Source organism: Papaver somniferum, chromosome 1, assembly GCF_003573695.1.
Source record: "Papaver somniferum cultivar HN1 chromosome 1, ASM357369v1, whole genome shotgun sequence".
NCBI lineage: Eukaryota > Viridiplantae > Streptophyta > Magnoliopsida > Ranunculales > Papaveraceae > Papaver > Papaver somniferum.
This window is the reverse complement of record NC_039358.1, coordinates 77,640,711-77,712,799: the sequence shown is the minus strand read 5'-3', so window position 1 is coordinate 77,712,799 and position 72,089 is coordinate 77,640,711. Positions and strand designations below refer to the sequence as shown.

Here is a 72,089-nt window from a genome sequence, read left to right as displayed (position 1 = left end):
GCTTCTCAATCTTTGAGTAATTCTTCTCGAAAGTATTAAAAGTTTTGCTAATGTAATAGATGGGTTTCTCCACTCCTGCGTCTATTCGCAATAATACGACACTTAATGCATGCGACGTCGTCGCAAGATAGATTAATAATTCTTCTCCTGATTCTGCTTTTTGTAAAATAGTTGTATTCATAAGATGTTCTTTGATCCCTTGAAAAGATTTTTCGCATTCATCAGTCCATTTGAATTTCGCACCCTTCTTGAGTATATCGGAAAAATACTTGCATTTGTCTGATGATCGCGAAATGAATCTCCCCAGCGAAGCTAAAAGTCCATTCAACTTCTCTACATCTTTTATTGTTGTTGGTGTTGGCATGTCACGAACTGCTTGCACTTTTTATGGATCAACCTGTATTCCTTCCTTTGATACAATGTAGCCTAAAAATTTTCCCAATGCAACTCCAATAGTACACTTCTCAGGATTCAGTTTAATGTTATACTGCCGCATTTGTTCAAAGATTTCATCAATAATTTTATACTGGCGCTAAGAATATCGCAGGTCATATCCGAAAATAAAGGAAAGATTAGCTGTCATCCACTATGTAATTCCCTATAAATAGCCGATTCAGTTGTAAAGGAAAGAGGGAGATCTTTTCTGAGTGAGAAGCAAATAAATAGGAGAGAGAAAATCTAGAGCAGTGGTTATTCTTGATTCCTTTATCTTTTCTTGTAAGATTGTTCAAAAATTCATCAATAAAATTAAGATTGTTAATCTAAAATGAGTTGAATGTTAATGAAATCTTATGAGGGGTGTAGTGTAGGATTTCCTGCAACTACATAATGGCGCTGGAAACAGGGAGGTTGAAGATTGAAAGTTGAAGATTGTTGTTGAGGTTGTTCAAATCAAGAAAGCGATTCAACAAATTAGTGAACCAGTTAAAAGAAAAATGATTAGAATCAATGAAGATGACAACAGATTGGAGTGTAATATGATAACAAAAACAATGGTTAATGAATTCCATGAAAACATCAAAGGAAGAATACATAAACGAAATTTTGAAGGAAGGAAGGTTATGGCGGTAGAAAAGACATCACCCTTGAAAGATTGGGAAAAGCAAAAAATCACATTCATGGCGGCAGAAATACCAAAAGAAAATTTGAACCACACATCTCCATTGGTTATTACAGTACCAATTACGCGAAAAGAGAAGGGGACAACAACAAAATCCAAGGAAGAATGGATATTGAACAGAACTTTAGTTGATACGGGAAGTTCAGTGGATATAATATTTTATCATGCGTTCAGGGGAATGGGATTTAAAGATGAAGAAATGCCCAATTCAACATATCTTGTTCATGGATTTGGAAAATCTACAACAAAACCTAAAGGAGAAATAGTGGTACGAATTCCACTAGGAGAGATCGAAACACACGTGACACTATGCGTGGTAGATATGGAATCGCCATATAATATGTTGCTAGGAAGACCATGGATACATGCGATAAAAGCTGTAGTATCAACGTTGCATCAATGTATTAAATTCCCTACACCAAAGGGAATAGGTGAAACCAGAGGAGATGATGACAATGCGAAATTATGTCATCAAATTGAATTAAAGCATTATGAAGGACGAGCAAAAAAGAAACAATTTCGCAGAAAGTTGGCAAAGGAGGCAAAGAAAGAAGAAGAATTTAGAGTGTACACGATAAGGGAAAAAGAAGGCAGGGGAATACCCAGCGAAATTTCGGAAGAAGGAGAAGGACCCGTGAAAACAATAAAAGAACCAACACCAATGGGAGAACCCAAGTCCAGTTACACTGCCGTAGAACCAACAAAAGAAGTAAACGTTGGGACTATATAAGAACCTCTAATATTGAGAATTGGAACCAAGATGGATGTAGAAGAAGAAGAAAGAACTGTTAACCTTTTGCGAGAATATAAAGACATTTTCACAGGGAGCATGGATGAGATACCGGGAATAGATCCATCAATTGCATGTCACAAGATGGAGATTAACAAGAATGTGAGACCATTTAAACAAAGAATAAGAAAAATCGCAACAACCTACCATTCCCAAATAGAAGAAGAACTACAGAAAATGCTTGATGCAGGAATTATAAGAGAATCTAAATACCCAAAGTAGATAGCGAACATGGTCATTGTTCCAAAGAAAAACAAAAGAATAAGGATTTGCATAGATTTCACTGATTTAAACAAAGCCTGCTCTAAAGATAGCTTTCCTTTACCAGATATTCCTCAAATGGTGGAATCAGCAGCGGGAAATGATAGGGTATCATCTTTAGATGGGTACAAAGGATATAACCAGATCCCTCTCGCTGAAGAAGATCAAGAGCATACTGCTTTTTTCGCCCCTAGAGGTTTATATTGTTACACGAAAATGCCATTTGGTTTGCGAAATGAAGGAGCAACATACCAAAGGATGGTAGAGAAGGTGTTCGCGAAATGGATACACAAAACATTAAAAGTATACGTAGACGACATGTTAGTAACGAGTAAAGAGGCCAAAGACCATGTACATGACCTGAGGGAGATCTTTTCTGAGTGAGAAGCAAGTAAATAGGAGAGAGAAAATCTAGAGCAGTGGTTATTCTTGATTCCTTTATCTTTTCTTGTAAGATTGTTCAAAGATTCATCAATAAAATTAAGATTGTTAATCTAAAATGAGTTGAATGTTAATGAAATCTTATGAGGGGTGTAGTGTAAGATTTTCCTGCAACTACATAATGGCGCTAGGTAATTTTTCGCAATATGACATGCGAAAAAATTTTAGGTAATTTTTTAGGCTAGATTTTTTTAGGCCAGATTTTTAGCGAAATTATCAACAACACAACACAACAGCGCCGCAGAACAATTTCAGAAATGACATAATAAATGACGTCAGCTAAAATCATGAGAAAAATGTGATGATCCTGCGAAAATAAGAGAGTTTGCGAGATTAAGATTTGTAAGGTTGCGAGAATGTCGCAAGTCATATCCGAAAATAAAGGACAGATTAGCTGTCATCCACTATGTAATTCCCTATAAATAGTCGTTCAATGGTAAAGGAAAGGGAGAGATCTTTTCTGAGTGAGAAGCAAGTAAATAGGAGAGAGAAAATCTAGAACAGTGGTTATTCTTGATTCCTTTATCTTTTCTTGTAAGATTGTTCAAAGATTCATCAATAAAATTAAGATTGTTAATCTAAAATGAGTTGAATGTTAATGAAATCTTATGAGGGGTGTAGTGTAGGATTTCCTGCAACTACATAATGGCGCTAGAAACAGGGAGGATTGAAGATTATTCTAGAAAAAATTGAAGATTAATATTGAGATTTGTGAAGATTTGAAGTGATTGATTAAGAATTTTACATAACCTCTTGCAATTCATTAATATTGAAGAAATGGATAGAAGAAGAAATACATCAGAACAACCAACCACTGTTAGAAGAAGCAAGAGAATTGCTGGAAGGGAAAAAGTGAAATGGGAGAATCTACTAGAATGAGAAATAATGGAGAAAATCAAATTCAACCACCAGTTCAGCAAACACTAGTACAAGGAAGGAATATAGATTATGATAGGGTGAGTATACACACTTGGCAATCAAATTCCGCAGAAGAAGTGGAAGAAGACCAGCAAACCAGAAACCATAGACAGGTAGAGAGAAATCAAGAAGCAGATGAAGGAATAATTCATGGAGATGAGGAAATTGGAGCGTTATAAACGTTGAGACGAAGAATACATGAAGAAAGAAGAGCTGAGGCAGAAGAACGTGCAAATCTAACAAGGCAAAATCACGAATTGAGAATGGAAAATATGAGATTACAGAGTAGAAGATCGAGAAGTATTACAAAATCATATTCAAGATCGACTAGAAGAGAGATGAGACGAAACTCACCCACAACTAATGCTGGAAATAATATTCGAGAAGAAATATCAAATCCTAATGAAAAACATCGCGAAGATAGAGAAAGGACTGATGATCGTTACGTTCCACAAAATGAAACTTTTGATGATAGGCAGAATGATAGAAATCAAGAGAATGGACAACGTCAGGGATGAAATAATAAAGATGGCGAAGGGAATCGAGAGGAAGAAAGGAGAATTTTACATGAGAGAGAAGCTCAAAGAAATCAACAAACGATTGAAGAAGAAATTGAAAGACATTACGCTGAACAAGCACGTTTAATTTGCAAACGCAAAAGATTGAGAGAGGAAATGGAAGAACAAGAGCTTCAGGAAACAATTCGCCTGAACAATCAAGACAATCGAGAAATAAGACGAACACAAAACCGGAATAATGGTAATATCAATGAAGAGTATGATAGAGTACAGAGGATGGCTGAAAGACAGCGAATGGAATTGATGAGAAATGAAAAAATCATGGAGGGGAAAATGAGAGACATCATCATATGCGAATTCAAGATAGAGATGAGGAAGAGAATCGCAGAAGAAGACGAGATGAGGATGATGAAGAAGAAATGCAAAATTTCGCGAGAGAAGAAATACATGAACGCAGAAGAAGGGAGGCGAAATTAAAAAGACCAATGGATCAAAATTCAGGTGTAAATAAACAAATCTTGAAAGAATTAGAAGAAATGAGAGGAATGCTAAATAATAGAGAAGAGGTAGGCAGAAGACAGTTAGATGAAGCTATAGAACAAGCTGCGAAAACTCCATTTACAAGGGAGTACAACTAGGAGGAATACCTCCGAAATGCAATTTGCCCGCATTAACCAGCATTTTTGATGGAACAACTTGTGCAATTAACCATATTAAAGCTTACGTGAGGTGCATGTTACAATGGGAAAATCATGATGCCGTATTATGCAAGTATTTTGCATCCAACATAACAGGGGAGGCGTTATAATGGTTCGAAGGTCTACCAAAGAATACAATAACATCCTTCAATCATTTGCAGACTACATTCCTGGGGGCACATATAAGTAATAATTCTTCGCGACCTGGTATTGAAAACGTGAGCGGTTGAAAAGCAGCGGTTACAGAAGACGTGTCAAGAAATGGATGGAAGAAAGGATACGTGTGATAAATGTAGAATATGAAGAGATGGATAGCTGCGGCATTTCTCACATCGTTCTCTACTTCGCAGAGAAGATATGAGAAGAGGCAAGATGTAGGATCAGAATCTCGCAGCAATAATTCCTCAGCGAAATTATCAACAACACAACACAAAAGCGTCGCAGAACAATTTCATAAATGCCATAATAAACGACGCCAGCTAAAATCATGAGAAAAATGTGATGGTCCTGCGAAAATAAGAGAGTTTGCGAGATTAATATTTGTAAGGTTGCGAGAATATCGCAAGTCATATCCGAAAATAAAGGACAGATTAGCTGTCATCCACTATGTAATTCCCTATAAATAGTCGTTCAATGGTAAAGGTAAGGGAGAGATCTTTTCTGAGTGAAAAGCAAGTAAATAGGAGAGAGAAAATCTAGAACAGTGGTTATTCTTGATTCCTTTATCTTTTCTTGTAAGATTGTTCAAAGATTCATCAATAAAATTAAGATTGTTAATCTAAAATGAGTTGAATGTTAATGAAATCTTATGAGGGGTGTAGTGTAGGATTTCCTGCAACTACATAATAATAAGAATATATATAAGAAATTTCTACAATAATATAGTTTTCTACAATAGTAAGAAATTTACCAGGAAACTGGTGGCTATGGGAAGCCGAGATCAAGATGAGTATGAAAGAGAAAGAAATTTCTACAATCGTGGTGGAAATAACAAGATTCAAAGACTCGATCAACCGCAAGAAACTTATGGAGGTCAAAGACAAAACTATAATAGAGGACAAGGAGGTCACAAGGTAGTATGGGAAGAAATCAAGATGCCACCTCTAAATGCAAGTGTGGAGAAAATATGGAAAGCTATAATTTTGATGGAGAATATACCAACACCATGGAACATGGGAACGGAACCACCTAAAAACCACAGAAGTCATGAGTTTTGTTCTTATCATCATTTTCATGGACACACTACAAATGATTGCAGAAATGTAAAAAGAATTATTCTGATAATGATAGATCAAGTAAAACTAAACCACTTTTTGGTAGGGCACCCACAATCTCAACCATTGCCACCACTACTAGAGCATCACAAAGTAAACACGATGAAAAAGAAGGAAACATTATTTATAGAAGTTGGTGCAAAAGCAAAGAATCTATTCTATCACTCTATCATACATTCATACAAGACAATTGAAGATTTTCATGACAATGTTTTGAGTAGAGTATTCACAAGAGATAATGATGGAAGAGAAATTATGAATATTGCGAAAATCTCGCCACTAGAGGAATGGCAGAAACAGATTATTTCTTTTACCGTAAAAGAAATCCCCGAAGGTGAAGAGGTACATGATAATCCATTGGTAGTAAAATTAGAAATTAATCCAAAACCGAAAGAAGATGAGGATGATGAAGCTGAAGATTCATGGGCAATTAATAGGATTCTAATCGGTACTGGAAGCTCTGTGAACATATTATTTTATCATACTTACAAAACTATGGGAGGAAGAGATGATGATCTTATACCATCAACATATAAGATATATGGTTTTAATGGTACTTCCAACAAGCCTAAAGGGGAGGTTACTATGAGAATTCCATTGAAGGGAATATCTACCGAAATCCTGTTTTGTGTCGTTGACGTAAAATCACCCTACAATGCATTAATTGGTCGACCTTGGCTACATGGGATACTAGGTGTAGCTTCAACTTTCCATCAGTGCATCAAATTCCCTCACCCCAGCGGTGTAGGAATCATAAAGGGATATTGGGTTGAAGGAAAGAGGTGTTACGAAACTGAGGTAAAATCCTGCGAAGGAAGAGCAAACATGAAGAAAAGTTGGCGACACAATCGAACGAAAACAAGAAGAGATGTTGCGAAACTAATGCTAGCTCAGAATAAAAAAAATGGTGAACATACCACTACCAAGGAAGCAGTAGCAGAAAATAACAAAGAAGCAGAGGATGGCAAAGGTAATAAAAATAAGAAATGTATGAATGATTAATTTGTTGCGACACTCTCGCAATAAATAAAATTCTCAAAAATACATTTTATTGAATGACAAAATTGAGATTGAAAAATGAAAATACGATATGATGATGTGCGAGAATCTCGCAGAGATAATGAATTCTACATAAGACAATCAGAGAACAATGACAAAAGAGAAAGGGGCGAACCTTTATGGCGTACACCCTAGTTCGCGAATAAAATTTCGCAAGAGGCAAATGTAAGACCTAAAGTACGTCATATAAGGGGGTACCTGTTGCATGGCTCAGGGAAAGGCTACACCGCCACCGGAACCTGAGTCATGGAGATTTTGGGTCAATAAAGCCCATCCGGGAGAGACACCTTGGATTCTCATCTTAAGAATATGACTTAGGTTGGGCGATTAAGGTAATAAGGACTCTCCCAAGGAGTGCAGAATCTGACCAAGGCACCGAGGTACACGGTTGAGTCAAGAGTTCCAGGGGCGTCTGGAGCGTACCTTGCCATTCTTGACAAGTCTTGGCTTATACTGCACTCGGCCCGAAGAAAACCCCACTTAGGGTGCAGTCTCGTAACCATAAACCCTATAGGTAAAAGGGATAATAGGCTGCGAAAACAACTAGTTGTTGTTAAGACCGGATGGGAGGAGCCAACCTTGTATGGTAGAGGTACGCCTTCTTGAAGGGGCAACCAGGGGGATAATAAGGGCGACATCCTCCATTAGGGAGATGATAAGTGTCTTAAGACGCAAATGTCATGAGGCTTTTACTCACAAGGGTATTAAGGCTTGTCATATTTGTGCGACAATCCTGAAGAGGCAATAATACAAAAGAAAAAGATAAGACGAGATCAATGGGTTTTCGTATGAAAGTGCGAAGTCGCAAGACGGCAATGTCATGGGGATTTATTTTCGCAAGAATATTTAGTCCTGTCATATTGTCGCAACATTCCTGAAGAGTCCATAATACAAAAGAAAAAGTTAAGGCAATATCAAGGGGTTTTTGCATGAAAGTGCAAGAACATCCTGCGATTTTGTCGCAATGACAAGAGGTGGCATAATAAGACCCTTAACTAGGAAGGAAAAATAAGACCACACAGGAATGAGATTTTGAAAAGAATCAAAATTCACTTCGCATATGATTGCGAAATTATACATAAACAACTGCGTAGTTGAGGCACAAAATAAGAAAAATCTGCAAAATCTCTCATTTGGATACAAATAACAGAGGCAAGTATGGGAATGAATGAAATTAGAAAATGTTATTTGTCTCCATATGATAGATTTACGCAAAAATTCAAAAATTAATAATTATGTTGATTCACTGTATTGCAAGGAAGAATTGTTTTAATGAATGCAGGTCAAAATGAAAGAAACTCATATATTAAGGAATATGGGGAACCAAAAGAATTCGCAAATATACAAAAAGAATGAATAAATGTATAAATATTACAGAAGATCAAAGAAATAAACAAAGACTACTTCTTAGTTGATTCTTCATCAGAATTGTTCCCTTCTTCGTCTGCATCAGAACTTTCATCACCATCAGAACCTTCATCACCATCAGATTCTTCATCATCAGCTTCGCTATCAGAGATAGTTAGACTAGGAATGTTATTTGGGATCTCCTCCAAGAGACAAGGATAATCAGAGTGAGGAATACTATGGTCATTACAAACCATTTGAATAGTTTAATTGCGAAAATGCAGAGCGTCGTTCTTAAAGTTCGCAACAGTGATCTTGATTTGATTCTTTAATCTAGAATACTTGTCGTTGCGAGGAGAAAGATTCTTTGCGAGTTCCTCTTTTTCAGCATCAAGTTCCTCAATTCTTTCGCGATATCTACTTTCAGAATCTGCGAGCAAAAGGCAATCAATTAATAACTTGATGAAAATTCATAAGAAAAAAAAGATTAGTGAAGAAGAACAGTTAATAACCTTCTCTGTCAGAAATCATATCTCTAATCAAGGCTGTATGCTCAACTTGGAGACTAACATTTACACCTAAATCTTTTCTGGCATCGTCTAAGATTTTCGCAGCCCAAGCGAATTCATCCTCATTATTTATAAGAAGACGAGAACGAATTTGGTTTTCTCTTTCGCAGAGCTCGATGTTCTTGCGGTTAGCTTCATCTCTTTCAAGTTGAACTTCAAGAAGGGTCTCTTGGAATTTCGCCAAAGCCTTAGCACCTTGATCAGAGATGCGATCCTTATCATCTATGAGACCGCTAATTTTGGTTCTTAACTCATTGATTTTCTCTTTAGAATTAAGAAAGAGATGCTTAAATCGGTTGGCTAAGCCTAAACTAGATATATGGTCAATCTCTAAGAGGCGAAATTTGGATCTCAGTTCATTCAGAGAAAGAGATGAAATTTTATCATTTGAGAAACTATTTAAAGATTTATTAAGACGCTCAAGAAGGGTATCATTATCTAAGGCATTAGGAAATGAACGAAAAATGGTAGCTTCATCAGAAAGACCATAAATGTCTGCAAAAAGGATCAATTAAATAAGATAAAACAACAGGATGAATGAATGAAGGGAAAGGAGAAAAGTAACATACCATAGAGTTGATTATTAGCTTGCTGAAGACTAGAGATTTTGTTCTTGTACGAAGAAGAATCAATTTCTAGTTGTTTGTTCTTCTCACGAAGACATTTAACTTCAGCTTCCAGTTCCTCATTCTTTGTACGAAATTGAAGATTCTTCTTTTCAAGAATTTCGCGTCTCCTCTCTAGATCTGAGGCAACAACGAAAGAAGCTTTTCCAGCCTGCGAGAAAATGTAAAAAGTATTAAAATAGAAAGAGATTTTGAGTTACAATAATGAAGAAGTAAAAGGACGAAAGCATACCATACTATTAAGAGAATGCAGGAAATTGGGAGTCACCGATCTAGAAACTCCCGAAGAGAATTATCACCATCCAATAAAGGAACATCGCAAATCGTAGCGAGAGCTTTGCAGGTATTAGAGAATTTCCTATCTCCCATTCCTTGCAAATAATCAGAAAAGAGGCATAGAAGATATTAGAGAGTTTAGCCATAGAAGATTCAGATAGAGAATCTTCATTTGTAGTAAGGTCATCATTATCCTCATCATCCTCATCACTTTAGGAGTTTTCATGAGAGGAATATTTGAAGGAGAGGAAGAACGGATTTTTCTCTTCTTTGAAGGAGAAGCAGTTGGTTTTTCCCTGCGAAGAGCACTTTTGCCTTTATCAACAATCTTCGCAACATTGGCAGGATCTTCTATTTCAGCAATAATCTTCACACACAGATATAAATAAGAAATAGAGGCAACAATATACTGTTTAAAATCATAAGAGAATATTTCTTACCTCATCTGTGTATGAGCGAAGAGCTAACAAGGTACTAGCCTTCCCAGTCATGTGATTGCTATCTTTCAGTTTCTAGATCTGTAGAATTTCGCAAGAATCAGCGAACAAAAGAATAAATATAAATAAAGAAATGTAAAGTGGGCGAAACTGGAAGAAACATATCTCTTTCTCCTTCTCGGGCCAAGAGAATACCCAAGGTTGATAAGTAGCGAGATTCTCAGGAAGAACATTTGACCCAGCAATGTAAGGTCCTTTCAGCATCAAGGGAAAAACACACCATTTATCATCTTTGGATTGGCGAGGAGTTGTGTTCTTACCAGAATGCCAATCAATATCTTGCATGAGTATTTTACCTTCATCAATATTATCTTTCCTTTTCAGGCGAATACCCCAACAAGTATTCTCTTTCTTCATGGAGATCAATTCATAATTCTCAAAGAAACTCGCTACTGTGTATTTTTCAGCGATTATCTCCAAATCTGCGAATTTAGGATCCCTAAGTTCTTTAGAGTAAGGAGATCCTTTACCAGCACCACGGTTAGCGAACTCCAGCATCAGACGGATGCAATCCCCACTCAGTTGGAAGATAGCTCGCGAAAATCCCGAGTGAGCGAGAATTTCATAGAACAAAGGAATATCTGGGTCATAAAGAGGAATAAGGAGACCTGCGAGAATTTGACCCAGCGAAACTATGATTGATTGATCATCACAATATTGATCACAGAAAAGTTTGATAGAAAGAATTGATTTGGCACTTTCACCAGGAATGGTAGAAAGTGTGAAACCTTTCTCGGCAAGATCTTTTTGGGTTTCCTTAAAAGTTTTCTCATGCTTTTGACCGCTTGGAGGCATATCTGAATTTAGAGTATGGGAATGGATGAAAAGTAAGAAAATTAAAGAAGGAAGAATTACAGTAGGAGAACTTACGGAAGAACAATAGAGTTGCAGAGATGAGAGGGTAAAAAGAGAAGAGAAAGTAAAAAGAAAATAGAAAGAAGAGTAAGAAGAATATATATAAGATTTTTTACTCGAAGAAATAAACACCATTAATACGAAAAGACGTGAGCGGTTGAAAAGCAGCGGTTACAGAAGACGTGTCAAGAAATGGATGGAAGAAAGGATAGTGTGATAAATGTAGAATATGAAGAGATGGACAGCTGCGGCATTTCTCACATCGTTCTCTACTTCGCAGAGAAGATATGATAAGAGGCAAGATGTAGGATTAGAATCTCGCAGCAATAATTCCTCAGCAAAATTATCAACAACACAACAGCGTCGCAGAACAATTTCAGAAATGACATAATAAACGACGTTAGCTAAAATCATGAGAAAAATGTGATGGTCCTGCGAAAATAAGAGAGTTTGCGAGATTAACATTTGTAAGGTTGCGAGAATGTCGCAATCCATATCCGAAAATAAAGGACAGATTAGCTTTCATCCACTATATAATTCCCTATAAATAGTCGTTCAATGGTAAAGGAAAGGGAGAGATCTTTTCTGAGTGAGAAGCAAGTAAATAGGAGAGAGAAAATCTAGAACAGTGGTTATTCTTGATTCCTTTATCTTTTCTTGTAAGATTGTTCAAAGATTCATCAATAAAATTAAGATTGTTAATCTAAAATGAGTTGAATGTTAATGAAATCTTATGAGGGGTGTAGTGTAGGATTTCCTGCAACTACAAGAGCATAGCCTGGTTGAACCCACCAAGCGTTGGTATGTCAAGTTTGGTTGTCATATTTTAGTGAGCCAAAACTCATTTAAAGAGTCGCTTGATTATGTACTAGAGTCAACTTCATATAGGTTAGGTTGAAAGTATTAGGATATGAGACATTACAAGTATTGTGAAGACTTGAAGAAGTGAAGAAGTAAGGAGCTACAATGACAACATCATCCTTCCACTTGAGGTTAGTGATATTTGACTTGAATTGTTTTATTCCCTAAACAAAACTGCGAAGCATGAATGATTATACTCTAGTTAGACATAGTATTAAGGATTACAATACGAGGTTTATTGCTTAACCATTAAACTTTGTAGATAAGATATCGACATAATCGTTTGAATGCTATTGTGATTATATATGGGTATAAGTTGAAGATTTCACCATAGGAAACAATGTTTTACATTTGTTTTAAGGAAGTAAATTCATGAACTTGTTTTGTGAATCTAAATAGAAATCGTCATGCATTATTGATATTGTTATTCATTGCATATCTTTTGAACTACCAATATGTGTGATTAGTATAGCCACTCATGACTTGTTTATGTTCTTGGTAAAACTGTTCACACAGGCCTGACTTTTGTATCTGTATGACTTTTATTAGTGAAACTGATCTTAAGTAATCACCTGAGATGGTATGATCGATTTTGTGAATTTGTGTATGACCGACTCTGGGTATAAGGGGGAACTGATCCTAGTAAGAGGTGCAACACATCACAAAGGGGAATCTATCCTTGTATGAGGTGCATCAAGTTTTTAACAGAAAGAGGAACCGATCCTATGGACATGTGCAACAGGTTTTTAGGCAAAGGGGAACCGATCCTATGGACATGTGCAGCAAGTACAAGTTAGATACCATATATATGTGAGGAACCGATCCTAGTATCTAGTCAACCGAATTTTGGAAAGCTAGTGTGTCTAGGCACAGTACTCACATGGAGGTAGAACCGAAACTTGTTTTGGTGGAACCGTGAAACCCATGATTTGTGATTGAGTGTTCTTGATCAATCACATAGTTCTTGAAAGTCAGATGAACTAATTCTAAACTTGTTTGGAAGTATGGAAAATCGGTTTCAAGATTGTGAGTATGAAAAAAGACTTACAAAGTAAAGATGTCGACATAATTTGAACATGTGCAATAACGCTTATCTTTAATTGTTCAAAGTTATTTCTTAATAGATAAAGAGAGAAAATCCCATATCGAATAAAACAAATTGACAATCTTTTATTTAAGGTTTTTATTTTTATTTTAGGAAAATGAAAATTAGTAATGTTCATTTACTAGTTTGAGATTTTCCAAGAGATTTTCGATCATTATTTTGGACAAAGCATTTCCAGGAATTATGGAAACCGAATCTGGAATATATTGCATATCTTGAGAATATTTTCGGTTTTGAAAATTCCTTGGTGTCCAAAATTCCTTGGTCTATAAATATGAAAGTTTGCATTTCAAGCAAACTAATCCTCGTACAACAAGAACTATCTCAGTTGTGCTTTTATTGGTGAAGCTTCCTATTCGGAGAGGAGAGTAACCTAATTAGGAGAAATCTCTTACGGACACTCAGTTTAAAGTCTTCTTTCAAATTGGGAAGCTCTATTAGTACCGTTGGTGGGAAACTAGATAATTGTGATTTATCTTTTGTTTTCGATTAATTTGATTGACTAAAGGTGGTGGAACTTTGATTGCACCTAGTTTGTTTATGCTTGATAATCTTCTCTTCTGATATAGGATTCACTCAAACTAGATCGAAGTTTCGACGGGGATCTTTAGACTGTTTGTAGATCTAAAGACGTCTTACGATAATCCACTGTTAACAGACTTCGTTCTGTGCGTGATTGATCACAAGAGATTCAAGTTGATTGTGTGCAGGTGTTTATTGAAGATCTAAGAAGACTTTGAAGATTTCTGATTTGGGATTCATAATCTTTGGTGTGCACAATACTTGTTTCAGTAAAAGAGGGTCCAACTATAATCGGTTTATCCTTGTGGTAGATAAGATTGATTAGTTGTGGATCGGCATCAATACAATTCTTTGTGATTAAAAGTATTGATTGCAAAATCTTAACAAATACTTCAGTAGTTGATAAATAAGATAGATCTAAGAACCTTATGAAGGAGTTTTTGAGATAAATAGAAGAGCCTTTGTCGAACTCATATCACTTGGTTGAAAAGAGTTGATACCAAACAGATTTTTTGTTCCTTTACTGTTTGGAATACGAACCAAAGGAATTGTTCCAAGTACGTGACTTATTACAGGTCGGAGGTGTGGGAATACAGAGGGAACTAGGTGAACTATAGGTTTAGTTTCTTGGTATATCAACTATACGAAGTTGGTTTGATTTTGTATAGCGGCTTAATCCTGAGAGTATTCGATTCTGGACAAGGTCCCGGGTTTTTTTTTGCATTTACGATTTCCTCGTTAACAAAATCTTGTTGTGTCATTTACTTTTATTTTCCGCAATTATAATTGTTGTTATTATAATTTAAATTAAATTACACAAACGTTAATTCCTATTTACTTGATAAGCAATCCTATTGTGTTTGGTTAAGTCCGAACCTTTTATCAAGTAAACATACTTCGTTGTTGTATTGTCTCGATCTCGTATCCATAGACGATCACACGAAGTGTGAACCGATTTTTTGTATTGTCTCGACTCAGTCCATAGACAATCACTTTCGGAGAAAGGACTTACAGGTGGAAAAGTTTTAGATTTATATATATTTGGGTGCCCTCGTCTTTTCAAAATCAAAACCGATTTTGCTTCGATTGTGTCTAGTATACTTCTATAATATCTAAGCAATTGATCAACTCTTTAACTAGTTCGAGTCATTTGAACTAGTTATGGTGAAGATGAATAAGGTTGATATGAAAGTGCTCATATGGCTAACCATTGGTTAACTATTGTTGAACCGACTAAGTGTACACGTTTAGGTAAGGTTACTCAAACCTAAATGAAGTTACATTTTATTTGTGTATAACAAGCTAATTTCCATCTAACGGTTGACATATATTAGCTTGAATCTAATCAGGTTTTCGTCTAACGGTGAATATTGAATGATTTATTACCAAGGTAACTTAGATTGCAAACCCTGATTTGAAATCTATATAAAGGAGAACTCTATCAACTGGGAAACCTAATCCCCACACTTCATGTGTGATACTAGTTGTATAAGCTAGAGTTTATTTTCCTTTAACCTAGGTTTTTCACAAAACCATGTACGTTAACGACTTAAAGACTTCATTGGGATTGTGAAGCCAGACCCAACTATTTTCTTTGTAGTTGCGTGATCTGATCTTGCTGTTTCTATCGTGTTTGAGTACAATTGTAATAATTGGCTTGAGATTGATATCTCTGATAGGCAAGATAGAAAAGTAGTCACAAACACCTTCGTCTCATCGTTTGAGATTCCACAATATCTTGTTTCGTTAATCGATTAAGATTATCGTGAGGTGATTAATAATTCTAGGTTGTTTTTCAGGAATATAAGTCTAGGTTATCAATTGATTCATGTTCACCTTGATTTATCAAAAGACGGAACAAAAACTCATAGGTATATCTGTGGGAGACAGTTTTATCTATTCAATAGACTTTCCTGTGTGATACTGATTTTTTATCGTCTTCGACTTTGGGTCGTAGCAACTCTTAGTTGTGGATGAGATCATCTAAGAGAATCAAGTGGATAGTATCCTGCTGGGATCAGAGATGTAAGGAGCACGACTGTACCTTGAATCAATGTGATATTGATTAGGGTTCAACTATATTCCAGACTGAAGTTAGCTTTTTAGTAGGCTAGTGTCTGTAGCGGCTTAATACAGTGTGATGTTCAAATCTGGACTAGGTCCCGGGGTTTTCTGTATTTGCAGTTTCCTCGTTAACAAAACTTCAAGTGTCTGTGTTATTTCTTTTTCGCATTATATTTTGTTATACAATTGAAATATCACAGGTTGTGCGTTGAATCGATCAATTGGTAAATCCAACCTTTGGTTGTTGATTGAAATTGATTGATCCTTGAACATTGGTCTTTGGTACCGTTCAAGTTATCTCTCTTATATTCAATCGGGATCGCAAATTATTATTTGTTTGATTGCGGATTGAATTGAGAGATTGAGATATAATTCTTTGATAACTCTTTGATATACTTTTCTTAAGATTGAGTCTAACTGTCTAGTTGATTCTCTTGTAAGCATATTGGAGTTAGTCCATACAGATTTATAAGCAAAATATTGGGTGGGGTTGTTAGACCCCGCTTTTTTCAGATAATAGTTTTACAGGTGTGTTGGAATCTTCTAATCCAGCTTTGTCTATTAAGAGAGTTATTGCAGTTGGTTTAAGCATTCCATCCTTCAGTACAATGGTTAGTGTGCCAATGGCATTATCATAGTGTGATTCAAATGAGACGGTAACTGCTAAATTTTTGTCTAATATTAATTATGGTACTGATAATATTGAAGGTTGAAAATATGTAACAGGAAAGACAACAAAGCCCAGAAGAATTTGTAGCATACAAGGAGATGGGGGTGCTACTAGTAAGAATATAGATTCTCCAAGTAAATTTCAAGCATTAATTGAGGTGGTGGAAAAACATGATTAAGTGTTTTATAAAGTTATGGGTAAACCTGTTAAGGGTAGATCTGGTAAAGGAATGTCTATTATAACAACTAGAAACCAAGCAAACAATTTAGATAAAATAAATAAAGGTGTGGGAAGTCATAATTCTTCTCGGACTTCTCAATCTCAACGAGAGTTCTCTACTGGATTGTCAGAGGTTTGAGGTGAAATCAAGCCAAAGAAAAACTTAAAAGTTTAGTGAATCAATTTTGTCTTTCCTTACTTTGGATAGTTGAACCAAAAGTAAGAGTTTATTTAGTTCTTTTAAAGATTTGAAGTTACCTGGTATGAGTCAGATGATAATTTATAATTCTAGAGATTCCTTGAAAGGTAATACCTGGTTGTTCTAGCATACTTCTTTATCTAAACCTTTTGTGGTGTCTACTACAAGACATAATACTACAGTGCAAGTTACACAGGTATTAGTAACTGGTGTTCATGCTGGTTGTATTACTATAAACATGAAATTTTTATGGGAGGAGTTGATGGAAATAAGTGAGATGAATCTCCCGTGGTTGGTAATATGTGACTTTGATGTGGTGTTAAATTATGAAGAAAAAATGGGAATTAGAAGTCTTTTAAGGGTTTCAATACATGATTTTAGAGATGGCTTAGAGACTTGTAATTTCTTACAAGCTCCAAGATCAAGGATTCAATATTCTTGGTGCAATAATAGGGTGGGAAAGAAAAGATCATTTGTGCGTTTAGATAAATATTTCTATAATATCAAATGGTTAGAGATGTATGAGGGTTGGTGCTATAAAGTGGGATATTAAAGGTACTTCAGATCATGGTGCTATGTTGGATGCAGTGGTTATCCCTACAAAACCAGGTAATATTCCATTTAGGTATCAATCTGTTTGGACTTCTCATCCCGATTTCTTAAATTTAATAAAAAAAATCATGGGAGGAGGTATGTACTGGTAATCCTCCATTCATTTTCCTAAATAAACTTAAATTTTTTTGAAAAATGTGGTCAAGAAATGGAATTGGGAGTTTTTTGGTGACTTAAGAGTTAAGGTTAAAAATATAAAGGAGAAGGTGAGGTCTGCTTCATTGCTATCTGATGTTGATCCTGAGAATATGGAATTTCTTAACAAATTGTTGACTGCAAGTGAAAAAACCGGGGTCTAACAACACCACCCAATATTTCGCTTAGCAATCTGTATGGACTAACTCCGAACACTTTCTAGAGAATCAACTACACAGTCAGACTCAATCTAGGTAATAGTATCTCAAGGAGTTAATATCTCTCTCTTGTTTTGATTTACTCAAGCTAATAGAAATCAGCGAGTCCTAATCAAACACAAGGAATAACTTGGACGGTACCAAAGACCAATGTCCAAGGATCAATCAATGATAATCAACAACCAAAATTTGGATTAATCTAATTGATGATCTAAATGCACAACCTGTATTATTTCAATTATAAAGATAAACAATATAATGCGGAAACTGAAATAACACAGACACCAGAAATTTTGTTAACGAGGAAACCGCAAGTGCAGAAAAACCCGGGGACCTAGTCCAGATTGAATACACATTGTATTAATCCGCTACAAACACTAGACTAGTCCAAGCTAACTTCAGACTGGACTATAGTTGAACCCCAATCAGTCTCCCACTGATCTAAGGTACAGTTGTACTCCTACGCCTCTGATCCCAGCAGGATACTGCGCACTTGATTCCCTTAGCATATCTCACCCACAACTAAGAGTTTCTACGACCCAAAATCGCAGGCTTTAACAATAAACAAATCTGTCTCACACAGACAAGTCTATCAAAGGATCAATCTGTCTCCCACAGAAAACCCCTAAAATTTTTGTTCCGTATTTTGATAATAATCAAGGAGAACAGGAACCAATTGATAATCCGGTCTTATATTCCCGAAGAACATCCTAGATTAATTAATCACCTCACAACAATCTTAATCGTATGGTAGCGAAACAAGATGTTGCGGAATCAAAAACAATGAGACGAAGATGTTTGTGATTACTTTTTATATCTTGCCTATCGGAGAAATCAAACAATCTAAAGCCAATCAATATGATTGTACTGTTACGATAGAAGATGCAAGATCAGATCACACAACTACGATAAAAGTAGTATCGGTATGGCTTCACAATCCCAATGAAGTCTTTAAGTCGTTAACCTGGTTTTAGAAAGAGAAAACCAAAGGTTAAAGGAGAATCGACTCTATCACGCAAACTATATCACACGTAAGGTGTGGGGATTAGTTTTGCAGAGTTGCTAGATGTCCCCTTATATAGCCTTTCAAATTAGGGTTTTGCCTTAGTTACAAAGCAATCAATATCCACCGTTAGATGAAAACCTAATTTAGATTCAAGCTAATATTTCTCAACTGTTAGATCGAAAACTTAGCTTATACACAAATGACTGTACGCTTCTAGGTTTGTTAACCACGCCCAAACGTGTACATTGTTAGTTCAACAATAGTCTAACCAAAAATGTTAACCATATGAGCATTTCATACCAACCACGTTCTTCTTCACCATAACTAGTTCAAATGACTCAAATGAACTAGTTAAGAGAGTTGTTCAATTGCAAGGAAATCTTATGTAACTACACAAGACACAATTGAAGCAAAGATGATTTGATTCACTCGAATCGGTTCATGAACTTTAATAGGCACGGTTTGCAAATGCATTCCTTAGTCTTTTAAGATTAAGTTCATAAATCACCTTTAGATATATAACCTTCTTAAGTTCGCAGACTAGGTTCGTGGACTTAAGACACCGGATAGAGTTTACAAACTCTAGCAGAAATTCTCGGGATGAGAACTTCGTCGGTTCGTGGACTTGGCTCACGCAAGTAGTTTGTCAACTCCAACAGAAATTCTCGGGTTTGATAACTTCGGAAGTTCGCGGACTGAGTTCGCGGACTTGGCACTTTCCATACTTCCGGTTCTCTTGATCAACAAAGTTCAAAAATTTCGGTTCAAGGAATCCATTGGTTATGTAATCTAAACTCTCATTCCAATCATTGAAACATTCTTAGAGGACGTTATATAGTTGTTACACTATTTATCGTCAAAGAAATTTTCAAAGTGATTGAAACATATCATGACTTTCGTCACCAGGTAAAGATAAACTTGGTCGAAGCGAAAATCTTACCAACACATATTTCGAGATATAGATAGGTGAGGTATACTCGGCTCGAAATACCAAATGTGTATAATCTAGTCTATATATATAGCACATGACTTTTGTCTCAAAGAGTAGGAGATAAAATAGATAGACTTTTGAGTGACAGATAAGTTCAATTCTTCACATACCTTTTTGTCGAGAAGTTCCACCGGTTCCTTGAGTAGATCTTCTATTTGAATGATGAATCGCCATGAAGTCCTTGAGCTCAACTACACTTATTGTCCTAGTCCGAGACTTAGCTATAAGAGACTAGAAATCAAGACTTATAGTTTTGATCACTCACATTGACAAACATGCTTGAGATAGCAACGCATGCGAGTTTGACCGAGCAGTGCTCTAACAATCTCCCCCTTTGTCAATTTTAGTGACAAAACTATCAATACATATTGAATACAAAAAGATAATGAAACTTTAGTAGCTCCTATACCACATGTCTAATCTTTAACATTCCTCGAAATCTTCGTCACTTCCAAGTACTCCAATGATCCCAAAGGTTGTAAATTTAGCATTACCGTTGTTGAAGATCCGTAGCTATAACAATGAGAAAGCATTGGTCTCGATCATTGCTATACAATGTCATAGTATTATTACACAGTGTCAAAGTCCAATTGGATCACAACTTCAATAATAATACTATGGTGATATGTATCACTCCCCCTTAGTCAATACTCCATCTCACATGAAAACAACTCCCCCTTTCACAATGATCCGAAAACCATATGTATTTGTAGTGTGAACTACATATTAATTCTCCCCATTTTTTTCAATAAATTTGGCAAAGGTACAAGAACGGGATCATAATGAAATTTCCGTAAGAGACATTTCATGACTGAGAGAAAGAAACACACATCATCTTATTTAGATGCAATCATATAGTCGAAGCTAACAACATTCATCAAGGAGTTTAAAGATACAAGATAACCCCTCTAAAATTCCACAGCCGCACACCCCTCAAGATATGACCATTAAGCACAAGTTCAAAAGAACTCTCCCCCATTTGATGTCATTCCCGAAAGAACAACAACGAGCGACCTTAATTTCAAGAGAAAAGAAGGATTTTTATTGGACTCCAAAACCATGAGAATGATTTTTATATCCAAAACTCAATTAAATTATTCATAAGTAAACCCATGAATAATTTAATCGGAGTACATAATCAAATTAACCACAAAAGTGCCCAATTTAATTCATTGTGCTCAACATAAGTAAACTTACGCAGCAACGACTAAGATAATCATACAAGAGAGTGATTGGCTTAATCGTTCATATACTCGACACAAGAGAACTTGTGGAGTAATAACTAAATAATCAAGAAGATGATTAATTTAGGTCTAAATGCTCAACATAAAGTATCTCACGGAACAATCAACAAAGTTAATCAAAAATAATCAACTTGGTTGTATCGTGCTCAACATAAGATACATTACAGAGCCTCACAGTAATACAAAAAGGATGGATCATTGAAGATCAATACCGTGGAATATACAAGGATTCATTCTTTTGTACAGGCATATACAATAGAAATAATCCTTGGATACAAAAGATTTTAACCTATCTTCCATCAAATATTGACAATATAGGCTTAACTTTTGTATTTGTCAAAAGTATAATCATCCTTAAATCAATACATGAATACTGATCATGAACGACTTTACTTTTGACAAAATATGGGACAACAATAGTTCACTGATGTAAACACCAAAATCCCATAACAAGTTGCAATACAACAAATCATAAAGATTAAATACTGCAAAACATCATCCTCTAAACAGTTTTAGAATTTAAACCAAAAACCTAAAAACAAGAAGATGAAAATAATAGCTATGTGCAGTCACAATCATCGCTATTTAAAGCACTAGTTATTCTTCCAACTAAACCAAAAAGAAGACATACTAGGCAACAAGATTAAATCAACAAGCTAAAGGAAAACAGACTCCGGTACAATTTCCGAACACGAACTAAGATCATATGGACGGTTCAGGAACTTCACGAGTCATGGGGTTTTTGAGCTTGTGAACGACAACATTCATTGCAACATCGGAGAGGTGATTCTCTTTGCGAAGATCATTGATGCATGACTTTATGAGACCAAGGTCAGTAGTAACCTTTTCCAACTCAGTTTTCAAAGCATCAAGATTTTTCAGTGTAGCAATGAGCTCTTGTTTTGCTTCTCCAAAGTACTTAATAAAGTCGTGAACAACTTCAACATAAATCATATCATCCTTTTCAGCATCCTCATGAACATAGGCAAAGTAACATGAAGCATTAGGATGATCTTCATCTACAAGAGTTCTTTTCTTCTTAGACTCGACAACAACTTCTTTGTCAAGGAATCCTATTGCAAAACTACCATAGCAAGATGAAGAAGAAGACATACTTGATAACCCAGAAACCAACCTAGAGTATGCGTACGTGACTTTTGAAACTCAACAAGTCGGTATATAAGGGTCTCTCAGAGAAGAGATTCTAGGGTTTTCTTAACAGTTGACTCGTGTCAGAACACGGGTATCCGTTCGAGTACAACATGACCCAGAAAAAATAGAGCCCCCAAAAAAAGGTTATTTTTGCTATATAAAAACACGGCTTTATAAACTCAGAGCACTTTTGAACCTGGATGTAGCAAGAAACAAGATTCAATGGATAAATTCCTAAAGAAAATGAGAAGCAACTTTAGACCAAAACAATACTCTAAGCACAGCAAGTCTGCAATCGTTTTGCTATGGACGATAAGAAGATAACTCAACTTAACAGATGCGCATGCCAAAAGTATACCTGAATATCAACACATCTTACTCAATAGAGTTTTTTATGAGTAAGCTCTTTAAACCTTGTGATTAATTAGCATAAGTATGAGCAATATGCTCATCAAGAGATTTGTGTTTATGGCCAAGTTTCTTTTTCCTTCCGAGACGAGGAAATGATCCCTTGTTATGTGAGAAATTATCATAAAACTTGCTGTTATCAAAATACGAGACATAATTTGAGTTCTTATCAGAAGAGTTTAGGTTTGATGAGGAAGACAACCTGTTGACGAATTTTTTATACCCTTCAATCATGTTCTTCAGATTATCTCTCATTTCATCAATTTTTCTTCTTTCATCTGAACTTTCTTTCTCAACAGGAGCAATGTTATTTTCAGAGATCATCACACAATCTTCCTTTAGACGATGTTTATTTAGATGTTTGTTTTGTTCTCGAGTGTTTAAGGAACTCATTGAACTGACTTTCCTGGTAACATACACAGGGTAGGTACGAAAACCAATTGGTTTAGACATACGAATGTCAGTTACACCTTTAAGAATCAAATCTAAGGTGTGTTGAAGTTGAACCAAGGAGTTTTTCTTCAACTTAGAGGTTCCCTTTTGTTTCACCGAACTCTTTGTTTCACAGACAAGACATACTTTCTGATCATCAGAATGATTAGATAGTACAACCTTAAAAACATTGTTAGAAGATTTCCTCCCTTCATTTGATGTGCAGCCTTTTTGATTGATGGTGACTTTAGGCACATTCTTTTTACAAGAAGGGGTTTCTGTTTTTGCTTCTGAGCATGAACCATCTTTTGTGTCAGAAGTACTTGGTATATTAGATTGCTTTGAGCATCCTTGAATAGAGAGTTTACTCAAGCGATGTTCAATTTCCAAGGCATCTCTTCTGAGACTAGCTTCAACAGACGTACACGATGACTGAACATCAGAGTTTCCTTTGGATTTGCAATCTCTTATTACACCAAGTAGAACATCGACATGATGTTTTAACCGATTAAATCTATCAGCTTGGATTCTATCAAGGTTTAGAATCAATTGACTCTCTTCAGCTGTTTCCCGTTCAATTGAAGGGTTATCGAAAGAACACATGTCGGTGTTAGTATGTCTCTTCGGTGTAGAAGGTTTATCTATAGAAACCTTCCTTTTAGAATTAGACGAGATATAACTCTTATTTTTGGTAACGCGTTTATCAGAGATAGTACACTTATCCATAGAGTCAGATCGCTACAAACACAGACTTGTGAGGTCTTAACGTGTTTGCCTACTCTGATACCAATTGAAAAAGCGGGGGTCTAACAACACCACCCAATATTTCGCTTAACAATCTGTATGGACTAACTCCGAAACACTTTCTAGAGAATCAACTAGACAGTTAGACTCAATCTAGGTAATAGTATCTCAAGGAGTTAATATCTCTCTCTTGTTTTGATTTACTCAAGCTAATAGAAATCAGCGAGTCCTAATCAAACACAAGGAATAACTTGGACGGTACCAAAGACCAATGTCCAAGGATCAATCAATAATAATCAACAACCAAAAGTTGGATTAATCTAACTGATGATCTAAACGCACAACCTGTATTATTTCAATTATAAAGATAAACAATATGATGCGGAAACTGAAATAACACAGACACCAGAAATTTTGTTAACGAGGAAACCGCGGATGCAGAAAAACCCCGGGACCTAGTCCAGATTGAATACACACTGTATTAAGCCGCTACAGAAACTAGCCTACTCCAAGCTAACTTCGGAATGAACTATAGTTGAACCCCAATCAGTCTCCCACTGATCCAAGGTACAGTTTTACTCCTACGCCTTTGATCCTAGCAGGATACTGCGCACTTGATTCCCTTAGCATATCTCACCCACAACTAAGAGTTGCTACGACCAAAAATCGCAGGCTTTAACAATAAACAAATTTGTCTCACACAGACAAGTCTATCAAAGGATCAATCTGTCTCCCACAGAAAAACCCTAAAGTTTTTGTTCCGTCTTTTGATAATAATCAAGGTGAACAGGAACCAATTGATAATCCGGTCTTATATTCCCAAAGAACAGACTAGATTAATTAATCACCTCACAACAATCTTAATCGTATGGTACCGAAACAAGATGTTGCGGAATCACAAACAATGAGACGAAGATGTTTGTGATTACTTTTTATATCTTGCCTATCGGAGAAATCAAACAATCTCAAGCCAATCAATATGATTGTACTATTACGATAGAAGATGCAAGATAAGATCACACAACTACGATAAAAATAGTATCGGTCTGGCTTCACAATCCTAATGAAGTCTTTAAGTCGTTAACCTGGTTTTAGAAGAAGAAAAACCAAAGGTTAAAGGAGAATTGACTCTAGCACGCAAACTAGTATCACACGTAAGGTGTGGGGATTAGTTTTGCAGAGTTTCTAGATGTCCCCTTATATAGCCTTTCAAATTAGGGTTTTGCCTTACTTACAAAGCAATCAATATCCACCGTTAGACGAAAACCTGATTTAGATTCAAACTAATATTTCTCAACCGTTAGATCGAAAACTTAGCTTGTTATACACAAATGACTGTACGCTTCTAGGTTTGTTAACCGCACCCAAACGTGTACATTGTTGGTTCAACAATAGTCTAACCAAAAAGGTTAACCATATGAGCATTTCATACCAACCACGTTCTTCTTCAACATAACTAGTTCAAATGACTCAAATGAACTAGTTAAGAGAGTTGTTCAATTGCAAGGAAATCTTATGTAACTACACAAGACACAATTGAAGCAAAGATGATTTGATTCACTCGAATCGGTTCATGAACTTTAATATCCACGGTTTGCAAATGCATTCCTTAGTCTTTTAAGATTAAGTTCTTAAATCACCTTTAGATATATATCCTTCTCAAGTTCGCAGACTAGGTTCGCGGACTTAAGACACCGGATATAGTTTACAAACTCCAGCAGAAATTCTCTGGATGAGAACTTCGCCGGTTCGCGGACTGGGTTCGCGGACTTGGCTCACGCAAGTAGTTTGTCAACTCAAACAGAAATTCTCGGGTTTGAGAACTTCGGCAGTTCGCGGACTGAGTTCGAGGACTTGACACTTGCCATACTTCCGGTTCTCTTGATCAACAAAGTTCGAAAACTTCGGTTCAAGGAATCCATTGGTTATGTAATCTAAACTCTCATTCCAATCATTGAAATATTCTTAGAGGACGTTATATAGTTGTTACACTATTTCTCGTCAAAGCAATTTTCAGAGTGATTGAAACATATCATGACTTTTGTCACTAGGTAAAGATAAACTTGGTCGAAGCGAAAAGCTTACCAACACATATTTCGAGATATAGATAGGCGAGGTATACTCGGCTCGAAATACCAAATATGTATAATCTAGTCTATATATATAGCATACGACTTTTGTCTCAAAGAGTAAGAGATAAAATAGATAGACTTTTGAGTGACAGATAAGTTCAAGTCTTCACATACCTTTTTATCGAGAAGTTCCACCGGTTCCTTGAGTAGATCTTCTATTTGTATGATGAATCGCCATGAAGTCCTTGAGCTCAACTACACTTACTATCCTAGTTCGAGACTTAGCTATAAGAGACTAGAAATCAAGACTTATAGTTTTGATCACTAACATTGACAAACATGCTTGAGATAGCAACGCATGCGAGTTTGACCGAGCAGTGCTCTAACAACAAGAGGAAGAAATGAAGTGGTATCTCAATAGTATAATTAATGAGTTGATGAGAGCAAAATATAGAGTCAAGTGGGTTAAGAAAGGTGGTGTTAATACTGTTTTTTACATACAAGTATGAGAATTGGAAAATCACTGTATAATATTTCAGAATTGGAGAATATGGAAGGTAATTTGGTGACTTAATATAATCAAATAACAGATATCCTGGTTACTCACTATGAAAAGAAATTTGAAGCCAAAAATATAGAGTTTACAGATCGAAGAGTTATTTGATGCAATTCCAAAAGTGTTAAATGAGAAGTATAATATATTTTTGGATGATATTCATTCTCAATTGGAAATTAAGGATGCAGTTTTTGGAATAGATGCAAATAGTGCTCCAGGTCCAGATGGATTTCCAGGTAGCTTTTACAGATTTGCATGAGATGTGGTGGGAGATGAATTGGTAGATGTTATACAATACTGTTTGAGGTGCAGATTCATTCCCAATTATTTGTTTCTCCTTCTTAAGATTCAGGGTGCTGACAAAGCTGACCAGTTTAGACCCATTGGATTAGCAAATTTTAACTTCAAAATCCTTACAAGAATTATCACTACCAAAATTAGTACTGTGATCGGATGAATGATTTCTATTCAGCAAGTTTCCTTTATCAAAGGGAGAAATATACATGATAAGATTGTTTTAGCTTCAGAGTTGGTGAATGAATTGTATATAAAGAGAAGAGGGGGAAAATAAGGGCCTGAAGATTTATTCGAAGCGCTTAGAAGATTTGTTTTCTCTGAAATAGGGATTAACTGGTTAAGAAAAATATTTGAGTCAGTTAAAATTTCTGTTCTTGTTAATGGGGGTCCATGTGGATTTTTTGGTGTTGGAAGGGTCCTTAGATAAGGTGACCCTTTGTCACCAATTTTATTTTTTTGGATGAGGAAGTGTTGATCAAAAATATATCTTAAATGATGCATGAGGGTAAAATACAAGCTATGGTGAACAAAGGAGGTTGTAAACCAACTCACCTAATGTTTGCAGATGGTATCTTCATTTTCTGCAATGGACATAAAAGAACATTGAACAATTTGATGAGTTTGTTATTGCAGTATCAAAACTCATCTAGGCAAATGGTGAATAGAGCTAAGAATAAATGTTTTGTTGGGGGATTATCTGACATAAGAAGAAATGGGATTGCTGAATTTTTACAAATGGAGTTGTCAGAGCTACCTGATAGGTATTATGGGGTAATTATCAATCCAGGAATAATGAAAGCACATCAGGTTTGGGGAATGGTGGAAATGATGCAGAAAATATTGGTTGGATGGATGTGGAAGTTACTAGCTTTTTCAACCATACTAACTCTAGTTAAATTTGAGTTATTTAGCATGCCTATGTACAATATGTCACTTTATAAATGGCCAAAGTCTGTAATCAAGGAATATGAAAATATTATCAGAAATTTCTTGTGGTTTGGTGATCCAACTGTGAAGAATTTGGCTACAGTCAAATGGGATGAAGTCAATGCTCCTGTTTCCGAAGGTGGGTTCGGCATAAGAAGATTGGAACTTATGAATAAAATATTTTTGATGAAATTATTTTGGAAAATTGAAACTGAGGATGTAGAATGGACAATGTATATGAGGGATGAACACAAAAACAAGAATGAAGAATGGATAAAATTTCATAGGAAATCATCTATATGGCCAGGTATGAAATGGGTAATGGCAGATGTCAATGATAGTAATAGATGGTTGGTTGAAGATGGGAAAAGCATTTATGTATGAAATGATAAATGGATAAAAGATTATGCTTTAATTGAAAGGCGTGCGGAAGATAGTTTTATTCTACAGAATTGTGATCTAAAAGTGGAAAATTTGATCAAAGATGGTGAGTGGCATATCCCAAAGTGTATGTATTAGTATTTTGAAGTGAATGAGTTGTCAGCATTAGGTGGTGGGAAAGATAAGAAAGCTTGGGTAGCTGACCTTAATGGCAACTGTACTGTGGCTAATGCTGCTCAACTAGTAAGGAAGAAACACACAGTGGTATCTTGGGCTAATAAGGTATGAAACTATTGTGTACATCCTTACACATCTGCTAACCTGTGGAAAATTTTAAGAGGTGCTTGTGCAACAGAGGAAGCTGTGAAGAAAAATGGTTTTAATAATGTTTCCAAGTGCTACTTATGTGGTATTAATCAAGATACAGTGAAGCATATACTATAGTATTGTGACTTTAGTGAATGTATCTGGCATTGGTTGGGGGATCTTTCACTTTTTGAATCAAACAAATTTTGAGGAAGTCTTAAGATTGGCTAAGGGGAAGAGTACATCAATAGAGGAGGTCTGATATAATTGTGCATTTAATGTTATAGTGGAGTTGTGACATACTAGAAACAAATTTATATATATGAAGGATAAAAACCAAATATTTATAAGTTTAAACAGAGAATTGTTAGCTTCACCAAGGAATGCAGGGTTAGAATGAAGGGGACTATGTTGGGAAGTATATATAATTTACAGATCCTTATTTTCTTTGGTATTACCGGAATTAAAGTTCACACTACTGAGGTTAAGCAATGCTTTTTCAAACTTCCTTTTCAAAATCAGATCCTCATTTGTTGTGATGGTGCATCTAAAGGGAACCCTTGCAGAGCAGGTTTTGGTTTTGTTACTAGAATTAGTGACGGTGGATGTGTAGGTGCTGCTTCAGATGGTTTTATAATAGCCACAAATCATTTGGCTGAGGTGATGACATTGATATCTTTCGTTGAATGAGTTGTCAAACATGCATACATGGAGGTGTGTTTTAGTCTTGACTCAAAAGCAGTTTTGGTGGCTTTCATGAATGATAAAAATACCTGGATAGTTGTGCAGATATAGACAAGGATTAGAAATTATATAAACACAACTACCTTCATACATGGAAATACATTTTTCTGCATATATATTGGCCAAGAAAGGAGTGCTTCTGAAAAGAGGAGTTTTTAATTTTTTTTTTATGAGAAGAAACCAATATTTTTGGGTGGTTTGGAGAGTGAATGAACAATATATTTTAGATTTAGCTCTTAATATTTTCTCTCTGTACTATTGGTGAGCTTTTTCCATTTCTCGTGTTCTATTCTTTTTAGCTTTTTGATTCTTTTGTAATACTCAACTAGTTATCAAAGCTGATTTTGTTACCTTTGGTTTCATTTGATAATAAAAATTACATGACCATGCCAAAAAAAAAAAAATGCACCCCGAACTATGTTCTTTTTAGCTTTACATTTGCCTTGAATTTCCGAATCCATATTACAAGAAATTAAGAAGTGCGGAGAATGTGTAATTAGTTTATCTTGTTTTAGATCAGAAGAATATTGAGATATTGAGAAATGCTAGAGAGATTTAGATATTCTGGTGTAAGTTGAAATGATTTTGAAGTCGGGTATTTATAGAGGGGGAAATTTTAGCCGTTGAATGAGGAACTGTTGAGCGATGACCAAATCAACGAGCGATAGCAAGACTACCGTTGACGTTATTTAGACCATCGAAAATTTGCTGACCATCAAGCGATGGACTTTCTATCGCTCGCTAGATATTTTGTCGTGTATGTCTAAGTGGCATATTTGACACTTTGACACATATGTTTGCCAATTTGCCATACTTTAGTGGGTGCAAAAGTGATAAAATAAGTTGTTTGACTTGTACGTAGGAATAGGCGGCCTGAACACTTTAACATGACAATTTACCAAACAATATCTACAGTTTATTAATTCCACGACACTTTACATAATGTAGTTACCAAATATCTAACTACTTTATTTTAATTGCACATCATAACAACGTCCAACACAACAGAATGATGCTTTTATAAACTCAGAGCAATACCAAACTCGTCTTTAACTATGTGGAACCAGTGTCTCATCTTGTCGACGAGTCCGAATTTGTGCACACTACTTAACAAATATGAACATAACATTTCAATCTTTACTATTGATTTAATTTAGGGAGTTATATAACGAGGGTCAAAAATCCAAACATGGAGGGTCATCAATTAAATAAACAACTATACACTCTTTGGCGACAAATTTGGACCCCTTTGTCGACAGTGCATTGGCAATTTACTTGTACACTCTTGCTGTTCATATTTATCATTAGGGTATTTTTGTCTTCTTACCTAGGGTATATATCAACAAAATATCTGAAAGAAGGCACCGCGTTAAAACGTTTTGTTATTTCCATTTTCATTTTCTTTCCCTCTTCTCTCTCTCCCGATTCTCAATCGGAAAACCTAACACTGTTAAGATTATGGATTTTCTCTTGGAATATGAAATGATGTTACCAACCCATGAAACTAGTTTATGCTGTGATACTCTGCAGGGAATCTGTAATTTCAAATTAGAAATCCATCTGAATCTCTAATTTTGCAACATTTTTTCTTTTCTGAGAAGGTTGTCAAATTACTGATTTAAATGGAAGCTGAATCTGAAGAAGATGATGATAGAGATATTGGAGAACATAACGGAATGGAGAGATACAAAAGGTATGTTTTTTTTTGGGGGGGGGGGGATAATTTCTAGTTTAGGGTTTACGGAATTGGGAAAATCCCTCTTTTGATTACACGAGATTATCTCACGTCATCCGCCAGCTACTCTGCCATGTCATCCACCAGTCCTTGGTGCCCTCTACCATGTCATCCACAAAGCCCACGTGTAACTATGCCATGTCGCTAAAACCCAACTGTTTTGCTTTTATAACTTGGCAACAGCAAAAACAAAACAAAAAAATTGGCTCGCGTTTTGTGTTCTTGTGATTTTCGTCTCAGAAATCCTGCTAAGAATTCTTCGCTTCTTGTTTCTTTTACATTCTCTCTAAACCCTAGTTACCACACTCTCCTACTACATTGGCATTATTTGTGTTCTTGTACTTCTTTTGACCAAGAACTTCCTTTCTCAATCTTCAATAAGAATTACAGGTAATTCCATACTTTTGGGAATTTTGTGATAATGTTCAACAAAAGATCTCTTCACACTTTTTGTTTTTGTTTTTCTTAAAATTTCTTCTAACAAATCTTAATTATACTACATTGCCATTATTGTTTCTTCCAGTTCTTTTCATCAAGAACTCTTCCAAGGGCCACAGCTGGTTTGTGAAAGAATCAATCTTTAAATTAGAGGTAATTTTGTGATATCTACTGTTTTTGATAATTTTGTGATATCATAATATATGCTTCTGTTCTTTGATGCTATACTTTTGATCATACTTTTGAGTTTCTTGCTGTAATTTGTATGATAATTTAGTTTTCTTGTTATTATATGCTTGAAATGGGTTTATTTTCATACTTCTATTGTTAGTTTTCACTTTATTGAAATGGGTTTTCATGTTTAGTATATAATACCCACTGTTCTGTTCTTGATGAGATCTTACTTCTTTTTTTTTTTTTGATAAGAATGTGATCTTACAGAACATGGGTATTGCTCAGATTTGAGATTCTTTCTGTTATTTGTATATAGCTGAGTTTTTGTTGTTATATGATTGTAATGGGTTACATTAGTTCTTGTATAGGTTTACTTTTTATTGGAATGTGCTCTCACTTGATTGAATTTTGTTGTAAATTGGTCTTAGTGTCTATGTTGAACTGCCATCATGCAGTACTGTATTACCATTGGATACGAAACATGCGACCATGGGTACCAACCATTTTCTGAAGGGTTAAAGAACATAAACAGGTTGCAATTGCATACTACTAGCATGTGTCCCTTCCCCAAAATGTAGTAGCAGTAGCAATCCCAACCCCATGATTGAAATGGGTTACATTAGTTCTTGTATAATTTTGCTCAGATTTGAGATTCTTTCTGTTATTTGTAGATAGTTGAGTTTTCTTGTTCTTATATGATTGAAATGGGTTATATTTGATTCTCTTATCGTTTTACCCTGCATATGAGTCTGTGTTTTGTTCGACATCATCTGATTGAAGTTTTGTTGTAAATTGGTCTTAGTGTCTATGTTGAACTGCCATCGTGCAGTACTGCATTATCATTGGATACGAAACACGCGACCATTGGTACCAACCATTTTCTAAAGGGTTGAAGAACATAAACAGGTTGCATCTGCATACTAGTATGTGTCACTTCCCCAAGATGTAGTAGTAGCAGCAACCCCATGAACAGGAAATGTACTGGTGATATGTTAGATTTTATGCACCTTCTGTGAATTAAGTTTCTCATCTATTGTTTCAATCTTTCGCTCCGTTGAGCAATAATTTAGTTTTATTTTGTATGCTGTAATGGTGTGTGTCTGGTTTCTCTGATACTTCTGGCTTTGATTTTGCTGTCTGTTAAGGTATATGTATGACTAGAGTAGATGCCTCTGTTTTGCAGATGGCTCCGTGTGAAAAATGCGGCCATAATCGGAAACGTTGTCCAGCTGATTGTAGCTACGTCCAGTACTTCCCTGCTGGTAGAAGGGACGATTTTGTAGCTGTTAACGTAGTTTTCGGTTCTATTAAGTTTCTGAGTGTAGTGAACGAAGCTCCAGAACAGAACTTAGCATCTGAGTCACTAATTAGACATGCAAGAGCAAGGATAGCGGATCGAGTAAATGGGTTTAGTGGTACCGCTTACCAACTTAGAAACCGGGTGAATGAACTTCGAGCTGAGCTAACTGAAAGAGGGATTCCCATCGGAGGAGAGATTATTCCACAAATAGAAGCAGAACAACTAGAAGCAGAACAATCAGTAGTTCACAACGGGGGACCCTGTGGGGCTTGCAGGCATCAGAGGAAACGGTGTCCAGCAAACTGTTCTCTTCGAGCAATCTTCACTTCTCAAAGGAATGCCGATCTAAATAATGTTCTTGCCTTGTATGGAGTTCCTAAATTTAAGAGTAACATGGATAGAGTTGACGCTGCAGAAAGACGATTGGCAGCTGAACGAATGATTCAAGAGTCTAGGGCTTGGAATGAATTCCCAGGCAGAGGATTTGAGGTACTCATCAACACTCTAAATCAGGAAGTGCAGAGACTCACAAGGACGTTGGAATTAGCAAAGTTACCTTTTAAGAAGAGGCTTGGGGGTTAGTATGAAACTCTTTTTATGGAGATGGAGACAGATACACACATAAAGGATTGCATCAAGTGGAAGTTTTCAACTCAAATATCCGTCTGAAGCTCAAGTTTTATTTTCATCTCTAGTTCCAATGGTACATCAGCTTCATCAACCAATTTTGCTGTTCCTTTACCAGATGGTGTATATTTTTACTGCTTTTTTTTTATTTCTTTCTGCTGCTTCTACTCATACTCGTTTCTTCTCTTGTTCTTCAGCAGCTTGAAGATGATGTGACTGTCAGTAATTAGAAATGTGTGTTTGTTTTTTACACTTGAGACTTGTTTTGTTGTTAGCAGTTTGAGGAGTTGTGTGTTTGTTTCTAGTTGCTTGTTCAAGCTATACAGTGTTTTGTTTTTATCTCTAGGTGTTCTATGTTCAAGCTTTACTTTGTTTGTAAAGGCTTGAGGGTTTTGTAACAGTATATTTGTCAGTAAATACATTGTGTCAGATACTAGTATAAATACCCGACTTTGCAGTATGATTGTTGGATCTTAGAATTTCGATTTCAGTTTCAAATACAAGTCAATGGTTTATAGCAGGAAACTGATAACGTGTCCTCCAATCCGGGTCCGATTTAACAGGTTATATAGAGACCACTTCTTTTTATACTCCTACAGAAGATACAGAAAAAGAAGAGAAAAGAAGAGACCATAAACCAACCCTTGCAATCGAGGATTTTAAAAAACATGCGCCGTAGAAAAGGTAAGACTCCTTCATCAACATCTGCATCTTTTGTATGTAGCAACGTAGATCTACTATCAAAGATTTTACTATGTCTACCAATAAAATCTATCATCGCATTGAAGTTGGTATCAAAACAATGGGATTCGGTAATCTCAGATTCTAGTTTTCAAAAAACAATTGAAAAGAAGTGTCAGCTTTCGCATTCTGGATTGTTTATGCCCAAATCATTGTGTTCAAAGTATAGATTAATAGAATTTGAATACAACTTGGTTAGCAAAGATGCTACTAGTTGTGTCCCTTTCAGAACTTTGGCTTTTGGTAAAAATAAAGAAGGTGTAAGAATTGAACAATCTTGCAACGGCCTTCTTCTATGCAGTAGCAAGACGTCGTCGACTTGGGGTCGTGTGTACTACGTTTACAATCCATACACAGAACAGTATAAACTGATACCTCGCAGACGTGGTTTTTGTGTGCTTGCTTCAGTTAGTTTAGCTTTCGATCCATCGAAATCACCTTATTACAAAGTTGTAAGTTTATGGCAAAGGCAACTTGGCCGACGAATTGAAATTTACTCTTCCCAGACTTCTTCTTTGAAAAATTGTGGAGAAAAATTTGAAGTACAGGGTCGTGTGTCATCTAGCCCCGGTGTCTACTGGAATGGTTCTCTGAACTGGATGACCGATCGGGGGATTTTAGCTTGTTTTGATATAGACGTAGAAGTAATCAAGCATCTTACAGTAATGCCATATCTAATTGATGGAGAAAGAAAAAGAGTCTGTTACTTTGATGCTTGCAGGGGTCACCTGCAGATAATTGTACGAGATAACACGGGTGTAGGTAGCCGTTTTGATGTCCTGGAGGTGGAGAATGCGCACACAGGGTGGAATCTAAAATATCGTATTGATTTGGAATCGAGATTAAAAGTCTCATACCCTGGCCTGAGCTGGTTCGAGACGGCCTAAAATGTAAAGTAATGCTTTACGATGAAGTAGACACACAAGGGGAAGGTTCTGCAAAGTTGTTGTTGTTGATACAAAGCCCCATAGGACATGGGGTTATCTCCTACGATATAAACAACATGCAGTTCAAAAGAATCCATAATTTGGAACAACCATGCATTCTCCGGGAGGAGTGTGGGATGGTATGTGCCCGTGTTCATTAATACATGGGGTCACTTGCTCCTGTCTGAAGGATTATTTACTTAAAAAGAATCACGTACTGTTTTTCTTTTGATTTTGCTTTTCCTTTTGTTTTATTCTTGACTTATCTTTGTTAAGTTAATCTTGCTTTTGCTATGTACCACGACTGTTTTGGCCAAAGATAGTTGGTCTTGTGAGCAGGGGCGGAGCCAGCCATTGCAAGGGTGTGCAGTTGCACCCCTACTCAGCTGGCTCCAAAGCCCATTATAAGCCTTTAAGATTTTTTTTTTTTTTTTGTAGTTAAGCCTGTTTTAGTATTTTTGCACCCCCTAAAAATTTCGGTTGCACTCATAGCAAATTTTTGCACCCCTTCTCATGGTTCTTGGCTCCGCCCCTGCTTGTGAGAACTGTGAAGTTGGATTATTCACGTTAAAGAATACAAAGAGATAGATGATACTTTATATAATAGTATCATCAGACAAGAATACAGAAGAATAAAAAATACATGTTTCCTGAAAGAGACAGTTGAAGGCGGTTGAGTGAGCTGTCAGATAATACATACTCCCCCCCTTCCCAAATTACTTGAGCTATTTGTAGTTTGCACAATTATTAAGGCAAGGAGAAAAGGGAAGTATGTTTAAGTTTTTTTTACAATTATACCCTTATAGATGATAACTAGTAAAACTTAGAAAATGATTTATCTCTTAAAGTATACCACGGTTTTTCGTAAACTTTATACCGTTGAAAAGAATTTTAAAACATCTACGTAACGAATATTAAACATGGCTATCAAATTATACATATTTCTTATAGTAACAATAATCAATTAAAATTGTAGTTTTAGAAATATCCCCTTGATTAGTGAGATAGCTCAATTATTTATGGGATAGAAGTTAAAACCAATTAGCTCAATTAATTTGGGATGGAGGGAGTATGTCACTACCACATCGGGCAGAATTAAACAACACCAATTAAAGAAAATCTGACGATTATGATTTGTTCTTACAGTTTGTAGATGGTGGATTTTCGACAAGGGCTAAAATCGTAAACCCATAATTGTACATGCTCCTGATCCAGCAATCAGATGAGTATTGAGGCTCATGTCTCTCATCGAAAGCGTGAAAGCTCATGCCACAAGAATCTCTGACTGAGAATACTGTCTCTCAGAGTATATGTAGATGTGTAGTTGATCGCTGTCGTATGCGTCAAAAATAATTCACTTTCTCACTCAACTAGATATAAATATAGTACGTGATAAGAAAGTGTTCGTTCCCACAGAGAGGCTTTTGTTGTTATAAAATTTCAGTTTCTTAGTAACGAGGGGGGGGGGGGATTTTTGTTTTTATCTAAGCAATAAAAGTAATTGAAAGCAAAGTAAATAATTGGAATAATCAATAAGGAGAAGATATTGGTCACGGGATAGTATCATTCACAAACCTGTATTTTCATCAATGACTAGAATTGAAATTTTAATCTCTCATTTATTAGAAGTCCTAGGATATCTTGATCGCAAGAGTATCCTGTTTATTTCCCGATTTTATCACAAACAACATTAAAAGATGCTATTGTGAAATCTACCTAGAAAGCAACCTAAAGTGTAAAAGCACAATTAAGTTTAACTCCCTAAGAGCAATAAGTTCTATGAAATAAGACTAATCAATGCAACCAAACGTGTAAAAGCACTAATTCGTTTTAACAAAGGTTATGATTCATATGCAATTATAAAGATGTATCACTACAAGTAATAATGGCACTATGCTACTTAGAATCAGGAATTATCAATTATTTCGCATTGAAAACCCTAATCTAACAATAGAGATGAAGACTAATCTAATTGATTCCGGACTCAAACAAACTAGCATTCAAATCATATGACAATATTAATAATGAAACATAAACAATAAAGTATTGAGACAAAACTAATTCATTGAATCAAATAACATGTTGGAAATCAACTTTTATCCCATAACCAATAATTGAGTTTATTTACTCATAATAATGGAGTTCATCATAATCATAAAATAATTGAAGAAGATAAAAATAAAACGAAAGCAAACCCTAGTTGTAGCTATCTCCAAAGCTCCAAGAATAATACGTGATATATCAAAGTTGTAGAAAACTTTTTTTTTTGTAGCTTTTCTCCCTTCCAAAACTAGGTCAAGTCTTCAAAAGCCCATCACCAAGAAGTCCACCAGGCCCATGTAGAAAATATGTACAAAAATTGTCGTCGGAAAGTGGTCGGAAACTGCATGAACTGTCGCCGGAAAACATCTCAGGTGACCGACAAAGTCCGCCCGGTCACCGGTCAAACAAGTCAGTCAACACGGTCAAATTCAGTGAGTCACACTGAGTCACGACCGATCCAAATCAGCTGGTCCCATGAGTCAGAATCGAGTCAGCCAACAAATGAGCTAACTGGGCTGACTTGTCTGAGTTAGTTTTGACCAAGACCATTGCATAGGCCTGAACTGTGCTGCACAATGATTGTGCAGCATTCCTTCTTCTGCTCAGCCATCTTGTGGTGCACCATCATTGTGCTTCACTGCTTCTTGGCAAGCCATCATGTGGTGCACCATGATGGTGCTTCACCAACCTCTGCTACTCGGGCCATAATCCACAGCACACAAGCATCACTCTTCTCAGCATCAACATTGCACCTGCAACATGCTCAAATCACATACCATTTAACCACCACTACCACACAGTTCAACTCACCACCTGCAATTTGAGCTGCATCCTCCACATACAAGCCACAACTCCATCTGCACAAACACAGCATCAGCTGAGCACAATGCCACAATCTCCACTGCAATTCATTACAACCTGGAATCTCAGTTCATCACAAGACCCTGCCATTAAACTGCAGCTCATCCCACAACCAAGTGCAACACTGTCTTGTGCACCACCAACTCAGCAAACCCAACATTCATCTAAAACAGCTTCACAAACTCCTCCACTGCACTACCAGATTCATGTCATAACCTGTAAACATAGGCATACATCTAAGTTCCCTCTCCATTGCTTCTAAGCTTCAGGACATCAGCAGCAGCTCAACCTTTTTTTCTTTCTCAGCTCATTCATCCTGCAAAGCTAACAAAGCTACAACTCCACTTCTTCCCTTACTGCCATCACCTGTGCCACAACTCATTTCACTTCAGCTGCGCCAATTCTGATATTCTTGAGCACAAGTTCTCTTCTCACCAACCAACCTCAGATTCACATACTGCTCCACTAACAACTCCAACAGATAACCACCAACAACATCTCATTTGAATCTTCACCTGAATCACTACAAACCCAATTTCAATCTATTTCCATCTTGGCTGTATAATAAATTCAAACGAAACCCATCTTTAATCTTCTTTCTAACAGCAAGCCATACTGCAACTGCATATCATCTCTACATCATTTCTGCAGCTTCAACTTCAGATACAACCCTACAATGCACTGAAACCAACCTGCAATACCACCAGCAGTTCCTAGTTCAGATTGAGCTCCAATCTCAGCCACAGCAAAAAGCTTCATTACCACCAACCAATTCAGTTCCACATCTCAATCAAACCCATTTTGATTCTTGCCCTAATTCTTCAGTATCTGAGCTTGAAACATTCGATTCCTTCTCAGTCACTCTCTTCCACCATTACTGTAACATCAAACCCTAACTTGAGGTTCATCTGTTGAGCTTCAAACTCATAGCAGATTGAAACCCTAACTTGTAAATCAATCTTCTCCAGATTTGAGCAATTTCAGTTCTGTCTCAACCCCAGATTCAAACACCAGTTACAGAATCCCATCAATTCTTTATAAGTCTTCCAACACAACCATCAGAACCCTAATCTTTTTCTCTTCAATTTCCCGATCTAATTCAGACCCTAAATCTTCACGAATTCTCCTAACAACACAGCAGTCCCTCTCTTTCTCTCTGATTTTCTCAATTTCAGCATCAATGGCTCAGCTCGATCTCCCCTGATTTTGTTATCACCACTAACAGCAGCCATTTCTTTTCCTCACTCATCTCCTAATTTCAGGTGAGTTGTAATGGAAGAGAATCGATATAGGGTTGTGTAGTAAACTGGGATGGCTATTTGCACCCACTGTAGAACCACCCAGCTGGCATCCCATTAGCCTCAGCTGGTCTGAGTTTAATACACCTCCAGGAGTTGCCCCTTAACCTTGGCTGAGATCCGGATAGCGTGCAGTGAAATGACGCTTTTGACCCCTTTTTTTTTCCGCATAACCTTAGCTTGGTCCAGCTTCCACTCGCATGTGAATTGACGGTTCTGCCCTTATGCTCCAAAAGAGTGTTTTTTTCCTTCTTTTGCTCCAAATGAGTTCATTGCACCTAATAACTCATAAGCAAACATAAGATACGTATTTCACAAGAAAAATAGCAAAGAAAGCATAAACATTGATATAAAATTATGTGTTTTACAACACCTATCAGTAGTCTCTCAGCTGAGGCAACGTCATATCTTATGAATACTGAGCAATTTCAGTAATTATTTTTATATAGAATCGAAAGATTGGACGGCTCCTAGACAGCTTGCCTGCTAGTATAGAGCAATAACGTCTTCAGGATGTAACAATGTTTTCCCTGACTATATAAAAAGAAATATGATGCTTCAACAAGCTCATATCACTCAATTCCTGAATAATTAATGCTCCTAGACGATCGTACTAGTATAGAGCCATCGATTAATTATTCCTAAATCATTAGATTCATTAACTGAATCCCTGGAAAATATTATATATTTTCCATAATATTTCATTACTTCAATTCATGGTTTTCCCCAGCAGAACTCCATGGGTTAGTAATAAATATTCAATGCACGGGCGTCTGAGCCGCTATCGAGTAATCCCCGACCAAAATGGTGCAAGTGTACTTTGCAATAATGCACTAACGAGCATTTGAATGCACGAACGAGCATTCCAAAACACGAAGGAACGATGAACCTATGCAAAATAGGAAGAAAATGATAAATAATAAAATATTAGTCAAGGCGCTAGGGGACTGGGCCCAACGGCCGGCCAGTCACGCCGTGGCCAGTCCCACGCCCAATTCTATATTTTATCATATTTTTATTATTTTCCTTGATCTCATGAAAATCCCTTCATTTGAACAAATATCCTTCGTTTTAAGGAAACTCCTCAGTTTCATGGTGTTTCCTTCGCATCAAGGAAATAATATAAAATTGGGAAAGGTGTCGTGGGACCGTGTCTACTAGCCGGCCGGCTATGCCCTAGTCGTGGTCGGTCCCACACCTCATGATTCCTCATTATTTTATTATTATTTCTCTAATCTCATGAAAACTCCTTAATTTCATGATATTTCCTTCAAATCATGAAAAATAATATAAAATTAGGGAAACTCGTGGGACCGGGCCCTAGCCAGCCGGTCATGCCCTAGCCGGTCCCACACGCCCCTTATTCTACTATTGTTATTTTTTATGTTTCCTTCATCCCATGAAATCCTTGATTTCATGATGTTTCCTTCAAATTATGAAAATTCCTTCAAATCATGAAAATAATACATAAAATTAGGAAAAGCTCACGGGACCGGGCCCTAGCCGGCCGACCATGCCCAAGTCGGTCCCACACGCCCTTATTTTATTATTATTAATATTATTTGTTTCCTTCATCTCATGGAAACTCCTTCACTTCAAGGAAACTCCTTGATTTCAACAAAACTCCTTAGTTTCAACAAACTCCTTGATTTTATGATATTTCCATAAAATCATGAAAAAATATAATAAAATTGGGAAAATGTTATTGGACCGGGCTCATTGGCCGCACGGCCATGCCTTGGCCATAGCCGGTCCCAAACTTTATGATTCCTTCATTTTATAATTATTTTCCTTCATCTTTTGAAGTTTCCACAGTTTCAGCAAAATCCCTGATTTCTTCATATTTTCTCAAATGATTGCTCAAACGCACATCAGAAAATATCAAAATTCTCAGTACTGAGACACGAACACTTTGATGGCACGAGCATATTACCTTGACCGACCAAGGTTGGCTCTTTGGCTTGCAAGAGGCCGGTCCCGTATATTTTCATCATTTGACCTAATTTGTTCACATTAGGTTCAAACTCTTCCAAACAATTTGGAACTTCTTAAAATGATCGTCAGTCGATCCCATGACCACCCAAGGCCGGTTTCATGACCCCTTGGTCGGTCATTCATCTCTTCATAATTAATTAGGTTTTATCACCTAAGGCTCAGACGAGCATTATTTTAACAAATGATTAAACCAGCATTTAATCATCCTTTCACAAAATGGTCTTCAAGAGACTTTGATATTTTGCTCACTTGAGCATATGGGCGCTACATGGTCGATTCATCATCCCATGTAGCCGGTCCCTCCTTCATTTCATAAATGATTTTCAATAAATCATCAATTAATCATCAATTCATCAATTGATCAAAATTAGGGTTTTGAGTCCAAGGTTCATAATTCCAGATTCAAACACTAAATTTTATGTTGATCTCAACACTCTAATTAATTATATTTGGTTTGGTCGCCAGTATTATTTTAATATTTATTTGGTCATGCTATCAATACTTCATCAAATGAGCAACATTTGCTCAGACGAGCAATATTTGCTCAGACTAAGGAATATTGGTTCAACTATAAATATTCAACAATTCATCAAACGAGCAATATTTGTTCAGATGAGCAACATTTGTTGGCATCAAGTAATATTGGTTCTACTATCAATATTCAACAACTCATCAAATGAACAATATTTGTTCACTTTAGCTATCAACATTTATTCGAGAATTACACCTATGACTCAACAGACGTGTTCAATTCGTGAGTTTCAGAACATTTGCAAATCACGTTCAACTCAGCAAAACATGGACTCATCGTCCCATGAAGTCAACAACTGACTAACTAAAACTACGAGACATCAATCGTGTCACATGGGGGATATTAACTAGGTTTTGGTCTGGCGATCTACGGCACGTGTGTTTATACACATGATGAGGATGTGAGCAAGTCGTGCAATCAGTTGAAGGAGTTAACAAAGTACTGGGTAGAAAATCAACCAAGTCTTCGCACGATGAGCAACTGGTTTTAACACGATTTCCACTTCCCCACTCTTTGACTCCGACAACTGTCACACTTCATGGGATCAAGGTGTTTACAATTCTAGCAATATAAATAAATCTCTGAATTATGATTGAAAAGGAGGAAAATCTTACGTCAAACAGACAATACGAGATCAACTACTCAACGTCTGAGTAATTACTCTCAACAGAGCAAAATTCAATCATTCAGAACTTATCTTATTTCAGAATACACAACACACCTACCATCTTCGATCACCTTTGATCTCACACATTTTTCTCAGCTTCCCTCCTACATATCGACCCATCCTCTCTTGTGACCGAATTTACTCTGGAACGACTATTTTCTTGGTTGCCAGAGTACTACAGATTGATCTCTCGAATTCAAAGCACTCCCTTCTTGCAGTGCATCTGTGTGAGGTTTGACAGTTCGCTCGGTTCAAGGAGTTTCCTCCGCACGGTCCTCTCCTCAATTTCGTAAAAACCAGCAACTCTTTTTGCCCCATCTACACAGTTTCCCTCAAACTGAGCACTCTGACAGTGCAAAACTTTGTTTCTCAGCATGAAGAATAACTTCTTAGCTAAGCCCTTTGTAAAAAGATCTACAATCTGCTCCAAAGTAGAAACATACCTGACCTCCGAAAATCCAGTCATAACCAAGCTTCTGACAGTATGATAATCAACCTCAACATGCTTTGTTCTAGCATGACACACTGGATTATTAGCCAAAATGCCAGCATCCATATTATCACAATATACTACACGATGAGTCTGAACTGGAACACTTATCTCATCTAAAATATATGAAATCCATCTGATTTTAGAAGAAGCAACAACTAATGCCATATATTCTGCTTCAATAGAAGATTGGGACATTTCTATTTGTTTCTTTGAAGACCAAGAAACCAAATTATCAGTAAGATAAATACAATACCCAATTGTAAATTTTCTAGAATTAGGACAGCCAGCCCAATCACTGTCTCTGTAAGCTGTAATAGTAGAGCAACTTCTCCCATGTAGAGTAAGTCAAGTACCCAAAGACCCTTTGATATATCTTAAAATTCTTTTAGCAATCTCTAAATCGATGTTCGTTAGTTGATGCATGAATCGATCCACATAATTGTCACCAAAACTAATATCAGGCTTTGTAAGAGTAAGATACTGCAAAGCTCCCACTATACTCCTATATAAAGCAGAGTCTTCCAATAAAATGACATCAAACAAAGAATCCCTTCTAGAAGAAGCAACTAAATTTTTACATGGTTTTGAACCATATCAAAAATTTTGAGAAGTTCCAGAGAATACTTATTCCGAGTGAGTAGAAGAATGTTGATGGATGAATTCAGAGTGGCTTCCATACCCAAGAAATTAGATAATTGTCCTAGATCCTTCATGGAAAAAGCTGATTGTAAAGTCTCAATGAATGAAGATATTGTTGAATCTGAATTACCCACTAAGACTATATCATCAACATAAACCAATAAGATCATTTTCACGCCAGACTTACTGTAATAGAACACTGAGTGATCACAAATAGACTGAATGAAGGCATGAGAAACCTGAAATTTACTGAATTTATCATACCAAGATCTAGGAAATTGTTTGAGCCTATAAAGAGACTTCTGCAAATGACAAACATAAGAAGGATGTTCCTGAGATACAAACCCTAGTAGGTGCATCATGTATACATTTTCTGTTAAATCTCAATGTAAAAATGCATTGGAGACATCTATCTTTTCATATATCATTTCTGATGTAGAGCAAAACCCAAAACAACTCTAATGGTACTAGCCTTCACTACAGGACTAAAAGTCTCTGTCTAATCTATTCCATTTACTTGATTGTATCCATGAGCTACTAATCTGGCTTTATACCTCCAAATGGTATCATCAGCCTTCAGTTTGGTTTTATAAACCCACTTACAACCAAGTACATTGGAACCTCCCTCCAAGTATCATTTTCATACAAAGCAGTATACTCATTTTCTCATGGCTTGTACCCAAACTGGTCTTTTTGCAGCTTGTTTAAAAGTTTTTGGTTCAGTTAAAGAATCCAAAATAGCAGTAAATGCTTGTGGAATAAGATGTTTCACAGTTGCATGAGCTACAAAATCAGTACCTAAGTATTTTGGTTTTGAAATACCAGATTTTGATCTTGTATGTACAGAACTATGAGTGTTAGGTATAAGAGAGTTTAAATGAACAGAAGTACTTGAAGAAGTATTCAATACAAAAGTACCTGAAGATGCTCGTAACTCAGAAGGTGTAGATAATGTGGAAGTAAACTCTATAGTGGAACAAAGAACTACATGTTGTTTTCGAAGTATCACAAGCAGGCAATGAAGTATCATTCAAAATAGAAGACACTTTGGATGATGTAGCATATGGAAAAAACTATCTCATTAAAAACAATATGAACTGTAGTATACACTCTTTGAGTAATATGATCATAGCACCTATAACCTTTACGAAAAGGACTATACCCAAGAAAAACAAAAGCAACAGATTTAGGACTCAATTTATCATGTCTTGTAGACACAATATTAGGAAAACATAAGCAGCCATAAACTTTGATAAAAATATAATTAGGTTGTTTGCTAAATAAAACTTCATAAGGACATTTATATTTCCAAACCTTTGTAAATGTCTTATTTATCAGATGTGTTGCAGTTAAGAAATTATCAAACCAGAATCTTTTGGGTAGAGAAGCTCTAAATGAAAATGCATTTCCAATCTCAGTCACATGTTTATGCTTTCTTTCAGCTGCTTCATTTTTCTAATGCTTATTGGGACAAGAAATTCTTACAGAAATCCCATTTGAATCCAAGAATTCCCTGAAATTTCCCTTTACAAGTTCATAAGTACCATTAGTCTGAAATTCCTTAATTTTTGAATCCAATAAGTTTTCCATTGATGATTTAAAAAGTTTGAAATAGTTGAGACTATTAGTTCTAGTCTTCATTAGATAAGTCCAAGTAAACTTACTATAATCATCCAAGAACAAAATGTAATATTTATATCCTAGAGTAGATATTATGGGTGCAGGACCCCATGTATCACAATGAACTAGAGCCAAAGGCTTTCAGGATATAGCATATGATATTGAAAAAGGCCTACACTTGTTTTTCCCTAACTGGCAAGAAGAACAGACAGCATGAAAGTCCTTATTTGATAACCTGATAGCTGCGGTAGAGTGAAATTTCTTGAATAATCTTTGTTGCAGGATGTCCCGATCTGTGATGCCACAAAGCCGAAGAAGCTAATACATAAGAAGTGAATGCCACCTTATTTGTTTAATGCAATAGTTGCTTTTGTGAGGAATGCATAGGATAAAGTTTGTTGTGCATCAATCCCCTGGACAATCCTTGTCTATTGTGAATAGACTTTATTTCATATCCCCATGGGTCAAAAAAACAATTATTATTAGCAGTTAATCTGGCTATAATAAATAGATTGTGCTTGATCATCACCATTAAATTCTTCTTAAGCAGTGAAAATTGTTAGAGCATTGCTCGGTCAAACTCACAAGTGTTGCTATCTCAAGCTTGTTGTCAAATTTAGTTGTCAAAACTATATATCTTGATTTCTAGTCTACATTTAGTGAGGTCTCGGATTAGGATAGAAGTGTATGTGTAGTTGAGAATCGGATATCACACCGTTTGAAGGCGAAGATCAACAGGATCTTTAGAGAACTTCAACATCAAAATGTAAGTGAAGACTTAACCACCTATTTCTCAAAGTTTTCACCTTTTTATCCACGAGACATTGTCGCATGACTAAATTAGACAACACATGCATAACAGAAATTTTGAGTCAACTTTATCTTAAATATTATTCTCGAAATATGACTATTTATGATTAAGAACATTTGTTCATACTTGACGAATTTGGTTAAGAATAATCTATTTTTCATGAATTAAATTATGATTAAATATTTAATCATTTGAAAATAGCCTGGAACAGTGATATGTGTCGTTGATGTTATTCGGTAATGTTTCAAATTGATTATTAGAGAGATATAGAACTACTATTAATCTGGATACAGGACATTATGCATACCAATTCACATACTAGGAGAACTTTTATAAGTCCAGAGCCGCAGTACATGTACCTAGTACACATACCGGCATAGCTATAGTTCGGCAGCGACTTTGTGGTACGCATACCCAGTATCCATACCACAAAAAACTATGTGACTTGTGAACCAGGAACGGTACGCATACCTAGTATGCAAACCGGAAAAGATCCGAAAACGGTACGCATACCCGATATGCAAACCAAAAAAGATTTGTGAGTTCCTGACCTCATTTTTGTTTTAAGGGTATCCATAGCCGGTACACGTACCATGACAAAGACATTCACGAACATGTACAGTACGCGTCCAAGGTACACGTACTTACCCTGTCGAATATTTTCAGATGCATCAAAATTATTTCTATAAGATAATCGACATTTGATCAACTCTCTGAAAGATACTATCTAGACATTTTTGATCATATGTGTGATTCATGAAAAGTCTTAAAGTGTTAATATATAAAAATGGTTAAGAGTATATAGTTCAATTGGATAGTTTAGGCTAACCTAGATGAACAAGTCAGTATACATGGTTCGGTTACGGTCCATCCTAACCAGAGTGCATATTCTGCTATGTTAACCTCAAGTTAAGTTTTTCATCTAACGGTGATTATTGATTGCTTGGATCCAAATCTATCTTAGCTTAAACCTAAAGCAACCTTGATCTTGAAAGTCTATAAAAGGAGAACCTCTAACTGTTAGAGCACTGCTCGGTCGAACTCGCAAGCGTTGCTATCTCAAGATTGTTGTCAAGTTTAGTTTCCAAAACTATAAGTTTTGATTTCTAGTCTACTTATAGCTAAGTCTCGAATTAGGATAGAAAGTGTAGTTGAGAATTAGACTTCACGGGGTTCATCGATTGAAGACGAAGAACTACTAAGGGTAGCTTGTGAAACTTTATCAACAAAAGGTATGTGAAGACTTGAACTCATCTATCACTCAAAAGTCTATCTAATCTATCTCCTATTTGAGACAAAATTCTTATAGCTATATAGACTTCAATTATACACAATTGATATTTCGAGCAGAGTTTAACTCGCTTATATATTTCTCGAAATATGTGTTGGTAGGCTTTCGCTTTAACCAAGTTCATCTTATATTCTTGACGAAACGCAAAAGATGATCATGTGAAAATCGCCTGGTAACATCTTACATGATTTGTGTGAGACAATCATTTGATGTAGACTCAGAATGTTTCGTATTAATCATTCGATCACTTGAAAATTTCTTTGAAGCTAATAATTTGTGTGAGACAACAATTGTCGTCTTCCGAGAATGTTCCAATGGTTGAAAAGAGAGTTTAGAATAATTGGATATAAGCACTGTACGCATACTTGCATATGTGTAATCCAAGTCCGGGAACCATGGTATGCATACCCGTATGTGTACTGTTTGGTTTAGTCAAGGTCCGGGAATTCAGTACGCATACCGATACACGTACTGGCGTGAGGTTCAAGTTCCAGAACTTTACTGAGTTTGTTGTATGCGTACCAGTTCACGTATTGGCGAATCCAAACTCAGTCCGACCACTAAGGTATGCGTACCTGTTTGCATACTTGAGTGGGTATGTTCTAAAATCGGTTTGTTCATGAACTAATACATTTATATATTAAGGAATGCAATCTTTTGCAAAACGTGGCTATAATGTTCATGACTTGATTCGAGCGAATCAAAGTCGATTTTGCTTCAATTGTGTCTTGTATACTTTTAGGAGAATATAAAAAATTGAAAAACTCTAGAACTAGTTTCATTTGAGTCCTTTGAACTAGTTATGTTTAAGATGAATACGGTTGATATGAAAGTGTTCATATGGCTAACTTCGGTTAAGTATTGTTGAGCCAACAAAGGTGCACACGTTTAGGTACGATTACCCATATCTAAATGAAGTCACTTTTCATTCGTGTGTAACAAGCTAAGTTCGATTTTACGGTTGGAAGATATTAGCTTGAGTCTAATCAGGTTTTCATCTAACGGTGAATATTGAATGCTTTGTTACCAAGGTAACATTGATTGCGAACCCTGATTTGAAGACTATATAAAGGAGAACTCTAGCAACTGGGAAACCTAATCCCCACACCTCTTGTGTGATACTAGGTGCGACTAGAGTCGATTCTCCTTTAATCTTAGGTTTTTCTAAAACCCTATAGGTTAGCGACTTGAAGACTTCATAGGGATTGTAAAGCCAGACCCAACTATTTTATCTGTAGTTACGCGTTATGATTTTGTTGTTTTCTATCGTGAATAAGTACTATCTTCTCTAAGATTGGCTCGAGATTTAATCTCCGATAGGCAAGATAAAAAGTAGTCACAAACATCTTCGTCTCATCGTTTGTGATTCCACTATATCTTGTTTCGCTACCATAGGATTAAGATTATTATGAGGTGATTGATATTTCTAGGATGTTCTTCAGGAATATAAGTCTGGTATATCAATTGGTTCCTGTTCACCTTGATTTATCAAAAGACAGAACAAAAACTCATAGGTTTACCTGTGGGAGACAGATTTATCTATTCAATAGACTTTTCTGTGTGAGACAGATTGGTTTATCAAGTCTTCGACTTTGAGTCGTAGAAACTCTTAGTTGTTGGTGAGATCAGCTAAGGGAATCAAGTGCGTAGAGTCCTGCTGGGAATCAGAGACGTAAGGAGCGCAATTGTACCTTGATCAGTGTGAGATTGGTTAGGGATCAACTACATTCCAGTCTGAAGTTAACTTGGAGTAGGCTAGTGTCTGTAGCGGCTTAATACAGTGTGGTGTTCAAATCTGGACTAGGTCCCTGGGTTTTTCTATATTTGTTGTTTCCTCGTTAACAAAACTTCTGGTGTTTGTGTGATTTCTTTTCCGCATTATATCTTTTTATATAATTGAAATGTCACGTGTTGTGCGCAAGTTCAATCAATTGTAATCCAACCTTTGGTTGTTGATTATATTGATTGACACTTGAACATTGGTCTTTGGTAGCGTTCAAGTTGTTTAACATAATAATCAGGCTCGTGGATTTCTATCTTTTTGATTTGCTGATTACATTGTGAAACGGAGATATAACTCCTTGATATACTTTTTTCAAGATTTAGTCTGACTATCTGGTTGATTCTCTTGAAAGTATATTGGAGTTAGTCCATACAGATTGCTAAGCGAAATATTGGGTGTGGTTGTTAGACCCCCCGCTTTTTCAATTGGTATCAGAGTAGGCAAACACTTTTAAGACCTCACAAGTATGTGTTTATAGCGATCTGACTCTATGGACAATAGTGTCATCTCTGACAACGCAACACCAGTTCAGAAACACTTTGATTTGGTTAAAATCCCTGAGAAATCTCTCACATCTTCTCCATTGTCTGAAACAACGTTCAACTGGATAAACGCCTAGATGAACAGTTGGATGAGCTTTCAAATGAAAGTGACTCAGAAGGGGGACAAGATCTTGATGATGATGTCTCTCAATATATCAACCTTTTTGACCATCTCATAAAGAAAAAGAAGTCAACAGCTTGCTTGGCTGAATACGTGACTCCTCTCTGTCAAGAAAACAGGAAATTGAGAAAACTCTTTAAGGGATATGATTGCGGTTACAAACTCTTACAATCTATTCTTAAAGATCGTGAAAAAGATGTGCGTTCAAATAATTCTGAATGTGATAATCTTCGTCGAAATCTCTTTGTGTTGAAAGAAAGACTTGCAGAAACTGAAGCAAGATATGACTCTCAACAAAAATGTTTTAACGACAGAGAAATCATCCTTCTCGCCAGAGAAACATAATTAGAGACTGATATTACTGATGCTCTTGATAAAATCAAATCACTGGAATAGAATCTGAAAAGATTCAATGCTAGCTCTATAAAATTATCCACTATGTTGGGAGCATGTAAAGAACATCGTGACACACGTGGTCTGGGCAATAAAGGAATAGATGCTCCAAGTACTAGTAAGATAAATTTTGTATGTGCTAATGACAAGTTCCTAAGTGAAAATTTCACTGACATCAAAAGTGAAAACTTCCTTCAGCAGCTAATGTTCCTATGAACAAAGATTGTCCACCTTTGAAAACAGCTCATATGAGAACAGTCAAAAACATTCCCTACAACTGCTATTATTGCGGGAACAAAGTTCACCTTGAAAGGAGATGTCGTTTTCGACTTTGGAATGAAAAACTTCATAACATTCTTGTATGGATGTCTAAAGAAGTAATCAAACCTGCTTCTCATTTTGGTGGAGTAAAAGGTCTTGTCTGCAATCAAGAAAAGTGTTGTGATGAGCCAATTCTTGATTGTAAATATGACACAAAACTTGTTTATAATTGTAAAGGGAAGAATGTCATATGGACAACAGACTCTTCAAATTACTCTATGAAGAGAAAAATCCATCGAAGGAAGAAAAGAAGTTCAAATGCCTTGCCTCTCACTGAAGAAAGTATTGAATCTAAAATGCCTGCTCCAGATTACATTCACATCAATAATCGTGTCTCGGAGCTCAATACAAGTATAAATATACTCAAACGGAGCATTAAGAAGGCAAGGAATGCGGCAGTTTCAGGTATCTCTTGCCCTCCTCTTGTTAACTCTCTTCTGACTAACCCTTTTGTTTTTATGAAGATCTTCAATAAAGTAAAAGGGGAAACGTCAATATCCTTGATGAGCATATTGCTCATCAAAATACAACTTGACTACCCAAAAGAGCATCCTCGTTGAAACTGTGTGAGGATGCTCATTATTCTCAAGAAGTTCTTGTGTCTTGAGAAAGTGGTCTTTATTGTATTTTTATTGTTATTATTTTTCTTGTTAAAATGATCATCTTACTGTTGAGCCCTGCTCCAGTATATTATTATATGGTGTAAAAAAAAATTGATCAATAACTCTTGAGAATATTTTCTTTGTTGCCTACCTTGAAACTCTTGTTTTCTTCCCATTGACTGGCTTCATTGCTCTCCTATTTTAGAACCTGGTTCGCAACCATGCGCATACGTGCACCGACCCTTACCGAACGTAAACGAGTAATCCTAGGGTTTCCCTATGACTCACTCATATATATGTATCATGGTTTTCCTCTTCTTCTGATATATACACGTTCCGTAACGTTAAAGATTCTCTGAATCTTTGAGGCGCACACAATGGATTGATGCAAAAAGGGAAAAAAAAGTTGAACATGGCAAGGTTATTGAGTTTCATGAGAATACTATTTTCATAACTTGTTATCATGTTGTTGATCATGAAAACAAGCTTCTAGTTCAGATATCATCTCAACTGGCAGGGAATCTTCTTCGAGATTTTGAGGTCATACGTGAACAACCTGTAATTGCAACAAAGAATCTTGATTTTCTGAAAAACGAACTGAAGAAAGCAACTGAGAACTTGCCTGTGTTCGATCTCTGGTTGCTGATTATGTGTAAGGACGTTCAGTTTTTTGTTTTTAGAGTTATTTTGTCTAGGAAACTTCTTATGAGATTTTATTGTTGTGTTTTAAGGAGGATAACTAGGGTTTGGAATATCCATTATTGTGAGTACACATAGCTATTTCCATCGATTTTCATCTTGCAATGTTTTTAGATTTATTTATTTAAATTCTAAAGTTTATTTAGAAGATGATTTTGCAGTATTAATCTTTATGGGTTCATATATTGTAACTTTTTATGGGATATATGTGTTTGCGTCCGTGAACTATGATTGTCCCATATATGTCAAAAGTTAAGTCTTTCATATGTCATTATGCAAATATTGATAAAAGATTGAATGAACTTTTGACAACAAAAGTTATGCCTATTATGTCATTATGCAAATATTGATGGAAGATAGGATGAACTTTTGTCTTCAAAGATTAAGTCTATTATATGTCTTTATGCAAATATTGATGAAAAATATAATGAATCTTTGAATATTCCGCAGTATTGGTCTTTCCATGATCCACATCTTTGTGTATATACTGTGCGGCTCCGTAAGTTTTCTTATGTGAGCATTTCCGATTAAATTAATCATGGGTTCTCTTGTGATTAATTTAATTGAGTATTTTGGATAAAAATTCATGTTTCATGTGATTTTTTAATGTCCAAAGAAATCCGTCTTTTCTTGTGAAAGTAAGGTCGCTCTTGTTGTTCTTTCGCGAATGACATTCTATGGGGGAGAGTTCTTATTTGAACTTGTGCTTAATTGCCAAATCTTTGTAGGGAGTGCGGCTGTGGAATATTGTATGAGTTTTCTTGTATCTTTATTAACTCATTGATGAATTCATTTAATTTCGGCTATATGATTGCATCTAAACAAAGTTGATATGTTCTCTTTTGGTCATGAAGTATCTCTATGGAAATTTCATTAGGAACCCACTAGTTTTTGTACCTTTGCGAATTTTATTGACAAAAAAGGGGAGAATTAATGTGTAGTTCACACTACAAATACATATGGTTTACTGATCATTTATGTAAGGGGGAGTGGTTTTCATGTGATATGAAGTATTGACTAAAGGGGAGTGATACATATCACCATAGTATTGTTGTCAAAGTTGTGATACAATTGGACATTGATGTTGTGTAATAATACTATGACACTGTATAACAATGATTGAGAGCTTCTGTTTTCTCATTGTTATGGATACGGATCTTCAACAACTATAATGCTGATTTGAACACATTCAGAATCACTGGAGTACTTGGAAGTGACGAATATTTCGAGTAATGTTAAAGAACCAAGAAAATCAAGCATTTGGAATGAGAGCTACAAAGTTTATTTATTTTGTATTCCATATGTATTGATAGTTTTGTCACTAAAATTGACAAAAGGGGAGATTGTTAGAGCACTGCTCGGTCGAACTCGCAAGCGTTGCTATCTCAATCTTGTTGTCAATTTTAGTTGCCAAAACTATAAGTCTTGATTTCTAGTCTACTTATAGCTAAATCTCATATTAGGATAGAAAGTGTAGTTGAGCATTAGACTTCACGGCGTTCATCGATTGAAGACGAAGAACTACTAAGGGGAGCTTGTGGAATTTTATCAACAAAAGGTATGTGAAGACTTGAATTCATCTATCACTCAAAAGTCGATCTACTTTATCTCCTATTTGAGACAAAATTCGTATAGCTATATAGACTTCAATTATACACATTTGATATTTCGAGTTGAGTTTAAATCGCTTACATATTTCTCGAAATATGTGTTGGTAAGCTTTCGCTTTAACCAAGTTCATCTTATATTCTTGACGAAAGTCAAAATATGATCATGTGAAAATCGCCTGGTAACATCTAACAAGATTTGTGTGAGACAGTCATTTGATGTAGACTCGAAATGTTGGTATTGATCATTCGGTCACTTGAAAATTGCTTTGAAGCTAATAGTTTGTGTGAGACATCTATTGACGTCTTCCGAGAATATTTAAATGGTTGAAATGAGAGTTTAGAGCAATTGGATATAAGCAAAGTATGCGTACTTGCATATGTGTAATCCAAGTCAGGGAACCATGGTATGCATACCCGTATGCGTAATGTTTGGTATAGTAAAGGTCTGGGAACTCAGTACGCATATCGGTACGCGTACTGGCGTGAGGTTCAAGTTCCGGGACTTGACTGAGTTTGTGGTATGCGTACCAGTTCGCGTACTAGGGAATCCGAACTCAGTCCAGCCACTAAGGTATGCGTACATGTTTGCATACTTGAGTGGGTTATGTTCTAAAATCGGTTTGTTCATGAACTAATACGTTAATATATTAAGGAATGAAATCTTTTGCAAACCGTGGATATAATGTTCATGACTTGATTCGAGTGAATCAAAATCGATTTTGCTTCAATTGTGTCTTGTATACTTCTATGAGAATATAAACAATTGAATAACTCTAGAAATAGTTTCATTTGAGTCATTTGAACTAGTTATGGTTAAGATTAATATGGTTGATATGAAAGTGTGCATATGGCTAACTTCGGTTAACTATTATTGAGCAAACAAAGGTGCACAAGTTTAGGTACGGTTACCCATATCTAAATGAAGTCACTTTTCATTTGTGTGTAACAAGATAAGTTCGATCTAACGGTTGAAAGATATTAGCTTGAGTCTAATCAGGTTTTTATCTAACGGTGAATATTGAATGCTTTTTTACCAAGGTAACATTGATTGCAAATCCTAATTTGAAGACTATATAAAGGAGAATTCTAGCAACTGGGAAACCTAATCCCCACACCTCCTGTGTGATACTAGTTGCGACTAGAGTCGATTCTCCTTTAACCTTAGGTTTTTCTAAAACCCTGTAGGTTAACGACTTGAAGAATCCATTGGGATTGTGAAGCCAGACCCAACTATTTTATCTGTAGTTGCATGTTATGATCTTGTTGTTTTCTATCGTGGTTGAGTATTCGAGATTCAATCTCCGATAAGAAAGATAAAAAGTAGTCACAAACATCTTCGTCTCATCGTTTGTGATTCCACAATATCTTGTTTCGCTACCATAAGATTAAGATTAAGATTGTTGTGAGGTGATTAATATTTCTAGGTTGTTCTTCAGGAATATAAGTCTGGTATATCAATTGGTTCATGTTTACCTTGATTTATCAAAAGACGGAACAAAACTCGTAGGTATTTTTTTGGGAGACAAATTTATCTATTTAATAGACTTTTTTATGTGAGACAAATTTGTATATCAAGTCTTCGACTTTGGGTCGTAGCAATTCTTAGTTGTGGGTGAGATCAGCCAAGGGATTCAACTGCATAGAGTCCTGTTCGGATTCAGAGACGTAAGGAGCGCAACTGTACCTTGATCAGTGTGAGATTGGTTAGGGCTCAACTACATTCCAGTTCGAAGTTAACTTGGAGTAGGCTAGTGTCTGTAGCGGATTAATACAGTGTGATGTTCAAATCTGGACTAGGTCCCGGGGTTTTTCTGCATTTGCGGTTTCCTCGTTAACAAAACTTATTGTGTATATGTTATTTCTTTTCCGCGTTATATTTGTTTATATAATTGAAATATTACAGGTTGTGCGTAAGTTCAATCAATGGTGAATCCAACCTTTGGTTGTTGATTATATTGATTGACACTTGAACATTGGTCTTTGGTACCATTCAAGTTGTTTAACATAATAATCAGACTCGCGGATTTTTATCTGTTTGATTTGCTGATTACATTGTGAAACGGAGATATAACTCCTTGATATACTTTTCTCAAGATTGAGTCTGACTGTCTAGTTGATTCTCTTGAAAGTATATTGGAGTTAGTCCATACAGATTGCTAAGGAAATATTGGATGTGGTTGTTAGACCCCCTCTTTTTCACTAACAACTGGGATCATTGACTCTCTGACACTATTCTTGCGTGTCGTAGTTGTAAACTGGATTCGTTATCTCCTTCAAACCCTTATAGGGTTTAGCGACTAAAAATACTTATGACTTATGACACTAGCAAATGCAGACTTATGACTTCATTGGTGATTTGAGGTTACTTCCCCTGGGAGGATGTGATATGGTTCTTGGAGCTGACTGGCTTAGAAAGCTAGGAAATATTCTTCTCAATTCTCTACCCTGAGTATCTCTTTTAAACGTCAAGGGAAGAAGATCACTCTAGTGGGAACTCACACATCACCTTCTCTTAAGATTATTAATGCAAATGGCTTACAAGATTACTTCCAGAAGTATTCTCATGAAACCATTGGTCAATTATTCTCTGTTACTCCTATTACATCTCATGGAATCATTGGTCATGAACATTCTACAAGAAATTCATGATGTTTTATCTGAGACTAATAAACTTCCACCTCACAGATCCCTTGATCACTCATTTCCTCTCATACCAAATTCCACACTAATAAACCAAAGACCATACAATTGTCCTTATGTTCAAAAGAGTCTGATTGAGCATTTGGTCCAAGAAATGTTACATGGAAGATTCATTCATCCAAGTCATAGTTATGTTACTTCTCTAATCCTTCTTGTCAAGAAGACAATAGATGGAGATTTTGTATTGATTATACGAAGCTTAACAACATGACAATCAAAGATAAGTTTCATATTCCTATTATTGATGAGCTCATGGATGAATTATTTGGCTCTTGTATGTTTACTAAAATTGATTTAAAATCAGGTTATCACCAAATTAGAGTCAATCTGGAAGATATTTACAAGACAACTTTCAGAACTCCTCATGGCCATTATGAGTTCAATGTTATGCCTTTTGGTCTCACTAATGCTCCTACAACCTTTCAAGCCTTAATGAACGATATTTTTCAGCCTCATTTGAGAAAATTCATTTTTGTTTTCTTTGATGATATCCTAGTCTATAGTTATGACTTAGAAACTCATGCAAAACACTTGCGCATTACTATTTCTCTATTGAGACAACACCAACTATATTCCAAATTGTCTAAATGTTATTTTGTGCAACCTGAACTGGAGTACTTGGGCCATATCATTACTGCATATGGTGTTGTAGCTAATCCTACTAAGATTTCTGCAATGACAAGCTGTCCTACCCCTACAAATGTCAAGGAACTCAGAGGTTTTCTAGGATTCATTGGCTACTACAGAAAGTTTGTGAGAAATTATGGCGTGATTAGTAGGCCTCGCAAAGAACTATTAAAGAATAATTCTTTCATTTGGACTGATCAAGCTACTCAAGCTTTCAACACTCTCAAGGCAGCAATGACCACTACTCCAGTCCTTGCTCTTTTATACTTTTCAAAGCCTTTTGTTCTTGAAACTGATGCTTGTGCTACTGGAATTGGAGCAGTCTTAATGCAAGAGGGAAGACCAGTTGATTTCTTTAGCAAACTCTTGGGTCCAAGAGACATGAGCCTCACCACTTATGAAAAAGAACTCCTGGCTGCGGGATTAGTTGTGACTAAATGGAGACACTATTTACAAGGCCATCATTTAACTATAAAGACTAACAAGGAGAGCATAAAGTATTTTCTATAACAGAAAATCACTACTGGCATTCAGCAAAAATGTCTTATGAAGTTGTTGGGTTATGACAATGATATTCAATATATGAAGGGAGTGGAGAATAAGGTTGTTGATGCTCTCTCCAGGCCCTACAGTGAGCCTATCCTCTGCAACATTACACTTTCCCAACCATTTTGGATGCAAGAGGTGATTTCTAACTATGCACAAGATCCAAAAGCTCAACAACTCATTTCACAAATACTTATTTCTCCAACATCTAGCCCACCCTGTACTTATCTGAATGATTTATTGAGATACAAAGCCAGGCCTTACATTGGTACCAGCAATAATGTGAGACAGACTATGCTCTTGGCCACTCATGCTTTTGCAGTAGGGGGACATTCTGGCACGCATGCTACTTATATGAGAGCCAAAACTCATTTCTTCTGGCCTAGTGTGAAACTAGAGGTATTTTCCTTAGTTTCCACTTGTGATGTCTGTCAGAGACACAAAGGAGAACGCACTTTCCCTGCTGGGTTGCTACAACCCCTGCCAATTCCAGATCATGCTTGGAAATATATCAGCATGGACTTCATTGAAGGATTACAAAAGTGACAGGAAGGATTTCATCTTAGTGGTGGTGGATAGGTTCACCAAATACAGTCACTTCATACCTCTTCAACACCCTTATACAGCCTCCTCAGTGGCTAAGGCATTTATGCATCACATCTTCAGACTACATGGTTTACCTGCTTCCATTATTTCAGACAAGGACAAAGTTTTCACCAGCAATTTCTGGCAGGATTTATTCAAGAATTTAGGAACCATCCTCAAGCTTGGTACTGCTTACCATCTTGAGACTGATGTCCAAACTGAAAGGGTCAATGCTTGTCTTGAAAACTATCTTAGATGTATGACTAATCATCAATCAAGGAACTGGATGAGTTAGTTGGATTTGGCAGAGTGGTGGTACAATACTAGTTATCACACTAGCCTCAAGATGTCTCCCTTTAAGGTTTAATTTGTATGGTTATGAAGTTCCACATTTAGATTTCCCACCTTAGTTATTACTTCAGTGGACTCCGTTGAGAAGTATCTAAAACATAGAGAGGGCATCTTACTTATTCTCAAGGACAATCTAACTAAGGCTCAAGAAAGAATGAAACATTTTGCTGATGCTAAGAGAACTGACAGAGTTTTTGAAGTTGGTGATCTGGTATACCTAATGCTACAACCTTATAGATAAGTCATAGTATCTCTCAGGAAGAACTTCAAACTCTCAGCTACTCTTGAGGCTACAATATACCCAGTTTTTCGTGTCTCACGGCTGAAAAAGAAAATTGCTTCTTCTCACACCCCTTTTCCCACACTTCCAACGGTGGACCATGAAGGACAAATAATTGTTACTCCAATTGCAGTTTTAGACTCAAGGCTTTTGGTCACAGGCAATCACTCAGTTCCACAACTCCTTATCCACTGGTCCAACTCAACAGCTGAGGAAGCTACTTGGGAAGACTCGGCCAACATCTCTGCTCATTTTCCTTCTTTCAATCCTTGAGGACAAGGATTGTTCCATGGGAGGGGTATTGTCATATGACTATCCTTATGCTTAGAATAATTATATGAGTGACGTTAAAAACGTAGTTGAGCTCTTTTTTATATCTGCGTTCGAGCGAAAACAACTGTATGAAGAGGTTCCTAAGACACAGGATAGAAGGGTGACAATATTCATAAGTGGTAGAATAACTGAATGAATACAAGCTATGGCTAATACCCGAGGCATAAAAGAAGCATTTTCTACGGGATCCCGAAACTACCAGCCACCCAACCTAATTCATGACGAGCCCACCAACTTCTTGGAAAGATACCTACGGTTAAAAAGCACCAACATGTCATGGGCATCAAAGGTAGCTTGCACTATGATCCTAATGAGTTACAGTCCAATGCCTTAACCGCACATCCCTAGGGAGACTTAGATCTTCCTAACTAGATATGATTCGAACCTATAGCCTTCAGAGAGCGTACATCGATTGCTCCTACATAGACTTCTAGATTCGTCCAGCAGTGAAGCTAGCAACCCAAACCTAACAAGATGAGTAAATAACTGGGGTGTAATAATAATCTTGAGTCAGTTAATTCCGGCTTAGCCGTTAAGATGATAACAGATGTCCAACATCGTTTAGTCCCTGTTTTCTCACTTGAGTGGATTAGGGCCTTAAATAAAAGATTATTGCGGCTAAAAAGATTGTTTTAGTTTTGCCTTCTTAGTTTTCTTATTCTTCTCCCCTTGGATGATTGTTTGAATCAGATTTTCTCTATTTCTTGATTTTATGTGTTAATTTGGTGTGGGAACACAACACCTAGTTCATGTTGAAGGTTTATCAACCCGCTAAGTAATAACCATACTCTTCTCATTAGGGCATTTGCTAGTCCACATGAATACTTACTTTTGGACCAAAATTCAAACTCACCTCAATCAATTATGATTAAAATCAACCCCATGATATCTTAAGACAAGGGTCCTGACTCTTTTAGCCTATATAATATAGACAAATGCTATTCCGCACCGTTTTTCGGGAAGCTATCCCGTTTAAGCGGGCTTCTTTACCGTTAGTTGATCAAATCAACGGTTAGATTCACATTCAGAAAGGGACCCACCCTTTCAGGAAAGGACCTATCATTTTCCTTAAAGGGTTCAAGACTGTTAGATCTGAGTTTTAACGTGATCTAACGGTAAAGAAACCGCTTGAACGGGATAGCATTCGTCAAAATCAAGTAAAAAGTCATCATCATGTTCATGCTTATGAAAAGCTAACTTAGAAATTCCTTGTTATGAATTATCAAGCTAGAAGTGGAGACTGCATTAATTCTATTCTATTGCAAAAATCCTCAAGTGGAGCCCAAAGGGCCGATGATTATGGCTAATTTTAGAGAAGAAGAAGAAGGAAACTTCTTAGTCTCTGCTGCATATATTGAAAGCAAAGCATCAGAATTATTTCAAATTAAAGAAATGGACCATGCATTCCCTACACATGGGTGGTGGTTCTTTTCTTTTCCTTTCCTTAACTTAAAAGATGAGCAAGCAAGCAAACCAAGGAAATTTCCATTGCACTGACTTTAACATGTGGATAACAACTGAAACCCAATCCAGAATTATTGACAAGAGAATTTTTATTATTCTCTCTTTTTTTCCTGATAAATTCTTAAAGAGTTTATAACCTTCCATTCCATACAAGTGTGTCCTTCTCAAGATCTACTTGTAGCTTTCTATACAATTTCAACATGGATAGGTTTCTTTCTAGTTCCACTTCTTTCACACTAAAAAGTGACCCATGTGATCAAATGGCGCTCTTATCACAAACCGTAGCTTTAGTTTTCACCACCTTAACTTGTGGGTCCCACTTGGATTCAGTCAACCCTGCAGCACCCACAGGAACAGTAGGTGCATGCAATTGAATTTTCATGGTACTAAATCATTTTTACAGAGGACCCCAAAATCAAATAACATGTTATGGACCGAATACAAAGCTTTAAAAATGCACGAACATCCAAATGACAGCAAGCAAGCAAAGGTTCGTCTATGTCTTGCGCAAGGTTTTTTTACTCATATGTATCCGGTGTTTGGACCAAGAACAGTTGTCAGACCAAGGTTATCTACATATTCAAAGGAATGAAGAAGCTGAATCAGCTGTGGCTCACCGCTCACCTAAATTGAAACTGGAGATTGATGCTAATAAATAAATGCAATCACTCTGAGAAGATCGTTCTGTTTCATTCAATCAGTTGAATGGTCTCCTCTGACTCTGTCACAGACAAAGCTGTCTGAATCATATTTCTGCCAAACGTTTGAAACCATAACAGGTGAAATAAACAGGAAATCTGGAATGAAAATGGAGAAAATTTTAGATTTAGAAGGCTGTTGTCTCACACAATTTACAAAGGATAAAACACCTCAAAAAGAGAGAAGAAAAGAAAATTGAATAAGTAGTAAGAAACTGTCCTAATGTAATTCGAGCTTTATCACCTTGAAGCTCTCTATCTATATCTCTCTATCTCGCTTCGTTTTTCCTTGTTTCTGTCGCTTAGAAACTCGAGTGCCCATCCTCTCAGTCAGATATTACAGTTCATGTCCAAGAATTGAAAAGCCTGCTCCCCTCTATCCTTCAAGAAAATTACCCGACGGCATACCCTAGTAAGGAAGGAGATCTGGGTGGGTCCACAGTTGATATAACAAGAGAATACAGGTAGGTCTTATCAGGTGATACCAAGTTCGACGGGGGTGGCACAAGGAGCAAGAGTGTTTGAAGGTATGGTAACCCCACCCCCTCTAACAGATATAGTTGGACCTATTACCGAGCTGGCCCTGCTCACAAGGTTTGTATCAAGGAAAACCACTACAACCGTGATGTCATCGTGGAAATGACGACGGACCCCACGATCGATTTTCTTCAGATCCGAGTATCTCATTTCTCTCTTCTTTGCTGCTTCCTGCAGTGCAGCTTTCACAAGCCTCTTAGCACTTCCCTGCAAGAACAGGAAATGGAAGTGAGCTTTTATTCTTATGCTCGCAAGAGTGGAAGTTTCAAGTAGAGAACCACAGGCATGTGAAAAGAATTTTCAGTTAATCATTTTTTACCCCCTAGCAATAATATGACCAGGTAATTCCTTTCAAGAATGCAAAATTTAACCTACCAATCAAATATCTAATTCATGAACTCAAGATGATCTGATGTTTGTTGAAGAGATTCAAAAAGTAGTCAAATTCAACCAAGACGAAATCATGTCAGAGGGAGACAGCTAGGGGTCTAGTGGGATGGGGAGCAAGACAAGAAACATACGCAGAAAATGTGGAGATCAGTTGGTTTACTTTTAGTACTCGTAAAATCAAACCAAGGTTTGTTCTGTCCATCTAAGAGGTGACATGGAGAATGAGTGGCTGACTAAGGTGCATGCTACGTGGGCTTGGAATTCACAACTATAGTGTTACTTTTACTAGTAGCACAAATATGATATGCAACATGTAGTGGTCAACTAGAAGTAAGAAACTCCAGTTAACAGCATTACATTAAGTTTTGATATTATTTCAAGTGTAAGTTGCTACTTTCAGCAATTTGTAATCATTCAGGGAATTTAACGGAGTGCACTACAGCTAGCTCAATCATCTCCTACACAGTTGAGAAGAAATTCGAAAAATTTTCAATTGAGATGAATATCTTACATTACGCTGGTGCTTTTGAACCATCTCAACTGCTTCCTGGTTGGTGAAGTGCTCCCAAAGCCCATCAGATGCAAATATAAGAAACTGATCATGTGGCTGCAATGCCTGAGTAGAAATAGCTGGTTCAGCACTTAGTATAGGCCTTCTGATGGGATCTCGAAGACGAAACTTAGCAAATAAAGGCTCCCTGTTGAACTCAGCCCTTTTCAAGTATACATCACCAATAGATCTGGAAATCTGCAAGACAGTAAAGGATCATTAGATAAAATCTCGTAAAACTTGCAGCAAGAAAAAGAAAATGACATACATTTCCAGACAATCTGACCAACAAATATGGCTTTTATCTTGCCACATGTCGACGTGATCACAACTACTCATCTTGCACATATTTGCTTGGTACCCTTCCTATCATGAAAAACTCTCAACAGCTCATATGGATATACTCTTTGATTACAACATTAGGAAAAAGTTCTGAGCAGCATTAGATCCTAAAATGCATCACTAGATCAGATGAAAACCATTACATATCAATATCAAAGCATCCAACCACTGCAAGAATCATTCTCGCAGTTGCCATCCGAAACAGCAGCCCTTTAGTATTTCAAGTGTCACTGACTGTAAACAAGGAACCTACCAACAAACGGGATAACTCATTTTCATTTTTCAACTCCAACATCCCCAAGCTAACAATCTCCCACAGGTTGCATGCGAAATTCACATCTTTACCGAAATCAATCCAGCAATAACCCCTGATCACTCTCACTCAATAATAAACTCTCAACACCTACATGAAATGCTACGACCAACAGAAAAGGCAGAAGCATTCTGAGGAAGAGAATAGCAAGAGACAGAGGCAACTCATGGAGCAACAGAAACAAAGATGCAGAGAGGTGGTGCAAGGTCTATGAAACAGCAGAAGGAAGTTGAGAAAAGTTCATATGGAACCGAAATTACAGCCAGATTCAAAAAGCATGAAAAAGGCCACTCGATGCAAAGACAACAAATTCCATGGACAGTGTTAAATTATCAAGCAAAAACTACAACTCCGGAGGACAAGATATGTTTATACTACAATCTGGCACCAAGTTCATCATCAAATACTTTTGTGTTGACAAAAATGCTTATGAAATTATTAAAATAACTTGAGAACAAACAAAAAACAAAATACCCGAATCCAAGCTCATTCTAACATCCAATTTGCCACTCTTGGAGAATGTTACCTGTATGAGGCCCTTAACACGCCACACATTGTGCTTTAAAACTACAATATGTGGATCCTCAGGGTGTAAAGCATGCAGCTCTTGTCTCACAGACTCTATGCTGGCGTTGTGCTCTGTAGATAGTTGAAGAGCCGAAATCTCTCCAGTTGCCTTATCAAGTCTCCCCAAGACAGCTCGGGAGTCACCAGCGTTGGCAATATAGAGAGTCCCGTCGCAGATGACCCCAACAAGACAGCAAGATCCAACAGCTGCAAATTGGGGATTAGTGGACCATCGTCTGGACACAACAGAGATAAACCCTTCTTCAGTCGCTAGAAAAGCTTTACGGATAACATCTGCAGACATAGATTTTTGCTCTGAAGCAAACCCTGCAAACAGACCCGCAATTGAGATTTTAGGAACAACAACTAGACATCAAATTACTCGTGCTAAACACCAATTACTATGAGTAAATACCAGTTCAAAAATTATCATTCCAAAGTGTTTGAATCAAATTAGAATTGTGAACACGAAAGCTCCTAACAAACTACTGGATTTGTCTCTCTGCATCATGCAATAAATATTTCTTTAAGATAAGAAGTGGAGCCTAAGATCACAATCGAATACATGAAATTGATAGGATTGAGGAAGCTTCTTACTCTTTAGATGGCGGAAGAGGTGATCATTGACGAAACGTGCTGTCTCAGGCCCCCCATGTCCATCATAAACTCCAATAAAAGTCCCATACGGACCAGAATCGTAATTGCTTAGAGACCCAGATTCAAGCTGGCTCTGATCTTCAAGTAAATTATTGGCTTGAACTACAGCCATTGAAAATTCTCCATTCCAATGTTGCCCAGTATCTTTATACCAAAGTAGTCCTTCTTGCCGACCTACTGAATCCCCACCTGAATGAACATAACGATCCGATGATGGCCGCCAACAGGCCCTCAGAAGGTTCATCAATACAGATAACATCCCTCATCTCACCACCTACACCAATCTCCAATTTTACACATCCAACTAAGGATGCAACAACCAAAAATTAACCCTCCCCCAAAAAAAATTCAAACCTGCCTTCTACTCCTCTGCAAAACCCAACAATTAAAACGCACCCAAGAGTCAGAGAAGAGAAATTCAAGAACCTCTCAGTCAAAATTTGAAGAAAACGATCGAAAAAAAGAACCCAAATTCTTCAAACAAGTCAAATCCTACTTCTGCTTTTTATTCACAAAATCAAGAAAACCGAAAAAAAAAAACCATCTTTATTTTTAGACTCTGAACAAACCCAATAAGAAATTAACAATTTATAAAAGAGAATAAGAAAAAAAGGAAGAAAATTTCACCGTATTTTGTTTTGTTTTTCTGTTATACTTGGCTGTATTATCTCCCTAATATCTGGACTTGGTCAGCTATACAGTCTCCTCTACTGTTCTACAGCTGGTAACGATTAAGATCTAGTAAGAGACAGACATGTGATTGCGAAAGCGTTAGATCTAGGGATCTATCAAATCAGATAGAAACAGATGAGGAGGAGAAGCCCTCTTCTTCTTCTTCTTCCGTCACTTATTGTATAGGGTCTGGAGTTTTGGACCGAGAAAGAGAGAGAGAGATATTACAGAGTGAGAGAGGAGGAGAAGAAGGAGGGAGAAGAATATGATAAAAGAAAAGGGGGTGGTTTTCTTTGAATGAATGTTTGCTGGCGATTGGGCGGAACTGAAAGCTCTTGTGTGTAATATTATGATTTCTCCTTCTTCTGTTCTGTTTTAGAAAAACAAACCCCCGAAAACTACCAAAACAGAGAAGGGAAAAGCCAGCAAAGCAGAGGGGTAGCTAATGGCTCCACATAACGAGAGAGAAGAAGAGTTTTTATTTTTATTTTTTTGTCTTCTTAGATTGAATGAAGTGATATAGTCAGGACCACTTATCTATAACGCCAACTGCAAATTAGGCACTAGTTTATGTTTCATTTGATTTCTATTATTAACACTCATTTTTTGGCCCCCTTTTGTTAACAGTCACACTACCTAGGCAGGACCCTATGCACCATAGTAAATTTTGCGTTCGATATGCTAGGTGGTCCAGCAAACCAATTGCACTGGGTATGGGAAAATTGCAAACCAAATTGCACTCGTTATGGGAAAATTGCGGAGCGATGGCTTTTTTAGCGGTCGATGTGCACCAACGATGGAGTCTTTATCGTTGTTGGTAGTTAGTCTAAGCCGCTCGAAATAAAGAAGGGGTTTTTTTCTGATATACGTCTATTTGATAATGTGTTTTCTACAATATATTCGTTTCTTTTATAATATTTCTAAAATACATCCGATGTGAAAATTCCGTCAGTTTTTTTAAATAAAACGGCTAACGACAGTTATGTGTATAACTGTCAGCACATGGAAGAGTCTGAAAAATCTAGGACTGTCAATGGGTCTGGGTCTTCCCGGGTATCATAGGACGCAGAACCGGACCCTATTATTTAAACTGTTTTCGGGTCATGACGGTTCCGGGTCCGATTCTCATTTTGGTTGACCCAGAACCGGACCTGATTAGAACAACGGATAATTAACGGATCCGAGTATTTATCGGGTACCATGACATAAATTCTCAGATAGGCCTCAGTGAGCTAATTAAGTCCATCATCGCGTAAGTAGAAAACAGATGCAAAGAAAAAAATAAAATAAATCCCTAGTCTTTTATTTTTATCTTCTCTATACCTGACGGCGCCCGTAACCAGAAACTCCCACCTCCACCCATCTTCAAGATCACACGGATGAAATATTACTCCCTTCACAGATGAATCCAAAACACTTTAGATTCTTTATATCTTTAATCATTTAAGCTCTGCATGCTAAGGGCAATTCCCATGGCACTGTTCAAATGAAGTTGTTTGTTGAGCCACGTGGATGGTCAAATAGGATTCTCCACTATGGAAAAGAAGTGAGCGATTAATGGTTAAACACGAGAACGAATGGTTGGCGCTGGCGCTCGAACTACAAGCGCTGGCTCCGTTGGGAAAGACGCCAGCGAGCGCATCAGGGACGCCAGCGTTTGAGCCAAGATCGCCAACGACAACCTTTTACCGATCACCGGAACGGCTAATTTCCACCTTTATAAATACGGCTCGAATTTGATCTCACAAATTCACAACAATCTTTCATCCGATCAATCTTTTCTTAATTTCAATTATTTTCAATTTTCAACCATGAATTCTGATTTTGATTCTTCTGAGGAGGATATGGAGATGGATGAAATGTTGTACGAAGAAGATGAAGAAATGTGTATGGAGTTTTTGCATCAAATGGATGAAGATGCATATCAAGATAGAAGAAGACGAAATTTTATGTTGCAATTACAAACCGGGATCATACCAAAGCCTTTAGAGCCATATGAAGTTACGACTAGAAGATGGACGTGGCGGAATCGACATTTTTACCACGAAAAGACGATGCATGATTATTTTAATCATGACAGTGTGTATTCCGATGAGTATTTTCAGCGTCGATTCTGCATGGGCCGCAACTTGACACAAAGGATTATTGACGAGTTTTGTCAGGTACAACCTTTATTTAATTATCAGTATGATGCACGACGTGTACGAGGCTTTAGTCCCGAACAAAAGGTCACTGCGGCCCTCCGTATAATATGTTACAGGGTACCAGCGGATTCCACAGACGATTACATCTGTATTGGGAAAACAACTGCCTTCAGGTATCTCAAATTGTTTTGCGAAACAATTGTCGAGCATTTTGGTCCAACCTTTTTAAGAAAGCCTACTGAGGAAGATGTTCAAAGAATAACTGCAGAAAACACCGAGAGAGGTTTTTTAGGAATGCTAGGTAGTCTTGACTGCATGCACTGGACGTGGCATGCGTGCCCGGTAGAATGGGCAGGCCAATATAAGGGTCATTATCCAAAACTAACTGTAATTTTGGAAGCTTCGGCTACTTATGATTGTTGGTTTTGGCATAGCTTTTTTGGACTCCTGAGTTCAAATAACGATTTCAACGTTTTATATAAGTCACCATTATTTGAAGATCTTAAGAATGGGGTCACGCCGCATTGTAATTTCACCATCGACGATCACCACTACACTCGGGGTTATTATCTAGCAGACGGAATCTATCCAGAATGGTCAACTATGGTTCAAGCTTATAAACAGGTAGGCTTTGGTCCGATATCTTCGAAGGATATGAAGTACTTTAAGAAATTGAAGTACTTGTATTCAAGAAAGTTTTCCATCATAGCTGGGCCAACACGCTTTTTTGATATTCAAGAAATGAACAAAATTATGCTGACTTGTATCATTCTGCATAACATGGTTATTGAAGAAAGCAGGCGTGACCCGACCTGGACTAGTTTTCCAGATGAAGATTTGAGGCCGAATCTTTTGGTAGAGCATGGGCGCCCGGCAAGAGAATGTAGACTTGCCACTGGCAGACTCCACAATATGGGAATCTATCCACAACTAAGACAAGATTTAACTAAGCACCTTTAGGCTTTAAAAGGAGCAAGTGACGATGCGCGGGGGCGAGGCACAGAGAGAGGGAGATAGATGTTATATTAAATTAAAGGCAATTATACTAAAAATAATTTTAATTAAATAAACGAGTACAATTAAATTAAACTTAACTAAACAAAAATTAAAATCAGTTATTAACAAGACTGAATTCATCTTCATTTTCTTTTGAGGCATCTGATGTGATTTTCAATTGAGTTGTAGTAAAAAGGTTCGTTGAGACTTGTGAAAGCAAAAGAATTTAGACTTAAAAATTAAAGAAAACTTAACTCAAAATTTGATTCAAGATATGAGAAAATAACCAAGACACTGATTCCAGTATTACACATGAATGAATGATGGTAAATAACCCAAAACTCTAATTATCTTTAAGTCCCTTATTTTCTTAACTCACAAATAATCAGGCAAATTCTCAAAAATTAATTGTATCCCCTAAGCATAGATTATCTAATCAAAGCATAACCTATCTAATTGAATCACAACTAATGAAGAAAATTATGCAAACAATTAAAAACTCTGCAAAAGCAGTGATTGAGTGAATTATAATTAAATATTAGAGAAAATATAATAGTTACCAAATTATTCATACGTAAATAGCTTCCTCATTGCCTTGGTTGTGAGTTAGCACATCATCATGTTGGAAACATGCTCGAAATTCATTATTATTGCTCAAAAATGGTTTACAAATGATGAAAAGGGAGAAATATAATGAAAACCTGGTTTGTAACAGTTATATGTGTTACAAACCAGAACGACCCACAGTATGTGTCACTGATACTGTAGCAAATAAGTCTGCCCCTGATGTACGGCCCTCGGCTAAGTGTCGTTGTCACTGTTGGAAAACGACTGTCCTGGTAAGTCTGTTCTTCGTGTTCTTCAGCTTTGCAGCAGCAGAAATGGAGTTTCTGCAATTTGATATTCTCGACTCTCTGGTGCTCTGTAATTCTCCCAAACTATCCTATCCCCCTTTATGAAACACCAGCACCCTTTATATAGCCAGTAGCACCAAGAAATCTCGCTATAACTCAAGATAATTCTCTCTTAACTCGGCCTTGATGAAAAATATTTTGGGAATATTTTCTTCCCTGATTTAGCTTCTCACGCTGTTTCCCCATGCCAAATTACTCTCAACGCATCCAGTCATTGTCCAGAAGTGTTCCAACATGCAGCAGCCACGCGAAAATCTCTTGCTCACTCAATCAGGACTCGGAATGGAAAACCAACCCGTGATGCTCTGATTTCATATCTTGGGTCTAGCCAAATTTGATCGAAAAAAACACCCATACCAACTTTGTTATGACAAATCACATCTACCCATGAAGTTTCAGGGATTGAATCTCACTAAATCACGTCCAAACATCCGATTGAAAATCTGTCAGTTCTCTTCACCATTTTCCCGCCAAAACAAAATTTTGAATTTGTTAAAGAAGGTCACCCCTTATCCAGTGGTCGCCCCTTATCCGTTGCTGGAGTCCGGATAACATATGTCCTCAGGGGTGCCTTTAACAACTTTTTGAGCCGAATTTTCCATCAATATTTATTTCTAAAAAATACCTACAAACACACAAAACACCATAATAAGGACGAAAACAAGTACTAACAATACGAAACATTGAGGACAAATTAGACACATAAATGCGTCTATCAAATACCCCCAAACTAATTATTTGCTAGTCCTCGAACAAAACTAAAAAAAATAAATAAAACCGAGTTAATCTCGGGAGGGTTTACCAGAGGTGTACCCACAAAATCATTACTCCAGACCCTAGCTATCTACGCAGAACCTTGGAAGGCACTAAACAATCTCCTTGGTTGGCATACAATCACTGACTATAGGAAGAAGTACCCTGATGCGAAATTCCAATTGTTGTACACGAGTTTGTACTCAAGCATACTAAAATTCATATAAAGTGACAGAGCTCTACTCAGATAGTTTCTGGACATCATAACCGGAGTCAACCAATCATATGGAAAGATTAAGAAGATGGATAAAGAAAAAGATGGTTTAAAGTGAACGGTGTTTCCTATATCTGTCTGAAGGCCTCTGCCAGGATGAACTTATCCTAATGGACTGAGATACCGGTCAGACTAATATCAACACAACTGGCATATACAAGGGGACCAGCGGTCGATAATCCTAACTCTAGGTCAACACAACTGGCATATACAAGGGCACCAGCGGTCGACTTTATTGAATTTATTCCGGTTGGTCTGATGGTCTGGTCTCAATTTTTTTTTTTTTTTTTTATCTCAATCACCTATTTCACCCTAGCAAAGGTAACAACTTGAATCGTGTGCCCCACCAAATCACTTAAAAAAAAAGAAGGATTAGGATTCAACGAGATATGGCGAAACTACCATGTTTTTTTTTAATTCTAACACCTGAGCTCTGTGCTTTTATGAATAGACTCTTTAGATGTTTCCATCTAATCAGATTGGTTCCTCAACTCCTACAACCAAGATGTTCCCATCCACTTAGATTGGTTAGTGCCAACCTTAATAAGCATAAATTTCTAGGCTCTGGAGTTTATTTATTGCAACTAAAAGCTAAAAAGTTTCTTCCCCACCCCCAAACTTAAATCTAACATTGTCCTCAATGTTTCTAATGAAAGAGCAATACCAAAAAGTAAAGTAACACGAGGAATCAGTAAAGAGAGAAGTCGGAAAGATAGTACCTGGGTGAAGAGAAATCAAAAACTAATATACAACATACAATCGCCTCGATGGTCAATCAAGGGTAAACAGGGTCCTCCAGAGGGACCTCCTCAATATCACCTGTAGGAAAGGGCTCTAAAAAGGGTTTCAATCTCTGACCGTTAACCTTCGAAGAACTACTACCATCCGGTGTCTCATTTCAACAGCTCCATGAGGAAAGACAGTGCGAACAATAAAAGGACCCGTCCACCGAGAACGTAACTTCCCAGGGAAAAATGCAAGCGGGTATCATACAGAAGAACTTTTTGACCTGGAGAAAATGACTTTCTTAAGATATTTCTATCATGCACAAGTTTCATTTTGTTCTTATACTCCTTAGCACTATCGTATGCATCTCTACGAATCTCTTCCAACTCATTGAGCTGGAGTTTCCTATGGGCTCCTGCCTTGTCAAGTGAAAAATTTAGCTGCTTAACAGCCCAATAAGCTCTATGTTCTAACTCAACAGGTAAGTGACATGCCTTGCCATAACAAGCCGATAAGGCGACATTCCAATGGGGGTCTTAAACGCAGTACGGTAAGCCCATAAGGCATCAGTAAGCCTAGACGACCAGTCTTTCCGATTAGGATTAACTGTTTTCTCTAATATACGTTTTATCTCCCTATTGGAAACTTCTACCTGACCACTAGTCTGTGGATGATACGGGGTAGCTACCTTATGTGTAATACCATATTTCTTCATCAAAAGCCTAAAAGGTCCATTACAAAAGTGCGACCCTCCATCACTAATTATAGCTCGCGGTGTACCAAAACGTGTAAGTATATTATTTTCAAGAACTCAATCACAACCCTATGGTCATTGGTTTTACACGCAACCGCCTCAATCCACTTAGAGACATAGTCTACAGCGACAAGGATGTATAAGTTACCAAAAGAATTAGGAAACGGACCCATAAAGTCAATACCCCACACATCAAAGACCTCAACAATAGATCAAAGGGCATCATGTTCCTACGGGAATGGTTCCTAATTTCTGGCAACGTTCACAAGTAACAGTAACTTGGGAGTCTTTAAACAACGAAGGCCAATAGAATCCACACTGCAATATCTTAGCAGCAGTTTTTTAGCACTAAAGTGACCCCCACAAGCATGATCATGACAAAAGGAAATAATACTGGACTGGTCACTCTCAGGTATACATCTCCTAATAATCTGGTCTGGACAATACTTAAACAAATAAGGATCATCCCAAAAGAAGTGCTTAACCTCGGCTAAAAACCTAGAACGATCTTGTTTACCCCAATGTTGGGGCATTCGACCA

The 72,089-nt window shown here is 36.7% G+C and overlaps 4 protein-coding genes across 5 annotated transcripts; 3 read left to right on the top strand and 1 right to left on the bottom strand.

The window, feature by feature from the left end:
* Positions 1-27,251: 27,251 nt before the first annotated feature.
* On the top strand, positions 27,252-29,060 carry LOC113338842. The gene is made up of 3 exons (XM_026584271.1): positions 27,252-28,061; positions 28,203-28,346; positions 28,893-29,060. The coding sequence occupies exons 1-3, from the start codon at positions 27,252-27,254 to the stop codon at positions 29,058-29,060; spliced, it is 1,122 nt and encodes a 373-aa protein (XP_026440056.1).
* Positions 29,061-30,517: 1,457 nt separating this feature from the next.
* Positions 30,518-33,833, top strand: LOC113330568 (LOB domain-containing protein 6-like). Of its 2 annotated transcripts, none has more exons than XM_026577369.1 (3): positions 30,518-30,807; positions 31,373-31,440; positions 32,645-33,833. In XM_026577369.1, the coding sequence occupies exons 1-3, from the start codon at positions 30,759-30,761 to the stop codon at positions 33,341-33,343; spliced, it is 816 nt and encodes a 271-aa protein (XP_026433154.1). In that variant the 5' UTR covers positions 30,518-30,758; the 3' UTR covers positions 33,344-33,833. The 2 variants fall into 2 exon arrangements, with proteins under 2 accessions (XP_026433154.1, XP_026433163.1); XM_026577378.1 differs by having other exon boundaries at positions 32,628-33,833.
* Positions 33,834-34,056: 223 nt separating this feature from the next.
* Positions 34,057-35,016, top strand: LOC113338754 (F-box protein At5g07610-like). Its single transcript, XM_026584172.1, has one exon. It carries the CDS (start codon positions 34,057-34,059, stop codon positions 35,014-35,016), a length of 960 nt encoding a protein of 319 aa, XP_026439957.1.
* A 26,044-nt stretch (positions 35,017-61,060) lies between these two features.
* Positions 61,061-65,468, bottom strand: LOC113291373 (probable protein phosphatase 2C 60). Its single transcript, XM_026540910.1, has 5 exons — positions 64,944-65,468; positions 64,257-64,685; positions 63,619-63,986; positions 62,399-62,635; positions 61,061-61,704 (listed from the first exon to the last, which is right to left on the bottom strand). The coding sequence occupies exons 2-5, from the start codon at positions 64,573-64,575 to the stop codon at positions 61,435-61,437; spliced, it is 1,194 nt and encodes a 397-aa protein (XP_026396695.1). The 5' UTR covers positions 64,576-64,685; positions 64,944-65,468; the 3' UTR covers positions 61,061-61,434.
* Positions 65,469-72,089: the final 6,621 nt, after the last annotated feature.

Bases quoted from the DNA above. Each gene is read 5' to 3' on its own strand.
- LOC113338842 (XM_026584271.1), top strand. From the start codon at position 27,252: ATGCATGAGGGTAAAATACAAGCTATGGTGAACAAAGGAGGTTGTAAA. The intron at 28,062-28,202 runs GTATGAAATGAT...TGTATGTATTAG, and splicing joins AAGATGGGAAAAGCATTTAT to TATTTTGAAGTGAATGAGTT. The intron at 28,347-28,892 runs GTATGAAACTAT...TTTCAAAATCAG, and splicing joins TGGTATCTTGGGCTAATAAG to ATCCTCATTTGTTGTGATGG.
- LOC113330568 (XM_026577369.1), top strand. From the start codon at position 30,759: ATGATGATAGAGATATTGGAGAACATAACGGAATGGAGAGATACAAAA. The intron at 30,808-31,372 runs GTATGTTTTTTT...TGTTTCTTCCAG, and splicing joins GGAATGGAGAGATACAAAAG to TTCTTTTCATCAAGAACTCT. The intron at 31,441-32,644 runs GTAATTTTGTGA...TCTGTTTTGCAG, and splicing joins AATCAATCTTTAAATTAGAG to ATGGCTCCGTGTGAAAAATG.
- LOC113338754 (XM_026584172.1), top strand. From the start codon at position 34,057: ATGCGCCGTAGAAAAGGTAAGACTCCTTCATCAACATCTGCATCTTTT.
- LOC113291373 (XM_026540910.1), bottom strand. From the start codon at position 64,575: ATGTTATCTGTATTGATGAACCTTCTGAGGGCCTGTTGGCGGCCATCA. The intron at 63,987-64,256 runs GTAAGAAGCTTC...GTCTGTTTGCAG, and splicing joins CCTCTTCCGCCATCTAAAGA to GGTTTGCTTCAGAGCAAAAA. The intron at 62,636-63,618 runs GTAACATTCTCC...ACTGTCTTGCAG, and splicing joins GTGTTAAGGGCCTCATACAG to ATTTCCAGATCTATTGGTGA.